Genomic DNA, 59,792 nt, shown 5'->3' with positions numbered 1-59,792 from the left:
GCTTTGTCGATGTAGGCTTGGCGTGATTACTCAGAAGTCTTTTAGTTTGTACATTTTACAAGATGAGAAATAACAACAAATGTAATATTCAGGTGGCAAATTCATTGCTCTGCTTTCTTGGTAGGAACTTGTGGATAAGTAACAAATACAGAGATTTAAACATTACAGTTCAATATTCGTTTTTCAGAGGTACATAGACTTCCTTTCCGGGATCTACTGTCTGCACATTAAGTGTTTTGTCACCCTGCAGAAAACTGCAAAGGTATTCGGACAGAGCCCATCTCACAATAAAATGCTGACAATGTTCATACTACCACAGGAGGGCAGTAAGCAAGCAAGGTACAGGAAAATCCGTTTGCACTGGATTTTAATTAGTATCAACCTCATAGTTCAATTCTGCTTATTAATCATAGGAAATAGTACAAATTGTGAGAGTAATTTAATGCATAATATCTAATGACTTATTTTACAGCTACTGTACTAAGAAATTTTTTTTTATCCAATTTGTAATAAAAAATACATATGTTTAAATATAAATTTACTACTTTGGGTATCTTTCACCTGTGTCCTGAAATGTGAAGTGCTTTGCAATCAATCACAGTCATAAATAAATATTCTGGAATGCTGTCTCATCATAGGAAATTAATGTTGGTGAAACAAGGTGCTTTCTGAAGCAATGAAGACAAAAGATTGATTGTCTGGCTAGAAAACCACCTGATAATTTCCAGTGTGGTATTCTTCCCTTCCTGGAGCTCTGCATATGCTACTGTGATTCCTCTTGATCCATCTCCTGCAGCATCCAGGACCAGCTCCAGTCATCCTCTTCATTATGCTCCAGCCCTAAACATCACAGCATTGCAAGGCAGAGGGCATCTGCACATGGACACTCTTACTTCATGAAAAAAGGGCCTTTGTGAAGGGGTTTCACTCCCATTGTCTCTTTGGAAGTGATGTGAACCTACAAGAGGCAACCTTCATGATAAAATGCCTGGGGATTTCTCATCAGCATCTGTCTTATTTTCAAAAATAATTAGATTTGAGATTTTACATGCTGGGAGAAAAGTTTATTTCAAAGAAGTTACATGGTTTTGGATGATTATGGTTCTAAACCAGCTGTGAACCATGTCTAGTTGAACATCATGTGTTCACAAACAAGACTGTTTTTTGAGCTGTTTCAACAATGTTTAATCAACCAACACTGACCTTTCTTCTCGAGTGCCACAAATTCGTTTTCAACAAATGTTTAACTACTGATTTCTAAAGGGACAGGTTCACAATACAACGAACCTATTTTTAATCTTACACTGATTTTATAGTTACCACATAGCACAGTTGTTGCAGGGCTGCATATGCATTTTAGCAGGTTAAAATTGTTCGTCTGTATTCCCAATGTCTTTTTACATTGTGTTATCTCCTTCCTCACTTTGCTTCTGACATTTTTCTGTCCTGCCCAAAGACATGTGATGCTACTGAAAAAGAGGGAAAAAAATGAAGCTCGTAGTCCAACACTGGTTAAGCTGCTGTTATACTCTGAGCTATATGTATTTGTTAAGACCTTTTCTCTTAACAAATGCATGTTTGAGAATGGATCAGAATAATCTCATGAGACCTATACTGCAGACTGTGGTTTAGTACAGACTTATCTAGAGAGCTTAGCTCTTCTTAGTTGTGACAGAAGGGAACTCACTCCAGATTGCAAAGTCTGCCTGAAAAGCTGGGTATGTATCAGGCAACGTATGTCATTAAGCTTTATGTCTACCCTCAACCATTAATTATTTAATCTCAGTTTTCTATACTATAATAGAATCCTAGAAATTACCAAAGTTTGCACATATTGCTAAGGATGTGAAAATGAGTTAAGCTATAGTATGTTGAGTTGTCTTGACTGCAGAAGAATATGAACATGCTATATATGCTAAAAATAATTACATTGCTTCCCCACAGTGGAAAATGTGCATCTGGATATACCAATGTGGAACTATCATCCCTCCAAATGATTGCTATTTCAATTCACAGTTTGCTTGTTTCTACCTGGCTTCTGTGGTAAGAACAAAGTAAGTCTTTTCCCACTTACCTCACCAACTCCCACAGGGCAAAGAATTCAGCTTAGAACTTGAGGAAGGTAGGCACAGCCCTGTGAGTAAGGTACAAGAGGTAAGCTGTTCTCAGGCATGGATGCCAAAACCTTAGGCTGTGGCTACTTGTGGTAATTTTCCACTGAACTACAGCTGTTTTGGAGATCACTGATGTATTTATTGGGGTTTTCACAATTAAGGTAAATTGTCCCAGATAGGCAACTCTGGAATTTGCTACCATAATTCATATATTCCCAGGCTGTTCTAGTCTACGTGCTTCTACCAATTTTAAATGCACTGATCTGAAATTTTCTTGGATCTTTCCTATTAATTGTTCTCAACTATTAAAACTGAAGTAGCTGCTATAGGTGTTTGTAAAGCGTTGTTTACCCTTAAGGTACAGACAATCAATGTGTTTTGCTAAAGAAAAGCACATATATATGCAAAGAGGTGCACATTTTAAATCATTTTTTTCCTGCATTTGACATCACCTGGAATAGATTCAGTATGTGGTTTGAATTTTTGATTTGAGCCTGTTTATCCATCTCATGGATGTATTCTGCTGAAAAGTAATCAAAATTTATTGGATTTATCTCCTTAGATAAAGCAAACATAAAATGCTGGGTAGTATAACAAATGTACAGAGTAAATCACTCATACCCATATTTGTGTTTGTCAAATTATAATGTGAAAAAGTGTATCTAGGGTCAGGTGTTGGGTGAATTTGCTTCACTTACTAGTGCCTGGATTTTTCTGATCAAACATTAACTGCAAAACATATTGCTTGTTTTTGCTGCGCAATCATCAGAAGGCTGAAGTTAAAGGCAGTGGGATTCATGAGGGTCTATGTACTTTGGTGTGTTTTGCAGTGGTATTTATATGAGGTGCATTAATTTCTAGCTTTTGGAGTGCAAGTTGACCTGTATCTTTTTATTCAACAAGTTTAGAGAATTTGTTACAAACATCCTTGGGTTCAGCTGTCAGTAGCTGTTTCTTTGCAGCTTTTTTGTGGTGTTGGATATATTGGTGCTTGTGGGGTTAGCATGATCTCTTTAAACAGAAGAAGTTAATACTTAACGTAATCGATTACTAAATGTGTGTTTTTTCTGTACTGCTGGGTCAGGACAAGAGCATTCCTGTGAGGCAGAAGATATTAACCTTGCTCTGTAGGTTGTGTGCAGTTCACCATAACCCAAATGTCACACTCAGAGTTTTGCAATCAAGAAGTGAAATGAAGAAGGCTCCCAAAGTTTTGGCCACGCTTTCAGGAACATGAGCATTTAAGCGCAAGCAATGCAAACACTCCTAGCTGCAGGACCTACGTTTCGATTTGCTTTCTGTGCCATTCACATACTTGTGCCTCCAGGATCTGTTCCAACACAGTGCATGGGAATTAGACATGCTTTTGTGAAACAAACCAACAACATACCATACCAAACCAAACCGATGCTTGTGAGGTTCCCCTGCCACGGTTATTCTGGGAGAGAGGTGGAGTAGGGCTCCTCTCATGCTCACCCCCAGCCTCATGCCCAGCCGCGTCTTCATCCCTATCCCCGGCTACCTCCAGCCCGAAGGGGTCCCCTCCGCCCCGGGCTCTCTCCGCCCGGCCCCGCCTCAGCCCCGCCCCGGCCCCGGCCCCGCCCCTCGGGGGCTAGGTGGCGGTGGCGGCGGCTGCTGCGGCCCCATTGCCCCTGCGCCGCCACTATGACGGACCGATCCGCCTTCGACACCAATGTCATCACCATGACCCGCTTCGTGATGGAGGAAGGCAGGAGGGCGAAAGGCACCGGGGAGTTCACGCAGCTCCTCAACTCCCTGTGCACGGCCATCAAAGCCATCTCGACCGCCGTCCGCAAAGCGGGCATCGCCAACCTGTGAGTCCTGGGATGCGAGGGGTTGGAGCGCCGGCAGCGTCATCCTGCACCTTCCCGCAACCCGCAGATCCAAGGGATCCTGATGCCTCCGGGGTGGTGGGGATGGGGGATGTCACCCGAAAGGCGTGTCAGTGGGGTGGCGACCACCTGCCCCTTACACAGAGCTGTAAGCAACTCCTTTAGTATCTTGGAATCTTGATTTTCCCAAGTGAAATGGATCCTATGACTTTTTAATCAGATGAGGCATGCATTCTTTGACACACGTCTGCTGCTGATAGACCTGCATGCAAACTTACAGCAGATTGGGTGCTTTTCGGTGTCAAAATACGTCTGACTTACTGCTCACCGTAGTTACTAGCTTAATATGAAAGCACTGTTTTATGCTGTGAGGCGTTTAATCAAATTCAGTGTGCTTTCTTTCATATTGCATCATAGTAACTTGAGTTTCTCTATGAAGCCTTGGATGTCTAAGGCCTTTAGAAAGAGCACTGGTCAGGAGCGGTAGCCATCCAGTCAAAGGGGAGTTGCCACAGCCCCCTCCCAGTTACAGGCTCTCTGCAGGGCATTCTGCCATGCCTTCCCACGAGTCCCCAGCAGATGAAGTGTGAGAGCTGTAGCTGCTGACCATGCGTAGGTTTTGCTCTGAGATTAGAACTTGCGCCTCCACTCGCAAGTGTGGTGTTCAAAGTACATTGTTTCCTAACAGCATTTTTATGCTTGCAGAAAAATATTCAAGCTACTGTAGGAAAGAGAGAAAAAACAGAATTATGCCAGGTCTTTTTCTTGTGCATTAAGCTGAAGGAATGAAGTACATTCCTGAAGTAGAGTGTTCAGGGTTATTAAAAAAAGACCTACAATACCGGTATTCAGGCTAATAATAAATTGCAGCAAAAGTATGTAAGAGTCATCTGAATGTGAGCAGAGCTGGCTATTGTTTTTCTGTTCTAACTTCCCATCTCTCTCTGTTTTGTGTGCTTTCAAAATCTCCTATTGCAAACTTACCAGTACTTCCTGATGCCAAACGGTTTGATGCAAATTAGCTTGCAGGGTTAGATTTGTGTTCCGTATTTTCATTTCTCAGTTTTATTCCCAAGGAAATTTTTACTACTTGAAGTCAAAACTGAAAACATTGAACCCTAAAAATGTTGATTCATCTGTGAGCATCTGTGTTTCATCATATTGCTAAGTAGGAGCAAATTACATAGTTATACCATAACTATGTTGTCAGATTCATTGTTGCTTTTTAAACATAAGTTTTCTATAGAAGTCTTAGCTTTTAGGATATGTGGCCATAATATTAGAACTTAGGATTCAGGGGCTGTATTTAGGTCTTAAAGGTAATTCCTCATTAAATAACAGTTACGATATGTTCAGCCTTCACAACCTGCTGTGGCTATGTTTGCCCCCAGTTTATGGAGTATGAAAGGTGATTCCTTGTTTTGCGTTCCTCATGCTCAGTGCCTTCTGGATTTGCCACCACAGATAATGTTACCAGGTCTTGGCAAGAACCCATGAGACACTAAATAAAAAACAAGCTTAGAAAACTGAGAGATCATCCAAAAATGTTGTTTGTTTTACAAGATGTTTTACAAGCATAAGATTGCCATAAACAGGGTGCTTTGGAAAATGTAGTGCCCTGTTCTCATGAAATGCTCTCTCTTGTCATTGCTCCAGCTATGGGATTGCTGGGTCTACCAATGTGACAGGAGATCAAGTGAAGAAGTTGGACATCCTTTCTAATGACCTGGTGATTAACATGCTCAAGTCATCCTTCAGTACATGCGTAATCGTGTCAGAAGAAAACAAGGATGCTGTGATAGTGGAAACTGATAAACAGGTTAGTAGCTTTAAAGGTTCTCGCTGCTTGACTTCAAATCAGCCTTTACAGGTGTATTGCTTCAGGTTTGAGAAACTGAAACTGACCTAAAAATATGAGAAAACCTGTCCTTTTTTATCCTGACAAATGAAAGGGGTGGACAGTGTCATTCAGCATTTGTTCTTTCAGTTAATTTTGCCCTGGAGACTGATTCTGACTTTTATTTTATTCTCTTGTTCCTCCCCACCTTCTTTTTTCTCACCTTTTCCTAATTGTGGAGGAAAGTTGTTTCTTGCTTAACCCATCTGATCTGTGGGATAAGCAAGGGATATGTTCTGACTCAATCAAGCCCCTTTCTAAAGTGGCTTTGTCACTAGGACACTGGGTACCTGATCTATGCAGACCAAATCTCAAGTTTTTTAATTCATGCAAATTCTTTCTGAAGCCCGTGAATGACCCAGCAACAATAAAGCAGAAATATTTTTAATTTATTTATATTCATGTGTACTTGTTGGGTCATAGCTCCTTTTTCCCTAGCTAATATTTTGGTGTAAAAAAGTGAAAATCTGAGTGAAAAAGTAGCAAAACAACCCTGACTAAAACATGTTTTATAAAGTATAATAATGTTTGCTTTGCTGAAGCAGTTCTCTCTTTTTCTTCCTGCTGAGGAATCTTGAAAAATTATTTTATAGGCATTGGATGAACAAAGATTGCTTTAGATCTGAACAAACATGATTTCAGATCCTCACTGAGGGAGGCTCACTGTTAATGCTTTTCTAAATTACATGTGAGTAACTTCAGAGTAGAGAATTCCTGGACTTCAGTAAGTTCCTGGCATCCTGGCATGCAGATTGAAATCAAATGAAAGGCAAATATATATATAACTGTTATAACTGTTGTTACACATGATTATCAAAATGACTGGCTAAAATAAAGGGAAAAAAAACTATTGAAAAGCTACAGTTGATTGAGCTTTTTTCTCTGTACTGGTAATTTCCTATAGCTATAGGAATCCTTAATACAACAGTAGGCAGAGATGATTCTTTTTTTGGTGGGGAACTCCAAAAGCTGTGTTTCTTGCCAAAGATTGGCTAAGGTAATTTCTGACCATCTGTGCATGCAGAGCACAGATAAAGTATAATGTTTAAGATAAAATGAAATGTGTGGTTTATGAATGTAAGCTGTTAAAGCTGTTTTTAGTGTCTCTTATTTTTAGCTCTGCATTGAAAAAGCCTGATCTTCTTGTCTTTTTTCCTTACGATTTAAAAAGCCATTTTGCTACAGACTAGAAACTGTAGCCTGAATAGATATTAGATAGATATTACAGAATACGTATCAAAATGCACCATTAATTAAGTAGATGAAGCTAAGCTAATAAGTAAAAATATTATATAAATATAATGTATATATAATAATATATAACAGCTATAATATAATTATGTAGGAAAATCTTTCCCATGACTTCTCCTATTACTTACTTTAAAGATTTCCCATCTTCTGCAGTGGCACAAATCTCACAGTTGTAATCAACGACGGAATCTGGGCCAAAGATTTTCTAACATTTGAATTCAGTTCCTTCATAATCTGTAAAGCCTTTTAGTTTATATTGTTTTGAAAGTCTCTGATACAATTTACCTTCCACAGTATTTTTATTTAGGGGAAGTGGGTAAGTAATGTCGGTAATCTGTTTGTTCCCTCTTGTGTTTTCTAGGGTAAATACATAGTCTGCATAGATCCTCTAGATGGCTCATCAAATATCGACTGTCTTGTTTCTATTGGGACCATCTTTGCCATCTATAAAAAGGTAAAATGATTTCATGTAGGACAGGAAAAAATACTACTGAGCATCTTTTGATGAAATATAATTTCTTGTGAAGACTTAAAATCTAACCAGACTTGTTTGTGAAAGACTTTCTGGACCAGCTTTAAGTTAAATTTGCTATTTTGCAGACACTTGTATAGAACATTTGTGAGGGATTTGCATTAGTGTCTTGGAAGATGAGTTACCTATATGTAATGGAAGCCTGGCTGATATTTAATTATCCAGCTAAAGAAAGAATGCGTCACAACAAATCAAGTCTTAGATTTCATGAATATTTGTGTTGAGACAAAATACCAGATGTTTGTCACAGACCTGGGGAATGTGCTTTCAGGTTTTCTTGTTCTCTGTGCTAATAGTCCTGCTAGCCTGAGGACAGGCTTCAAACACAAACCAGAGCTGAAGTATGGCATGTACATTTGAAGTGTCTAATTCACTTTGAAAGGCAGAAACCTTGTCTGAAGGAGCTTGAAATACCGGACCCACATGCCAGAAGATGGGGGAAAAAGTAAGACAAACCACACCTGGCTGTCCACTTTAATCATCTTTTGTATGTTGTCATATATTCCAAAATAACTATTTTCGACCTCATTTTTGTATGAAGCAAAAGAAAACAAACAAAAAAAATCATGTACTTTTGATCAGCTGTGAACTCCATGAGTCATTTTCATTGCTTGCTCTTTAACTGTGCCTTGGTGTTTTCCTTTGAGCTGTGTTCATCATCACCTACAAGGAGGTACACAGCTCTATATTATCACCTTAATTCTTTCCGGCTTCCTGCATTCCAACTAGGCTTATACAAGAGCGTCTCTAGATCACTGTGTTTGTTTCCTCCTTATAATTTATAGTAGTGCATCCAGTAGTAATCTTAGCTGTCGGTCATGGTCATTTGTGCCACCTCATGCACTGTTATGGAATAAAAGACTGTCCCTGTCCCAGGGAATCCAGTTATATATGAATTATAGAAATGAAGTAAATTTGCCTGTGCTCCATCTTATTCTAGGTGTCCCCTGAAGCACCTTCTGGGAAAGATGCTTTACAACCTGGGCGTAATCTTGTGGCAGCTGGTTATGCTCTCTATGGGAGTGCCACAATGCTGGTACTGGCCACTTCAGCTGGAGGTGTAAACTGCTTCATGCTGGATCCGGTGAGAATGTCTTCTGTTCCTTTGTTTCTTTGTTAGGTATAAACAGCTATTGTCTGTAAGAACTGTTTGCCCCCCTCCCCCCAAATCAAACAAAGCAACAATTATCAAGCTAATGTGGAGAAGTATGCTTAATAACACATCAGCAGTAATGTCATGAGATTTCTGTGTTCTGCCTGTCCGCTGCAGTGGTGCTATATGTGGCTCAAGTGTGGGAAGACAGCCAAGTCAGTGAAGCAAATGTACAGCATGTGTCAACCCATGTGACATTTAAAACAAGCTGTTTTCTGCAAGGCAGAATGCCCTTTAAGACTTTATTTGTCTTTTCCTTAGTGTTAGGACCTTAGTTAAATCAGAAAAAGAAAAATATTTAATTTTCTTGTGTGTTTTCAGATCCCGCCGTGATGTGTAAAAGAGTAAGTGAAGTGTGTGGGTGTGTTTGTTGTTCTAGCACACACTGACCTCATAAGTTAAAATAAAAGTTGTGTTTCTCATAACAGAAAGTAGTTTGCTTGTAGTGAGCTGGTTTTTTTTGTAACCAGTTAGTCATGCTGCGCTGCCTACCAGTGTTAAATATGTAGAACATGCAGTGGTCAAGCTGCAGGAAACACTACTTGGTGCCCCTTGTTAAGTAACAGCTTAAGTAGCTGCGTGTATTTTTGTCTATATTTAGATAACAGATTTAACTTTGAGCATGCATGCGTGTTATTGTGTTTATTTTTATCACTAACTTGGCAATCTACTTTAATGAAAACTAAACAGACCAGACCTTGGTTGCAGAGGTTGGCTCTCTTGACTCCAGGGACCCAGTTAGCCCAACCTGAAATGAATTTATTAATATGTACAGCTACTTGAAGATGTTTATACATTGCTTCAGTTTCTAAACTCCCCAGAGCTGTACTAGCAAGATGATGGAGAACTCAATAAATAAACAAGCAACGGTATTTTTTGGCACAGAAAAGTGATAGAGAGCTGGAAGTAGTAGTGTGAAGAAGATTGCTTGACCACAAGAATTTGTGCTCTGTGTTTCATGTATAAAAACCCACTTCTGATCTAAAACACTCTTTTGTAGGTATTGAGTTACTAAAGATAATGGCAGCAGTAGTGGATTTTTCCTGAGTTGTGTATGCACTTGCTTTTTGCTTTTGTTTGTAAATAATGAGCAATTAATGTGAACAATTTGGTTTTCTTTCTTATTGCTAGGCAATTGGAGAATTCATTTTGGTGGATAGGGATGTGAAAATCAAAAAGAAGGGAAATATCTACAGTCTCAATGAAGGCTATGCTAAATACTTTGATCCTGCAGTCACAGAATATCTCAAAAAGAAGAAATACCCTGAGGTAAAGGATCCTGTTTCAGAGAAAGTTTCTGACGACAAGCAACGCTCATAATTTCCAACTTTATGACCAATCACTGTTCAGAGCTTGGTTTTGTTTCCTACCTATTTAAAATGTATCATGTAAGACTGATAATTAGATAATTAGAGCAGCAGTTGATGTGACCAGATATTTCACCATCCTTCTGTGCTGCTCTTCACCCTTCACCTCTTTTGTATGTATTTTTTTCATATGTATTTTTTATTATTTATTTTATATATTTTATTTCATTTTATATGTATTTTTTTTCCTTATTTCTTCTTTCTTTTTTTTTCTTTTTTTTTTCTTTTTTTAATCTTTCCTTTTGGCTGGGGGCCCAAGTAGTGGTGCTGGGGACAACACTGGGCATCTGGTAGATGCCAAGTAGAGAGGAAGTATTATCTGATCATAAAGAAATTTGGCTGACATGTGTGTTAGATTGCTGCTTCCATGCTGCAGCATATGAGTATGTGGAGAGCTGCGTGGGAACAGCAGTGAGTCACTGCTGAGTGGTAACACAAGCTGGGTCCTGTGGGGGCCTTTCACTTAAAAATCTAGTGTAGTTTCAGGGTCCTCTTCATGGTTTGGCAACTTCCTGGTGTCAGGAGGCCTGAAGCTCTAAGGAGTGCCCATAAAAATCATGTCTGTTCTCATGCCTCATGGCTATCATCACTGGAATTATTATGTGGACATTGAAGTGTAAACATTTACTGTTAACTGTTTGTGTACCTTCTTGACTTCCTGATCTTACTTAGAACAAACACTGGTGTTTTCATCTGGCATCTCGCCACACTTAAGGTATAGTTATTTAGATAATAAAATAATTAATATACTGTCTGGAGTAAAGAAATTGCATCAGTAGCCAACTACTGACTTTTTCTTTCCAAAAACAAAAGAAGCAGAACATGGAAAAATGCATAGAAGAAACAAGAAAGGTCACTTCTTTTGCTCCTTGGTATTTTTTTCTCCTACAAAGAAAAAATCCCAGCATCAATTCCTAGCACTTGATCTTTTATTTACTAGAAAAGCAGCATTTTTAAGGGGTTAGAGTACTGATGGAGAGCTGGGATGCATTTTCTGTTGTTGGCACTACCACTCATCTATCCTGAAATATTCTATCAGTCCTTTTTCTTGGATTTTCTCAGTTAGAAAATGAGGAGAAAGCTTAATTTTTCTCCAAAACTACTTTGAATATTATCAGTGAAGAGCAATATGGAGGAGTTGGGTGTTAATATGAGTAAAGAGGGTGGGTGGATGGGCAGGGAGATGAGATTAACCTGATGTGCTTGAAAGTTACACTTATTTAAATCTCTTTCTGTAGGATGGCAGTTCACCATATGGTGGGAGGTACGTAGGATCTATGGTGGCTGATGTGCATCGCACACTGGTGTATGGAGGAATCTTTCTGTATCCTGCTAACTCCAAAAGTCCCAAAGGAAAGGTAAACCTGAATAAGCCCAATTACAGAAAATGTTACATTAGATATCTCAGTATCACAGAATGGTATTTTGACTGCAGAACATTTGTTTTACAGCTTCATAGTTTGCACCTCTGATATGTGAGTATGGCTACCCCTTGCACATTGTCACAAGTGACAGCAACCTGTTGTCAGAGACCTACTTCAGGGCTACTGCTAGCCTGTTTTGACTGCACTGACTTCACTATTTTCAGATTACATAATGTATCAGGAGATATGCTGCTCGAACAGGCTTCTCTGTACCATCTACAACCAAATTGAGCTGGCCACAACCAAGTGAAACATTACAAACAACCCAGATTACTCTGAGATTCTTATTACAAACTAGTGTATAATTAGCCTAAGGGTAGTGAGCCCCTTATGAGTAGCTCTGTCCAAAAGAAAACCATCTTGTGTCTTGTACTTGGTAGCATTGCCTTATCTGGAGGAACTATGCCTGGCTGCCTCTGCCAGGACAACAGTCCATCAGGGAGGGTCACACACTTGCAGGCTGACAAGGGGACTGTTTATTCAGCAAAGACCTTTCACATGTTTTGCAATTGTCTGTAAATTATTGCTTCAGGTTGTAGATAAGATGCAGTTATTCATTAGAGAAATGTAATGGCACACTCAGGGCCACTGTTTTTCTTTTCACACAGGCCTAAGTGGTCTGCTGCCTTGTTAAAGGTTGCGTCGTACATATGAGCTTTATCTCTGTGTAAAGAGCACAATGCAAACATGAGCTATGGAGAAAGCACTCAAATTGGGCAAATTCACTGCATTCACTGTGTTTTGTTTAAAGTAAAAATCCACACAGTTTCATTCCTGAGCTAAAGTTTATACGCAACCTGGAGTACTTGGAGTGTTGACTGGTCTTAAATCAAATGCCAAATGTATTTACATTTTACCGTTCTCAGCATTACCTGGGCTGACTGTTGTCATTTTTATTTTTCTCTTTTAGCTGAGGCTGCTCTACGAATGCAATCCAATGGCTTTTGTTATTGAGAAGGCTGGAGGAATAGCGACAACTGGGCATCAAGCAGTACTAGATATAGTGCCTGAGGATATCCACCAAAGAGTGCCTGTTGTCTTGGGATCTCCTGATGATGTGAAGGAGTACCTTGAGATAGTCAGGAAGCATTCAGCTAAGTAGAAGAAGCTTGCTGGAGACACTGTGGAGATGGGGAGAAATGTCGGACAGCTGAACCAAGAAACACATTGCAGTACTGCAAGGTTGAACTGTCTGACCACTGTATCAAGAGAGCAGATGAGCCATATTTTCTTAAGATTTTTTTAAAGTGAAATCTTGTGCAATTGCATTGTGCAATAAAAGGCATTTAAAGATTGTATTAAAGGAAGCATTAAAAGTAAAAGCAAAGGAAAAATGTTTACTTGTTCTTTTATCAGTTGTCATTACACAAAAGCCACTGTGCTACAGGGCAATACTGTGTTGCATTAACTAACTAGTGGAAGATGCAACTTTCTCAGACAAGCTGCAGCATATCCTGAGAATATCTGACTATGTCCTCTTCTGAAAATGCTGTGGTAAAGACTCAGCAGCCTCTTACAGTGAGTGACCTTTCTTAGACCAGTCTGTAGGTGTTTGGCAATAAGTATCAATGCTAATGTGGGTACCTTCACTTGTTGTTCCTAGCCCCCAGAAGTCACTTATGGGACTTTGGTCTGGGCTTAATCTGACTGAGATTTAATATTTGAGAAACAGGTACATTAGTGTATGCTAATTCTGGCACATACTATTAATATTGCCAGTTGGCATTCTGTCAGATCCGGTTACACAAGGGCGGAAAATGGCATTTTGAAGGTGGATTCTGAATTGGGTAAGGAGCATGTGTAGACAGCTTTGGTACCATTCTGCTTGACAAACTGGCTATTTTTGCCAGAAATTAACCTGCTTGCTTGATAAAAAATGAACATCTGTGTTGCTAGCAACCCCCACCAGATGTTCTTTGTGTTATTTTTGGAGTGTGCATTACCATGGAAAGGGATTCTGCTGCTCAAGCAGAATTAAGTTGCAAAGATCCCCACAAAGCACACTGACATTTAATATGCTGATTCAGAACATGCTGCTGGGAACATGACATTAGTGCTTGAGAGTGAAATAGGTTGACCACCTGTCTGGGTATGGCTTATGTTCATGACTCACAAGCTTTTTTGAATTGGTCCAAATCTACAAATCTTTGACATTTCTAACTGCCCCCTTACCTTTGCCAAACTCAGACTAAGGGATGTTGCTGCTGGGTAGACTGCTACTGAACTTTCACTCAAGCCATGGTCTGGGAGCCCCTGCCTAAGGGTGCAATGAGCTGTAAACCTGCTTGTCTGAGGATTTTGTATGCATCAGTGCAGATAGCCTGTCTGAGTTTGGTTCTTGTAAAACAAGAATAAAAGAGGGGGGGAACCTAGGGACCGTGGTGCGAAAGCATAGTCTGTGAGACATGGAAAAACACATAGAAAAAACCTGGGAGCCCTTGTTCTGTCACAGGTTATGTTCAGGGCATTTGGAGGCATACTGGCACACCTTAGATGGGTGTTTTGGTTTTGTCTGTAGGGTGACCTTTTATAGTTAGCATTTTCTGGCAGGGACTGAATGGCCTAGTTTCCACTGAAAATGGTGTTTCCAATAAGGCTTGCCCTGTGAAGACAGGGCTTTCAGGCACTTGAGTCCTTAAGGGATCTGGACAGTGCTGGAAATCTCCAACTGAGCTCTTCTGTCTGTGCACTCGTCTTTCATACTGTGAGGGCCTAAGTCTGGCCTTGCACGGGATCTTGCTCCTCTGTGGGCCAAGGTCTGCTCTGGGAAACGAGCTGACCATGGCTTACGTATTTTGCTTGATATGCATCTGCAAAATCGGTCACCCCTAAAAGAGAAACCATGTGGCATGCTGTCTGATTTCTGACTAATTCCCCCTGGGAGAAGGATTAAACCCCCACCTCCCAGTGAGGTGCCCTTGTTGCCAGTCTGGGGGCCAGCCTGGAAGGAGAGGGTTTACTACCCTACCCCAACCTGTGAGTGCTGTGCCATGATGTGGGAGGACTTCAGCAACAGAAAGTAGGACAGCTGTGTGCTGGGGGAATCCTGGGGCAGGGGGTTTTCTTCGTGAGATGCACTTTCTTGTGCTAGGACCAATGCTGCTTCCTCTGCCTCCTCATGTGAGCAGCAAACCACTGGGATATGGCCATGCTCTGACTTTTGTGAAAGAAAAAAAACGCACTCCTTGCATTGGTTTTGCCTTTTTGTTGTGATTTCAAAAGAAACAGCAAGTCTGAGTTTTGATGGGGTATGAAGGTACTAGGAGTGTCTGGAGATTCCCACCTCAGGCAGCAAAGCACTTCCAAAGGAACTGCATATTCCTGTCCCTAGCATGTTCTTACTTGCTGGCTCTGGCACATGCTTTATAGCACTTTAAAGGGCTCCATGCTCACTAAATCAGCCGTAGCCAGCAGCATGCTGAGAAGGACTAGATCTCTTGGGATCTGGATGCTACTCCTCAGGGAAAGTGCATGAATACTGTTGTCATACACAACTTTTTTAGATCCTTATGTTTTTAATTCAACCTGCACCCAGAGCCATGGCACAGTTTTTATTTAATATACTGAGCAGAGGATAGTTAGAAGCCCTTACAGCTCTTTTCTGGTTCCATAGATCAGTTTGGACTACAGTGCCTCACTAGTCTGTTGGCACACCTGATAGTATGCACATCATCCGTTTTTGTCTAGTTGTAGTAATTTGTCAGCTGTATTCTGCACTCAAGCTCTTCTGGGGTTCCTAGGTTGCATGTATCTATTTTTAAGACACCATACTGGCAGTAGGAAAAGGTTATAGAAGTAAAGCCAATACTGCCTGTGTTTGCTAGGTCAGTTCCCAGTGTTTTGGTTGTGTCTGTAGGATGACATTTTACAGTTCTAATTTTTCATGTTGTGTCCTGGGTTTTCCTTTCTAACATGTAAGCCCACATTTGAATGGCATCCCCACGTAGGCACCAACAGGGAGAACTATTCAGTGATCCCCTTCCACAGCCCCCTTTCCAGTGCTTGTCCTTTACTCCAGTGTGGATTGGGAGTGCTGGTTTGTCACAGCATCTGCTGTCAGCCCCCACTGCAGTAGTACCCACTGCCCCGCTCAGAGGCTGAACCGTGGCATTTGGTGAAAGGTCGCTGGCTCCAGTTTCATTTGGCACCATCCAAGAGACTAACATTTAAAATCAGCTAGAAAAGGTGTCACCTTCAAGGTACAGGACTACTTTAATATGCCAGTGGAAGTGTGAATCACCTCTGAGAGCTCTCGCGTGATCTTAGAGAGCAAATCTCCCATCAATCTGTCAAATGGAGGTGTTTATATATTTACCTTTCTATACTGTTCCCACCCATCCTACTGAGTGGTCCTCAGGCTTAAAAAGAATCATAACACATTTTTTAAACGATCTGATTTCTCCCCCTATCAGCCTTAAATGCTTATTATGTGTATAGCTTAATCATCAGCTTAATCAACAAGGTTTTTATCATTCTGTGGGATCGCAGTATTTATCTAAACAGGGTGAGGTTTGCATGCAACACAATCTTGTGCCTTTATCCAAGTTTTATCCTTTTATTTCTCTTCTTGCTTTGCTGCTGGCTACAATGTTTCTAGAAAGCTTGGATGTAGAGTCTGTGTTCTTTACATGTTAGTCTAAGTAAGTCAAATTCATATTGAAAGAGTGTTATACCAGCTCTTCATCTCCTATTATTAGTGCTTGTGTGTCCCCTTTTGCCATTTGTCTGTCAGGTCTTTTTATAGTGTAAAAGCCTACCTACCACTTAAAAGATCTACAGATCTAAGTGGAATAACTAAATATATATTCAGCATATTGTTTTTACTTTTTATTTCATTATTTTGCCTTAAATCTTTTGAGCAATGCCACACTGACACCAGCTGCATGTATAAAGTAACTCTCTTTTTCTCATAAAATTTTTCACAGGATCCACACATTTTTCATTTGTTCTTAAAACAGTTTGCATCAGTGTATCTATACCCTACCTATTACTGAAACAAAAGCTGAAATAAGTTTTGGATTAGCACTTAAAGGCTAGAGAAGGTCCAGAGAAATGCCACAGAGATGATCCAAGGACTAGGAAGCCTCAGAGAATACCTTATCAGTAATTAAAGGGTGGCTACAAAGAAGATGGATACTTCCTTTATACATGTAATCACTGGGACATCTAGTGTAGGTCATGCTTGGACCAGATAATCCCTGAAGGTACCAGCCAACCTGGTATTCTAAGGCTGATTCTATGACTGATTCTCTTTGAAGCAGCTCAAAGCACTGTGATTTATACATACTAAAAAGTACTCAGGACCTGTGAAAAGCATTCGGGGATTTTTCATTTAAAAAAAAAAAAAAGGAAAATAGTAGGAAAAAAGTAAAAGAGGCAAATAATGGACTTGCTCTGATAGCACCCTTTGAACCACTAAGTCCAAAACAAACTTTCTGTTAGAAGATTGTCTGAACTTTGTCTTCTTGACCAATGTAAAAGATCATTTGGAATCAACAGAAGAGGTGCATGTGATGTTTTGACAAATGTTAGAAGCAATAGGCCAAACACAACCCCATTTCTTATTTGCTAATTTGATTTAATATTCCAGTGATGTTCTAGCTACACAGCACAGGGATCTTGCATTTGAAGCATTTTAGTACTGGTCAGGCTGACAACTGCCATGATGGCGAAATAATGTGCAGGATGTAATGGCTGCACCAAAAGCAGATGTTTGCATTATAATGTGAAACCTGTACCTTTCTTTTATTAATAGCACCATATGCTATGTCAGAGCTCACTAGGTATGTTATTTTCTCATTTTGTACAAAGTCTGTTTGAAGAAAGAAAATCTCTTAACCTGACAAAAAGTACTTGAATATTGTGATGTGAATGGCATTGCAATACTTTTAACTACAGGATATTTGTAGAAAAGAGAAAAACTACTCTTCAAGATTACTTTCTTCCACCATTGCCTTAGGGGCAACGTCTGCCTGCTGCTTCACCTGAGGAGCTCTGCTCTTCTGTTCTTCCTCTTCCTCAAAATGAGACTTGAATAACATCCCCACAAACTAAGCACATGGGATGCAAGCAGCACTGAACTTGTTGCCATGGGCAGGGACACCTCCCACCAGACCAGGTTGCTCCAAGTCCCATCCAACCTGGCCATCCAACCTACCAGGGATGGGGCAGACACAGCTACTCTGGGCAGCCTGTGCCAGTGCCTCAGCACCCTCACAGTAAAGAATTTTTTAACTAATATCTACTCTAAATTTCCCCTCTTTCAGTTTAAAACCATCACTACATGCCCTTGTAAAAAGTCCCTCTTCAGCTTTCTTGTAGGCCCTCTTTATGTACTGGAAGGCTGCTTTAAGCTCTCCCTGAAGCCTTCTCTTCTCCAAGCTGAAAAAGCCAAACTCTCAGCCTGTCTTCATACAAGAGGTGCTCCAGCTCTCTGAGCATCTTCATGGCCTCCTCTGGACTCACTCAAGAAGGTACATGTCCTACTTGTGTTGGGGTCACCAGAGTAGAAGAGGTGTGGTACCATGGGCTGTTTCCCAAAGTATGACATGTATTGATGACAAACACCCTTTTGTCTTCCAAAGCTTGCTCCCCTGCTGTGGTTTTTGGCCAGTGGTGCATGAAAAGTGTTTGAGTGCCTGCCCAACACTCATCTATTGCATGGAGGGAGAGCTGGAAAGTGGCAGCTGCTGATGGGGCAGCAAGGCTGGAGCCCTTCCAAGCCCAGGCTGCTGTGCACAAGCAAAAACCCCCAGGGAAATGCAGCCAAGGGAAGAGCAGAGCTCAATCCTACTATAAGTCTGCACTGGGCATGAGAGACAGGGAAAGCCAGGGAATGAGGTGCTCTGGAGTGCAAGAGCAGCGGGCAAGAACCAAGCCCAAGTGTCCGGGAATCCCTGACATGGAGCTGTGCTCAGTGCTGCAGAGAACAAGCAGCAGACCCCAGGGGCAGCCCTGGAGTCCAGAAAGCTTCTTCCCCCTGGATGCAGGGCACGAGGGCCACCTGCATGGAGCATGAGCAGGCACCTAGCAAAAATGGCCCAAAGGAGCCCTGGCAAGGTGCCATGCTCAGCGCTGCAGAGGAAGGCAAACCCCCCCAAGGACACTTACTAGCCCACTGTGGGGGAAAGGAAGCCTTCCTCCTCCCAGCTGCAGGGCACGAGTGGCAACATTCGTGGTGCATGAGCAGCAGGCAGTTACCTAGTCTGAATGGATCACAAGAGCCCTGGCAAGTGGTCATGCTCAGTGCTGCAGAGGAAGGCAGAAGCCCCCTGGGGACATGTGCCAATCTGCCCCAGGCAAAAATTCCTTCCTGACTCCAGCACTGGCACTATCCTTGAGCATGTGAGCAAGACCTGCTCCTGGCCCACAGGCTGGTCACACCTCCTCAGAGATGCCCAAGCCCTATTCTCCCTCAACCTGGAGCCACCTCAGGGGCTCTTGAGAGTGGCCAAATGCCGCCGGCCTGATTGACCTTGGGGCAAGTATTCTTCCATGCCTGGTAGGGCACCAGTGTGTGCTCCCTTTCAATGTATCCACCTTCCATTTCTTATGGCTACTGCCCCTGGCTCCATGGGGAATGAGGATGGTGAGCTCAGCAGTGCTCCTCAAGAAGGTGTTCCTATCACTGGGCCATGGCTATCCAGCTGAAAAGGATTTCGGTCCCCCAGATGAGCTTTGAAGGCGGCCCCACCAGGAACAGGCTTTGCAGCGTGGAGCATCCAGCAGCCTCTTCCAACCTCTGGTCTTCTTCCCTCTGCCCCCTTTAAGTAATTCCACCAGCTCACAGACTTCTCAAATGTCTCTGGGCTGCCCCCAGGCCATCAGTGGCAGAGGAACATGGGAGAATGATCCCTTTTATGCTTCATTGTGACTGCTGTGCTGCTGGGTGGTGGTCGTGTGACATGGAGGTAAGAAGGTCCTCCATGTGCAATCCTGTATGTTGCCCCTCTGCCCAGCATCCTCTGGAGGAAGGCTTTTGGGGTTTGATGAGCTCTATTTACGTCCATTAAAATGGATGATGGGATTATAAACTGTCACCTCCTGACTTTCCCTCTGAGCTCCACCACACCTTAGGAAAAATGCTGTCAAAAAGCAAGAGGAGGTAAAATTTGAACCCTGTAGGGAAGACTAAACTGCTCTAAAGCAGTTTTACAGGACTTTGAAGAGACGCAGTTAATGTTTTTCTGCCCCTTACTGTCAGTATCAAGGAAGACCTTTGCTTGAGGCTAGTTTCAATGTAGAAAACCTTAGCAATCAAATCTCTTTAAAACTCTCCACATGACGCATTGTACATAGGGGAAGAGCAGCTTTTAGGAAAATCCAAAGAAATGCTAAAGATTAAAAGAGGAATGCAAAGGGAAATAAAAACTGTGCCTACAGCTGCAGTTCCTATTAACAAAGGCAAAGCTAGGTATGTTTTGCTACTGAACTTTGTTTCAGTCTTCCTGGCCAGATTTTAGTGCAGTAATTTGGGTTAAATAAATTATAACAATGAAGCTCAATGAAACTTTTCTTGTATAACTCTCGATTTTATTGTTTTGCTTGTGGGCTTCCCGGATCTTCTGCTTAAAAACAAGAGAGTACTGCTAATAAGCAAAATGAAGGCTATAACATATAATTGTTCTTCCTTCCTTATCTGAGTGGGAAGGCAGTGATGTAATTAAAGTCCACAATTCCATTGTTCCAGATAGCATGTAGCTAGTTCACTGATGATTCTGTCTACCTTCACATTAGCAGCATGTGATGCAGGTATATTGCTTGTAAGGAGTTACAGGCAATACAACTGCAAATTTGGACATACCTATATTTACATGGCATATTACAATACCAAAGCTGACATAAAATTTCATTTTGTGAGTTGTGACACAGACATGCTTAAATCAGGTAAGCTTTATTTGTAAATTATTGAAGGTGTAATTATTTTGTAACCTATAAAGCCACATCTCACCAGTACCTCTCATTCACATAATCCCTGTAATACTACAAGTAGCACAGACTGGGAATAAAGTCATTAAAAGGAGATTGCATCAGACAAACTAGCATCATAAACCATAAACCATTTAAATGAATGCATGTCTAAATGCACCCTGCACTTCCTCTTGATTCCCATGGGTTGTGCCATGCACCTACAAAACTCTCCTCTATGGAGAGGCTGAAAGAGTGAACAAGCAAGGATTAAGGCAACATGGGAAGGGAAATTCATTGTCCAGAGACACAGCATGGCGGATGCTCTGCTATGGGGCAATATGAGACATGTGGTTACCTACACCCTATGCCTTCATTTCTCATGCCTTGCAATTGCCTTTGCTGTGCTGAGCTTGTTGCTGAGTGGCAGGTACAGGAAAGCAGTTTCCAGCTAAGTGGACAGAGATATTTTTGTATTACAGTCTAATGCAGACTTTGAGTATGTTAATAGATCTGCACATCGCAAATTCCAGTGTTTGGGAAAAGCAGCTGAGCTCTGGTTGCTCAGCTGTAGTCCTATCTCTGGCTCCTTTTCTGCATCCAGAGGAACTGTGGAGCCAGCCTGGGGGGCAGTTATTCTGAGCACTCAATCACATGGTCTCAGAAACATCTTAATAAAGTCTGACCAGCAACGCAGACAACAGATTTGCCTCAGAATAAAACAGCTATCTGGGATCTCAGCACTGCAATAAAGGGTCCTGTCCAGCTGAGGAGAGAGAAACCCTGGCATCGAGCAAAAATGTCCGACAAAACCCCCTTCGAAACAGATATGCTAACTCTCACGCGATTCGTTATGGAGAAGGGACGCCGTGTTAAAGGAGCAACGGGGGAGCTGACACAGCTGCTCAACTCCATGCTGACTGCCATAAAGGCCATTTCCTCTGCAGTCAGAAAGGCAGGCCTTGCCCACATGTGAGTCCTACCTCGCTATAAGGGGAGGAAGAGGAGGCTAGGGAGAGAGCTTCTTGCACATGAAGGCTGGGGAATGGGCAGGGATTCACAGATACACTGCAAGTGTTTTTTTTAAGCCAAATGACTGTATGTATGAAGCCAGAGCCTGGATTGTCAAGAGTGGGAAGCAGGAAATCTTTTTCTCTGGATTATTTTAATATCAGGAGAAAGGTAGGCATTTAAACTAACTGCTGCTACTCTAAAAGTGTAAGCCAGAATATTAATGCATTGCTCACCTCGTCATCTTCTGTAAATGTTGATATTGATCTATTTTTAAATCTACTGTGAATTTGCAGAATATCACACTGTGGTATTTTCAATGCAGAATATCACACCACTATATTTTCTGCTAATATCCAAACCTGGTGCTGAGCTATGCAAATGAGAACTTGGCTTATCTTTGGGAGCTGATGTTCTGCCTCACTGCAGTATAAGTAATGGTCTGAAGCAACAGACCTGCAAGAAACGCCATACGCTGCCACGCATAAGTGCATTTCCCTAACCCTTTCTTCCTCAAGCAGTATCAGGGTTACAGATGGGGAGTCTTAAAAGACCCTATATGGAAAACAAAAAGCGCTATTTGGCATGTAGTGGTTTGGCAAATAAATAAAGAAGGAACAAAGAACTGCCTCAGCAAAGCCTGGAATCAACCAAACTGTTTCTTACACAGCCAGAAGAAATAGACATCAGTGTCATTGTTTTAATGGTGGTCTATCTGAAGCAGTTCAGAGAGATGGAATGTCCTAATAAAATTATGTATTTAAAATATATAGGTTTTGTTATGTATTGATATACATATTTCTGCACATTTATGCGTATGTACACGTGCATACCATGCATAAGAAAGACAGGTAATATATTTGTTAAGATACACAATGTTTGTAATTTGTTGGGCTTTTTGTTGTGGGTTTCGTTTCTTCCTGTGGAAACACCAAAATGGGTAACACTCAGGGCGGGGGGGTTGTGCTTCATTAGCTGTTTGACCATTTGGTCAAAGTCCTTTATGATCTTTGCAAATGACAAATTCAATGTCTCAGTACTATCACCCTCACTTTAGAGGTATGGAACATAATATGTAGAAAGGACATGAGATGTACTCAAATTTAACCACAGCACCAAGCTCTTATGCCTTTAGCTGTTAAACTATAATTTGTCTCTGTAGTTACTAGGTGAAGCTAAGCTGTTTTGCCTCCCTGACTTAGAGGAACAGTTGCTTTTATCTCATTTTAATCTTTCAGTATGCAGCCTCTGAACTGTCTAATTAGTAGGGAGAACCTCTATTTGATAGACTAGAGGTAAAATAGCCACCTAGTCTACAGGACACATGGCTACTGTACTAGATGAATCTTCCTCTCAGAAAGAGAACACCTGTTATGTTAGAGAGCAAATGTCCTTTTCAATAAACAAAAGTTTCAGGTAATGAACCAGAAATAACTGACGTATCCAAGCACACAAACTCGCACCATTCAAATTACACCAAGTAATCGTGAAAATTCAGAAATTCTCATGGCAAGATTTCAGCCACAGTCACTGGTTTGCATCCATCTACATTTGTGAAGCTAGAGAGCTCTGATTTTGATAGTGCCTCCAAATAGGACACCGTGACGTGTCTCCTTCAATGTTAAAGACCTCAGCATGAATTTTTAGCACATTTGCCATTCAAAAGTAAAGGAAGACTTTTTCCAAGACATAGACTTGAGCTGGGAATGTGCCTGAAAAAACACTAACTGAAGAACGGGTGCTAAGCACTCCCTGAAAATCACGGTCCTTTCCAGTATCTCAAACTTTGCACTCAAAAACAAAGTGCCCCAAAAATCTATACCTATGAAAAGCTCAGGCAGTTTTGAGCTGTGAGTAAAATAACAGACTTACCCTGCTTCCAGCTAATGCCTGCTGCTGATCAACACCCTGGGGACTAATTAGTTGTCCCTTTCATTTATTTTTCTTTCTCCATAATTAATAAAAGTGTTGTATCTATTTCCTGCATGATTCCTTATACTTCTAAGATGCCCAGATCACGCACATCAGGTCTAAACAGTGCTTCCTCAATTAGAAATCTCAGAAATACATTAGTACCGTATACTACCTCATTAATATATTGCTAAAATTGGAATAGGGAATGGAAGCATCATCTTAACTCAGCCAAGGGCCACCAAATGAAACAGGCCTTGATCCTGGAACACAGTTCAGCATGAGGAATTATCTGGAGGTGTCTTCAATGCTTCTGGTTTTAGGGTGGTTGGGGACTGGGTAGGGAAGGGTTAAAGGTCATCATGGACCTCTGAGCAGCCAATGCAGATGCTAACTGCCTCTTCTCCTTCCTCAAAGCTGCTGCCAGCTGTTTGTGGGGCTTCTAGTGAAGCCTGGCACCTACTGGGTGGGCTGGGGGGGCTGTTCTGTCCTGGAGAACATCCACTCAGGAGCAAAAGGACCCAGATAAACCCCCAAAATGATGCTTTTCTTATGTATGCTTTCGGTTTTTTAGCAGCAGCAACTATCTCGTAATTGACCTTAGCAGTTTAATCCAAAGATTAGAGGTGTGGGAAAATGAGAGGAAGGAGCCATCCTGAGTTGGCTTTGGGATTTTTTTTCCTCAAAACCTGTAACACTGGCCTCCCTCCGGTTTCTTGATGCTTCCCCTTTGCTGTAGGTTCGGTATAGCTGGCACTGTGAACGTGACCGGGGACGAAGTGAAGAAGCTGGACGTACTATCCAACTCCCTGGTGATTAATATGCTGCAGTCCTCCTACAGCACCTGCGTCCTGGTCTCGGAGGAGAACAAAGAGGCCATCGTCACCCCCAAGGACAAGCGGGTCTGTACACCGGCTCGGGCGACAGCAGGGGGCAGTCGTGCTGCATGTGTGGAAGCCAGCCCTCCCGAGGGAATGCGGAGCGTTTGCAGTGTTACTGTGTTGTTTGAGTTAACAGCCGTGGTGCTGGGCACGGCTTCAACAGCTAAATGAGCTCTGCAGGGTAACAGTATCATTACAGGTCTGCGAAGGGGGGATACGAATCAATTTGATCTTGCTAACACACCCCAGATCCCAAGTGTATGTGCGCTAGTGTGTTCCCTGAGTTATTCAGTGTAACAGTTTTGGATTATGTTAATAAGTCAGCAACATATAATGACAGGAGAGGCTGGCAGAACTGGGGTTTACATTATGTGTCCAGAGGAAACCCCTGACTGCTTCACTAGGCTTCCCCCAGGAGGGGATCCTATTGCAGCAAGATACTGCTCACACTTATGTAACCTAGCTGATGTAACCTAGCCTTTCCCCAAGATGTTTTCTTACTCTCAAAACTCCCATCACAGGGAAATCCTTTAGTCTGGAACAGAATGCAACAAAAAAAAAAAAAACACACACACAAAAAAAAAACAAACCGTTATTTACCTGAGGAAGATGCTTGCCTCCAGAATGATTCAATCCTTTTGCTTTCAAGTGATTTCTTGCATTACTTGGCAGCAGAGGACTGCTCCTTTCTATCATCAGAATTTGTGCTATCTGAGCAGAAACATGCTCTCTCCTCTTTCTCTGGCAGGCCCTGCAGGGAGTGGGCATTATGCTGCAGGGCCAGCTGGGTCAACAGCACAGCTCTCTCTGGCAAGCCATGTCAGGCGTGTTTGCACGACTAAGGCAGTGATAAAAATATGGGGTTTGTCAAGTAAAAGGAGAGAATAGCACAAGAATATGTCTCATTTAATGCTTCCCTTGCCAATTCTGCTTTAGGGTAAATATGTGGTGTGCTTTGACCCCCTTGACGGTTCATCCAATATAGACTGCTTGGCACCAATAGGAACGATATTTGCTATCTACAAGAAGGTAAGACAACAAAACACACATGACATGATATGCTTGGTGAAAGCAAAATTTGTTAGGTATCTCAACTTGCTTAGTTTCTTTCCTAGGTTCTGTAACTGATCAACAGAGCCTGAGAAAGTAAAAGAGATGACACTTGAGGTTCCCATGTGCTAAAATGCTGCCTGATTCCCAGGAAGGAGACATTCGGCCCCACGAAACTGCTGTGTGATGGCACTTCCCTGCTTCATACACACAGACACTTAAACAAAAGCCTTTCACCATTAGGCAGCTGAGTAGCTCTTCCATGATTCTTTATTTGCTGCGGGTGAGCTGCAGGGTGTTGCAGTGCCTGTAAATCACAGTATTTGTCTTTGTGGATACTGACTGGGGAGGGCTGGTGGTCACTGCCTGGACTGTATTACGGCTAGCAGTTTGGTGACATCCCACTGCTTGTTTTGTGCTTGTTGCAGATGGGAGTTTATAAGCATGCTAACAGTGAAAGCCACCTGAGGCTGAAGGAAGCAGTCACCTACAGACATCAGGGCCCTGCCAGGATACCTGTTCTCATGGGGCTGTACAGAACAGCAACTGTGCAGCCAATTAACAAATATTAATAGTTAGAGTCATGCCAAGTCTTGTGATTTGATTGATAATCTCTCAGTAGCTGATGTTTTTCCTAAGCCCTGAGCTCGCAGTCATATGACTGTGGGAGACCCTCAGTCATTACTATTGCGAAGTAACATTTACAGTACTTGTGACTGCAAAGAAGTCTTTACAGGCTCAGATGCTACACTTCAAACATATGAAGATTAGTTTTTAAAGTCTGTCTTACCTTCTAACTCATAGTTTTCAACTGGCTAGTCCTCCTTTTTTACATTCTCTTAGGCAATACACTATTCATCACTGCTGAGAATATGTATCTACTAGCAAACCAAATAGTCAGGGCACGATCTCTACAGTCTCATGGCACAAAGCCAAGTACTGGAAAATGGCTGTCCACATTGTTGATGGTTAGTGCAAACCCCCATCATAGATGCAGCCCTGGCCAGATAATGCTAAGATGATGCCTGGGTATGGTTTGTGGAAAGAGCAGTTCAGGACTACCTCCAGTATCTTCTACCATCTTGGTTGTTGCAGGGAAAAGAGTTTAGCTGTATGGATGCAGTTCATGCCATGCGTTCTTATGGTAAGCAAAGGGGCCCCCATCCTTTTCACTTACCTCTCTAAAGATAACCTAAAAGACCATAGAACCTCCTAAGATTTACAGTGGGCAATAGCTGTGTTGTCCACTGTTCTTAAAGGTGGTAAGCAGCATCACATAAATACTAAACATTAGCTTTAAAGGCAAATGCTCAGTGTGATTAATACAGCTTAGCAGGTAGAAATACAGATCAGATGAAGACTGCAGACTGCCTAGTCTTCTGAACTATTCTGCTTCAGAACAAGAACATTCCCCAAAGAACTCATATTTTTCCCACATGTTCAAGTTTTCAATTTATTTTCTGATCCTTCCGCTGTTGTTGCTCTAGCATAATAATGGACATGAGCTGACAATGTGTGCTTGCAGCCCAGAAGGCCAATCTTGGACAAAGGAGCATAACCAGTAGTGTGAGGGAAGTGATTCCGCCCCTCTACTCTGCTCTGATGAGACCCCACCTGCAGTACTGCATCCAGCTCTGGAGTCCTCAGTGCAGGAAAGACATGGACCTGTTGGAGAGGGACCAGAGGAGGGACACAAAAATGGTCACAGGGATGGAGCACCCCTCTTATGAGAAAAGGCTGAGGCAGTTCAGCTTGTTGATCCTGGAGAATAGAGGGCTCCAGGAGCACCCTATTGTGGCCTTTCAGTTTTTTAAATGGACCTGTAAGGAAGCTGGGTAAAGACTTTTTATTAGGGTCTGCTGCGACAGGATGAGGGGTGGTGGTTTTAAATTAAAAGAGAGTAGATTCAGGCTGTGTGTGAGGAAAACATTCTTTAGTGAGGATGGTAAAACACTGGCACAGGTTTCCCAAAGAGGTGGTGGATGTGCCACCCCTGGAGACATTCACAGCAGGGCTGTGTGTGGTTCTGGACAACCTGATCTAGTTGAAGATGTCCCTGCTCATTGCAGAGGAGTCAGACTAGATGACCTTGTAATGCTCTTTCCAACCCAAACTGTTCTATTATTCCAATTAACATATTTGTTGTAAAATACTGTTTCTAAGTTTCTGTTTTTCATGTGGGCAGATACCCTTCAGCACCTCATAAAAAGAAAATTACATTGCTTTGTACAAATGCTCCATATACAAAATAAAACCCTGCTGCTAGGATGAAGTGTGGTTTGCCAATTATAAGAACAACTTACCAGTTTTCCATGGGAAGTTAGAAAACAGTGTGGAATTTACACTCTTTCACTTGCATAATTCTTTCATTTAAAATTCCAAAGTACATATTAATTAATGCACCCTTCTCTCAGAGAAGAAAATTTTGTGGCAACACTGCTAACTTTGAATACTATTAACTTCAAACTCTTTGAAATAATGAAATAAGTGCTTTATTGATTGTTACTGAAGAGTAGTATGAAAGGAATAAAAGTGAGATGTTTATCCTGATGGATGAGAATCACTTGGGAAAGAAGACACAATTTCAAACTATTCAAGGTTCATTTGGAAAAGCTAAAAGAATTGTAATTCCAAAGGATGATCCTTAGCTCCTGTCTGTTATTTATTACCTTCCAATTCTCAGATGATTATCTGATTATCTCACCATGTCAGCACTTAGTTTCCACGGACCTACCCTCCAGAACTGAAATATCTACCTTATTTCAGAGAAAAAAAAAAAAAAAGAAAAAAAAAAAGGATAAACAGCACTTTTCTACAAAGATCAGACTCCGTGGCAGCACATTGCAAACCTGAAAATGGTTCTCTGGCTGCTCGCAGTCCAGAGCCACCACCATAGTGGCAGGCACCATTACCTCCTGCCAGAAAAACACTGTGTCAGTTTCATAGAGAAAACCACAAAAAAAATAAATGTTATCTGAGGTTTATTTAATTTTCCATCTGGCTTTTACTTTCTGATGCTTGGGTGGTATTGATAAAATAAGCAGAAACATCAAAAAAGCAGGGCTGAGGTAGGCCTCTTACGGAATCAGTGGAAGCCAGAGCAAACTATAGGACATTGACAGTCACTGCCGCTAGGGGGCTCTCAGCTGCTGCAGTGCAGACAGTGGTGACAATATGTATTTTTTGCTTGGATTCTTCAAAATTTTTCATGTCACTGAGCTGAATCACAACTCTCAGTACATGCTGCATATACGTGCTATGAAACTCTGCTGCTTTGTTTTGTTCTTTTTTCGACTTGTATCTTTGCACAGTACCTCAGATGCATCCACTGTCATGAGGACAACATCCTCCCCTCTATGTGGTCCCTCATGGGGAAGGTGTAAGAATTCAGTTAAATGCAATGGATACTCATGAAGCACATGGTCCAAATGGAGACCTGTAAACCAAGTCCTTCCAGAGCTGTACCCGGTGCTGATCAGAACTCCTCCATGTGATGTTAGGCAAACCATACATGCAAATATTTTCCAACTCAGATATCACCCGAGGGTACCCCTATAGCAAGACTGCAGACCTTGTTTCATCTGCTTCACACCAACAACGAGACAAAGTGATTGTGTCAGTGCTTGTCAGAGCTCCTCTGCAGTCACTCAGCTTACTTCAGTGCTTTGCATAAAGACCTCTAAAGAGACTTGACTACCACAATTTCATAGTCAAAATGCAATGGAAAGGAAATCCATCTGTGCACTAGAAAGGATTGAAAATATTCAGCAGCTAGCAGAGTTTGCCGGCCAGCTTAATTCCCTGGTTTGTTTCACAGTGCATGGTACTTGGCAGGACTTCTGCAGCCCTAAAAGTGACATATCAGCTGATCTCTAGCTTTTCTATATTCTGACAAGCTCTGCAAAAAAATTGTTTGAGTTTTTTCCTTCCTTTTGGAAGCTGCCTCTAGGAAATGCAGTTGTGAATTAGTATGGAAAAACAAGTTAATTCTGCCAACCATCCATCTCCTGATGGAAGAGTTCTTCTATGTTTTTCGTAAGAGTCAGCAAATGTGTGGTTTCTCAGCCATGTAAACACAGAAAATGCATTTAAGAGATAGGACTGAAAAGCTCATCTCACAAGATATTTTAAGTCAACAACACATGTAACCAGCAGCTACGTATACTATATAAACACCATGCCCTACAAAGCAAACCTGTTTACTGTATTTATACAAAATTATTTTTTATTTAATGAGGAAAGCATACAAAAACGTAGAATAATCATAGTATGTTTGCAACTAGTTCTGTAAATATGTTTTTAATTCTGTTTATTGCAAACCATTAGTCTATTATAGAGAACCATTGCTTTTGATGTTGAGATGTGCCGTGGAGGTGTATTTTTTGAAAGAGAAGATGCTATGTCAGGTATAATCCTTGGTTCTGTAAAAGATTGTTTAGCAAAGGATTAGCCACTAGTCGTCAGTATTCAAAGCTCTGGAATATATAGACAGGGGGGTTAGCCAGTCTGCCTTTATTACATGGATTATAACTTCGCTGAATCAGCAGCTTGGTGTAGAGCACTTCCAAGGGACTGCATACAAGATGTATTTGTACACACTCTATGTCAGGTCCTGTGACAAACTGGTTGGAAACTGGAATTTTGTCCACAGAAGAACCTGGCAAAATAATACTAATAAAAAATGCTGAGCAAAACATACAGCTAAAAACTGTAAGCCACAGTAACAAAATCTTTTAGTTAAAAATTAAAACATTTTGATGAGGAATTTGCCTTCATAAGCCAAGAAATATGTAGTTTTGGTGTCTCTCATCTTAGCTTTCTTCCAAGTGTTGGCATAAAATGATGAATGGGATCCCCAGGTGTACCTTGGTAGGACCCTAATGAGCACCCTGAGAGTTACTTGCTCTCTGGTGTGCTCCTCTCCTTGGAGGAGAGGTGTTTTTCTTTGGAAATTATCTGTGGAAGGCATTCTTGATTATTTAAAGTATTTACTCAATACTCATGAAATATTTTATTTCCTACACAAAATAGTCACTGATTTTTATTTTTTTTTACCACATATTTTGGGCTAGACCTGCTATTTCTATTTGGCTGCTACTTAATCGAATTAAGCCCATGCAATCACTGAGAAATTGTCTGAGTTTTGAACAATAAAATGCTAAACTGGGACTGGAAGAAAGGATCACAGCCAGCATGGCTTTACTAGGGGAAAATCCTGCCTGACCAATTTGGTGGCCTTCTATGACAGGGCTACAGAACTGATGGACAGGGGTGGAGCAGTTGACGTCATCTACGTGGACTTGTGCAAAGCGTTTGACACTGTCCCACATGACATCATTGTCTCTAAATTGGAGAGACATCAATTTGATAGGTGGAGCACTCAGTGGATAAAGAACTGGCTGGATGGCCGCATGCAGAGTTGTGGTCAACGGCTCAATGTCTGGCTGGAGATCAGTAACGAGTGGTGTCCCTCAGGGATCGGTGTTGGGACCGGTCTTGTTTAATATCTTTGTCAGTGACATGGACAGTGGGATTGAGTGTGCCCTCAGCAAGTTTGCCGATGACACCAAGCTGTGTGGTTCTGTTGATACGCTAGAGGGAAGGAATGCCATCCAGAGGGACCTTGACACATTTGTGAGGTGGGCTGATGCCAGCCTCATGAAGTTTAACCATGACAAGTGCAAGGTCCTACAGCTGGGTCAGAGCAATCCCAGGCACAGCTACAGTTTGGGCAAAAATGAAATTCATGGTAGTCCTGCGGAGAAGGACTTGGGGGTGTTGGTCAATGAGAAAATGAACATGAGCCAGCAGTGTGCACTCACAGCCCAGAAAGCCAATCGTATCCTGGGCTGCATCAAAAGGAGTGTGACCAGCAGGTCGAAGGAGGTGATCCTGCCCCTCTACTCTGCTCTCGTGAGACCTCACTTGGAGTATTGTGTGCAGTTCTGGTGTCCTCAACATAAAAAGGACATGGAACTGTTAGAACAAGTCCAGAGGAGGACCACGAGGATGATCAGGGGACAGGAGCACCTCCCGTGTGAAGACAGGCTAAGAGAGTTGGGGCTGTTCAGCCTGGAGAAGAGAAGGCTGCATGGAGACCTCATAGCAGCCTTCCAGTATCTGAAGGGGGCCTACAGAGATGCTGGGGAGGGAGTGTTCATTAGGGACTGTAGTGATAGGACAAGGGGTAATGGGTTGAAACTTAAACAGCAGAGGTTTAGACAGGATATAAGGAAGAAATTCTTTACTGTGAGGGTGGTGAGGTACTGGAATGGGTTGCCCAGGGAGGTAGTGAATGCTCCATCCCTGGCAGTGTTCAAGACCAGGTTGGATGAAGCCTTGGGTGATATGGTTTAGTGTGAGGTGTCCCTGCCCATAGCAGGGGGTTGGCACTAGATGATCTTAAGGTCCTTTCCAATCCTAACTATTCTATGGTTCTATGATTCTATGATCTCAGTTTAATTCCTCACAAACCACCATCAAAACATCCACAGAAGACCCTTCACAACTGACAAATTTTTAAAAACAAACATTACTATCAAGCATTCCCTACCCACTTTGCAGTCCCAGGTACCCGTCCGTGTTTGTTATTCTTCCTTACCAGACCAGTCAATCTCTTGTAAGCCCTGGCTAAGGCACACCCCTGTTGCTGGCTGGAAATACTTGAACCTGGTCTGACTGAGCTGCTGCTATTCAGTGATATCCAAAGTGCTAAATCAAAATATGAGTGTCAGAAGGTGATCAGATGTGATCAAAGCGCTAAATCAAAATATGAGTGTCAGACGTGAAATCTCATGTGAATGTTCTATATAGGGTTATATATACACACCTGCATACATTAAACATCCTACTTTATGTATAATTATATATATAATTTTAAAAACAATTTTTTATAAAATTTTATTTTATATTTAATTTGAAAATTTTTACCACTTCAGTTACCCATCTCTTCACCAGCAGAGACCAATGCACAATCTTGATTCCATCATACTGCACCATCTACGCTTTTATTCTGATTACTAAAGCAGTCTGTCTGTAATACTAATGACTGCATTCACCTCACAGTTATTTCCTCTGAGGGTTGTCAGAATGATAGCTTAAATTTATACTTCCAGAAAATTAGTACCTCTGCTATGTCTCAGATTTCTAGTGATCTGGAATTACTGGACTGTGCTGTGAAGCTAAGGTATCAGCTTTTATTGCAGGTATTGTATTGATTGCATGACATGTAATAAATACCAAACTCTCAATGTCTTGTCCCAGCACGCACATGTACTTGTACCAAACTTGCCCTGAAGTAGTGGGAACAATCTCTACGTCAGTTGTTTCAAAGGCCTGCATAGAAACAAAAAGGAAATCTGCCCCACAACATTATTGAAAAGTTGTTTTGATTGTTTCTTGTAAGAATTTAACCTTCAGTCCAATGGTAATTCTTCCTCAGGAAACAGATGATGAGCCCTCTGAAAAAGATGCTTTGCAGCCTGGACGCCGTATTGTTGCTGCAGGCTATGCCTTGTATGGGAGTGCTACACTGGTTGCCCTCTCCACAGGGCAAGGAGTGGACTGTTTCATGCTCGATCCGGTACAGTCATGGTGTTAATCACATTGTCAGAATCTTTTAGAGCCTTCTGTGCTTGGATATAATCATTTTTGTTACTCCTTGTCTCTAATCTAGGCAATCTATATGATTCTTGTTTTCACCCATGTCCTGAAGCATCCCACCTCCAGCTTACAAGTATTTAATAATACTTTAATATGTTGGTTGCAATACCTCTATTCAATTTTTCTACTCAGTGAAGGAGAGTGTAAGTTATGAGCATTCCAGACTGCTGTTTTGCACAGACACTTAAGAAAACTTACTCTGAGCAGTGTCTTTGCCTCCACTTAAAGGACTCTGGCTTTTAGATTGTTCTTGATTTTTCTCTCTGCAGAAGAGAGTGCATGCTCTGTGTTTAGCTGGGGGCAAGGACCATTTTTCGATACAGTTCATGCAGAGTGAAGTCTGATTGCCTGAGTGCAATTTGGATTCATGGCTAAGCCTTCTAAGCTGCATACCTAACAATTTGCAAAAGCACACCCATACCCATACAACTGGACACATGCCACCCCTTGGTGCCCACTTCTGGAGCCCGAAAAGCATTACTGGAGGAATGCAGAAAAGAGACCTCTGGTTTGAAAGAAAAAACATTAGATGACAGCAATACCATAGGAGGCTTTTTGATGAGAGAATGTATTATTATGAAACTTCTTTTAACCTTATAAGCAGGCTCATACCAGGTGTGAGGAACTGGGAGCTGAGATGCTCTGGTTAAAGACAAAGGAATAGAAGGTGTAAGTTGCACTCAGACTGCAGACAGCAACACCTGGGGGTAGCATTCGCTTAAAGATATTTACACAAGACAGGCAAGAAAAGTTCAAAAATCAGAAATTTCTTAATTTGTAACCTTAATATTTGTGGTCAGAAATTCATGATACATCTGCTTTCAGGGCTGCCTGGTGCTCTTTTGATATTCTAACTATTAGAGTTGACTTTTTATTTATAGTAATAATGTGACAAGTTTTCATGAACTTAACACAGATTCTGTGCTTTCTGCTCTGTCTGAAATGCTATCAAGCTATACACAGACTGTTGCTGAAAGGACTGAGCTGCCCTAGAGTTTCTGCCATCATTAGTGTAGCAACTGTTACAGAAAGCCAACAAAATTTTCTGCTGCTTGCTAATAGCTGGTCTACCATTTTCTTCTATAGGGTCTTGGTGAATTTATTTTGGTTGACAAAGATATTAAAATCAAGAAGAAAGGAAAGGTATATAGTCTGAATGAAGGTTATGCAAAGTATTTTGATCCTGCAATGACGGAATATTTACAAAAGAAGAAATTCCCTGAGGTAAGAAAATACTAGCACTGTATCTGATGTACTGCAGCAAGCACAGCATTCCACAAAGTCCTGGATGATGGGAAAGGGATTTGAAGGCCTCACTGAGTTCAGCCCCATATAATCCTTTTGTGCTGTTGGATACATTTTGGGTGTGTATCCAATGTGTTTTTTTCTGGCGCCCTGATGTCTTTCATAACTTAGATTTTGGTAAGTAAATTCATAGCTTGTTCCTCATTGTGTGGAAGAAAATGTATTGTACATGAAGAACCAGGTTTTTCAACAAAGCTCTGAAACTGTGCCAGCAAAAAGTGGTGGTATCCTTCTTTTCTACCTTATCTGAACATGCAGCTCACTCACATGTGCAGCTGGGCATTTGAGGCTAGATTCTACATACTGCTCAGAAGGTGCTTTCAGGGATCTGGGTGGCATGACCTTCTCCTCTCTGTACACGTCTGCATCTGAGGTATGCAGTATCACTCTTGCACTATCATCTACTTGCATTATATGGAGCATGAACCAACTCATAGGTTGGGAAAAAACCCAATGGTGTAAGGCATACTTTCAGTATATTCTGTTAAGAGGATTATACTGTAACCTTCAAAGGGATAAAGATGAGAACATCCTGCATCTGATGAACTTCCTTCTGGAGACATACAACTCTGTATGGCCTCTAGTCAGCCATAGCAGGATACCACACAAGCTCTCAATGTAGAAAGCTTGAAGCTCCCTAGAAAGTGTGGCTATGTGAAAACTGATGTATCCAGTAGAAAACTTCAGGCTGCTGTACATGGGAAAGTTAACAAATAAGAGCTTAAAATGTAATCCTGTGAGAAGCTCCTTCTCACATATATTGTAATGCTGACCTCTCATCTAAATGTGTTTTCTGTATTATCAAATTGTAGCTACAAAGGGTGCCACATCATAGTGTTTTAAACACATTCGTTTTTAATATTTGAGGTAATTTTGAAACTTCAAAGTCTGCTTTCAGTCCAGCTGTGAGAGAAGCAGAAGCCTACAACACAAATTTCATACTTCCTGAAAACTAATCCAGCTGAGAAAGAGGACATCTGTGCCTCTCATTCTGCTCATGTTATGCTGAGCTACGTATTCAGTATAATGCACTAAGACTGGATTTACTAATTTGTGCTTTTTGCAAACCACCCAAGTGCTGCTTAAAGTAAAACTCTTTGTCAGCTCCAGGCAACCTCAAAAAGACTGAAGACATTTCTAACTCAGTGGAATGGCCAGGCAGTAGAATGACCACAGGTTGAGTAAGGACAGCTCTATCATGTGATTCACTAATCCTTAGGACATACAGGAAAAACCTCATTTGCAAACACTATTTTATCTTAAATCTGTGCTTCATTTGAGGAAAATCTTTTGAAAGTGTCTTTGCACTGATGCAATAGAAGTTTGCAGAAGGTGTTTTTATTACTTTAAAGCAAAAAAACAGTGGTGCATAGGTTATTTGGGGCAGCGGAAGCCTCCTCAAGGGTGCTGAGCAAGCACATTGCTTTACTAATCTGAGACATAGGGCTGTCTGCATGAGAAGGGCCAAGGCACCAGTGTCAATGCCACAGAGCACAAGAAGGTTCCCTGCCTATGTGAAAGCTTGTTAGGAACCTGACTTTTGGAAACAGCATAACTCAGTTCCTTGATTTAAAAATAATATTACATTTGCATTATGGAAGGACAAGAGGGAGAATGTGTCACCACACTTCCATAGCATGAAAACTGTTTCCCGGCATCACCTGTAAATCTTACCAGCTACATTGGTGATGATCTTACCTTCCCTGCAGCACCCAGACAGCGCATTGCACAGCTTTGGTATCTTTGTCTTCCTCTCTTCAGCATGCAGAAGGGCAGTGGGGGTATCTCCTGGATAGCCCTCATTTGTGACTTGAGGAGGTGTGGGGCATGGGGGACCCCTTCTTACTCAGGCAGATCAATTTGATCCTGTGGCCTTCTGGTCACAAGAACCCAAGAGACTAGGCATCTATTTTAGCTACTTGTCACTACCTTACCCCTTTTTCCCTTTGATACTACCTGTATTTCCTCCCTGTGGTTCTTGATCAATATGCTGTGCAGACGACACTAACATTGACAAAAAGAATCGAAAAATTAGAAATAAAACAGGAAAGGTAGGATGCTGTCCTGTATTCTGTATCACTGTCATTAGGAATCAAATATTACAAATCAACTGTTTATGTGGAGAGGAGATATTTTCCCTCACTATATAACCAGCATTCCAGATCAGACAGTTAAGGATTTGCCTTAGCAATGCCATCAAAAACTTAGCAACAGCACATTTTAGCATGAAGCATTCTTTTGCCAGCCAGCCAAGATGTGCCTGAATACAAAAAAACTAATAAAAAATCTGTGCATTTGCTACCATATCTGTAGGTGGACAAAGGGATGCAGGGTTTTGCTGCTGTAGTTTGCTCCCCCCACTCTCCTAAGTCATCACAGTTATGCAAGAAAAACATGGTCTTGTTTTGCTGTGGATGAACATAGCGGTTGGAATACCTGTGGAATAAAGAAAGAAGTGAAAAAGTAACTCCCATCACATTGTGAAAAAAAAAATCATCACAGGACCTATCTGTTATGAGCCATTTTTTGTTCCTTTGGGTTAAGTTTTGTTTTTTTTTTTTGTTTTTCACAAAACAAAAAGGGTGAAACTGAGAGCAATCACAAGTTAACTCAAACACCATGAATGCTGACTAAGGGAACATCAGGGTTTTTCAACTCCTTCATTAGCATCAGCCAAATCAGTGAGAAGTTCTCACTGAGCAAACACACAGCTTGACATTATTCAGAACTCAGTATGGAACTCCCTATCACTCATGTTCTGCTTTTTTGTTTGAGAAGAAAGAGCAGGCAACATGCCGACACAGATGCAACACCTATTAAACTTCTCATCTGTAAGAGAAATGTATAAGTGACCAAACATGAGAAATGAGGAGTAACATTTCTAATAACTAAAAGGACCATTTATTCCTCCCATGCAGGTAGCTGGACTCTAAGTGAAGCAAAAATTTTATTTCAGTGTGTAGTTCCAGAGATAACAGTATCAGAATGAAGGACTTTCTCATATGTAATTTTCTCAGCACATATTCAGCTCTGTGTTTCTAGTAGATGAATTTCTATCAGGGTAAAAAGCAATTAAAATTGCAAGTGTGATCTCGTCATCTTCACATAACACTGCCCCTATTCACGTAAATTGTGTAAATGACCCGGATGTGAATAGGAAATCCAGCATATCCCAACTATACCTGGTGATCTGTACCCAGGTGGCTCAGTTCTGCCAGGATCTTTCATTAGACAACTGATCCAGACAGAAAAAATGTAACCTGTAGCATTGCAGTGCACCGTTGAATGTATTAAATGTGCACAAAGTCCCAGTATCTAATAATTTTCTGAGGAGGCACAAATTCCTCCTTTGCTTCATTGAAGACAGAGTGAAATATATTGACAGATTTGTTGGCATAGTAGCTTTCAAAAAGCTTTCCTTCAGTTTACATTTGTATTGTGTATCTCCTCCTTATAAAAGTATGGTGATGCATTGTTTTCCTCAGGTTATATATTTGGTGTATATGACTTCTGTTTGTGCAAGACACCTTGTTTGTCTTCTATATTTCCTACCTTTCCTTACCATTTTTATAACCAACAAACCTGACACTGATATGAATACTTCCCTGTTTGCTCTTACTGAAATGAACTCTTCTTCAGTTACATTAATTTCTCAGCTTAAAGCAAGGAAAACCATATTCATGAATAAATTGATTCCTCCCAAATTAAGTTGCAGAATGAATGTTATGACCAATTTCCCCACTTGACAAATAGGCTAGAAGCCCACTGGGAACCATGTAGGCCTGTTGTGAAAAGTGACATCCTACCTCATTCCTGGGCTTAGGAAACAGTGAAGGATCAGCAAACAAATGGGTACCTTGGTCTGATAATGTCAGGAAGTTTTTACTTACTTTGCAGCGAGTTTGCAACCCTGGCTTTTTCACAGACCGGGGATTTATACTAAATTACAGGTTGTGCACTCAAATTACAAGCAGCTTCTTTTCTATGCTGTGAATGCAGCTCTTTAAAGTGCTTATTTTAGAACTCCACAGCCAATCTTACAAAAACCTAAGCTTCAGGCTGGTTTAGGCATTTATAGTGTCCATAAGCAGCCATTGATGTAAGCAGATTTAATTCCTGTTTTGTAAGAAAATTACATTTTTCTGTGCTACTAGCTGTCTAGCCTGGTGGATTTAATGCTTTACTCTATGTTTTTCAGGATGGCAGTTCCCCATATGGTGCCAGGTATGTGGGCTCCATGGTAGCTGATGTTCACCGTACGTTGATGTATGGTGGGATCTTCATGTATCCTGCTAATCAGAAGAGTCCTAAAGGAAAGGTAAATAGTTTGACTTACTGCCTGGTGAACTTAGCCAACCTAATGCCTCTGGTTTTCCCACAGAAGTAAAAGAATAGTTTATATACATAAACAGATAACAATTTTCCACCCCCTGGAGAAAATTATTAATTGATGTGTTGGTCAGCTATCAAATTTAGGCAAGAAATTTGGACAGTTGCCTATTTAGGCAATTCCCAATTTAGGTCAGATATCTTCCCATGTGCTTTTCTATTACAAACTACTCAAATTATCTTCACTGCCAAGGGCTTTATTCATCTTTCTGAAGTGAAATATTTCAGTATCACAGAAACCTGCTGAGATACCTGTGACAGCTGGCATAGCTGGGGGGGGGGGGGGGGGGAGGAGGAGGAGAAGAGCAAATAAACAAGACCCCAACAAACTAAAATCAACTAAAATAAACCAGCAAAAACCCCTCAATCCATTAAACAGTGTGTATCTCTTTGTGTGTCAGAGCAACAGACAAAAAAGGAATTTGCTGTGTGTGAGAAAACTGAATTTGCTGATAGGCCTTTTCAAATTAAACTTTTTGTTTTGAAATCTGTGTTAAGCCATTGGTGTAGAGAAAATACAAGAAACAGAACAAAAGTGCAAATGTACAAAGTACAGAATTTTATAAAAATCAAAATTTCTGCATGAGTTAGCCTACATTGACTGTTTGATCTGGTTTGCACTGCCATAGTGAAATAATGGAGAGAATATTGAAAGAAGCAAAACTACTGCCATTACAAATCAAAGTTTTCTTCTTTCCTTCTCAGAGGGCAGATGTAGACAGTATTTTCCACATAAACCTCTTCCTGATAGAGAAATCATGCCTTTGTGGCAGGTACCCGATCATTATCTCCTTAAAGCCAGTCTATGCATTTAGAGAGCTGAAAGGAACCAAATGTCATAGCAAAGATAAATGACATGCATGTAGGCTCTAGCATATAGAACACCTCCATTAGGTTAAAGTAAGAGCTAAAACAAAATGCTCAATAACCAGTGCTGGTTCTATCAGCCAACAGATAGATCTTCTTTTCAAATTAGATATATTAAATCGTATTTTTTTTAATCAGTTTAAGGCTTATAGTTATCTATTAGGTGAAAAATGTTTAACCAGTCTGAAGACAGAGCCCATCTGAAGACCCATAAGTGCAATTGCACTTTTATCTGAAAGAAAACTGCTTTATGTAAGCCACGTAGTCACAGTATAAGCAATAAGAAACTCAACATGTGGTTCCACTGCTATATTCTGGCTCATGATCTTGCAATAGCTGGCCATGCACTGAGAACAATGGAGGCTATTGGTCCTATGTTGCCTGTCAAGTGGAGACCTTGTACCAGAAGTAGCATTTTAGAATATATGAATGAAGGTAATATGTGTTATTTAAGTTTTTGACAGATGACATCATCTCAAACAGTGTGATAAAGGAATGATGGGTAGTAATGTCTGTGTCCATCCCATTTCTTTGTCTCTATATACAGTTGCATTCTGTCATGATTTCTTTTCCCCAGGAAATATTCTTTTACACATATGAACAGCCCTTTAAACAGAGTATGTACTAATATTGTCTCACATAAGCACTTTATAGACCATCAAAGATTCAATTGAACCTATATAAATAATGTCTGTTAAAAACCAGCCAGCTATAATCCATGTCCTTTTAAACACATAAACTTTTGGCATATGTCCAAAATAAGTTTGCACTCCACACAGGCACTCCAGAAGCAACGTTTTTAAAGATGTGAACAGATATAAGGGTCCAAACCAAGAGTGTGTCCATACCAAAAGGGAAAATTTGCTTTTACTAATTACTGCATTTACTTCTGAAAATGGAGTTGCTATCTGGATGAATTTAGGCCACTAATATCTATTCACATTTCTGAAGAGTGGAAATGTAATCCTGAAATTTGAAACCATGAGCATCAAGTTTCAAACTCCAAAATATCCTGACCAAACACAGTGTGATTACCCCAAGCTTTGAGGTAATGCATAAAGCCTCCATATGAAAATAGATTGTGACTTTGGTTTCCGGATACTGTTAACTTAGCTGACTGAACTCTTTTGCTGATGTCTGTGAGCCTGACAGCTACTTTTAACATTTTTGACACAATACAGTTTCACTGGTGCTGCACATCAGTCCATCAGCTTGGAAACGATGGTGGTGATGCTTGGACACAGGGTCTGTACACTGTTCCTCAAACCAGAGGATGTTAAGGGAGATGAGAGGAGGAAAGTGAAGAAGGTGGGACTGAGGAACGTTGCTACTTAGGTCAATTGACAAAAGGAAGGTTAGGCTCTAGTAAGTTTTTTGGCATAATTTCCCCCAAAGGCAATTACATGCTTCTTCTTTCTTTCTAGCTCCGACTCCTCTATGAGTGCAATCCTATGGCTTTCATCATTGAGCAGGCAGGTGGGATGGCAACTACAGGGACTGAGGCAGTGTTGGATGTGAAACCTGAGAGTCTTCACCAGAGAGTCCCTCTCATCCTTGGTTCTCCAGATGATGTGCAAGAATACCTCACTTGTGTACAGAAACATCGGAAGAGCAGTTAAAGGCTTTTTGGCATCAGACCTTGATCATCCATCTTCAGTCTACAGGAAAAGCCATACCTTTCAAGATGGTGGATTCTAGCAAGTAGCACCCATCTCCGAGTGAAAATCCCACTTTATGAGAACAAGAAAAATAGTGAAAATGGCTGATGGGAAAAACAAACAAACAAAAAAAATTTTTTCTTGCAGACAAATGTAAAAAAAATCCTCTATCTCTGATTTATGCAGTGCAAATTTAGAGACAGAGGCCTGATTGTTAAACAGGAGCAAATTACTTCATGTAGTATTAACAAAGGAAGGGGATTGTGTCAGTACCCTCGTTTGATCTGAAGCTTTACATCTGAAATTACATGGTTGGCATGGCTTTCACATCAACATTTGCAATGCCATTATCTGGATTTTGTATCAGAGGTTTAATTGCAATGTGCTTTTTCTCTTGACAGCCCAGAGAAGACCAAAAGTCTCATGTTGTCAGAAAACAGTGTTTTTAAGCTTCAAATCATATATGTCTTGGGTAATTAATAAACATGAAAAGGCTGTAGTGTTGCCAGGGTAATTCAATTCTCATAAGAACAGAAAAATGACTTGTGTTATTTACAGACAGGTAATCGTCAGTGGCGCAAATTCCAATAAACCATTGCTATGGATGTGACACTCAAATCATGCTCATTCCTTGTTTATCCATTGTCCTTTGCAACAGAAGATAAGCTATCACCACAAAGCCGTTACACCTCCATTTTCTTTTACTTTGAAAGGTTCTAATTTCACATTGAAGCTTGCCCTTTTCTACACGTTATACTGGCATTCCTACTCACCTCCAATATACCCATCCTGTCGGCACCCTAGTGTTGTCTCAGGTTTGACACTGCCTTAGGAGATTGGGAATCAGCTCTGACGCTAGCAGGCATTCATTAACCAATGAGAGCAAAAATTAATCCAGAGAAATGTGTGATTATGTTAAGTGAAAAGGGTGTGAAAACTGGGTTTTAGGTCACTATTAGTATTAGGTATTCCGATACCTTTTTAAGCCTCCTGTCTCATGATATGGATGTTTGTTTTGGCAACCATATTGCTGTAAGCAGTTCCTGCTCCTATTGCTCATTTTCACCACTACTCCACGCCCTCAGTCATGGGGTACATGAAGTAGTGTTGTCTTGTATGCTGGTACAAGACTTCATTAAGTACATTCTGTGAATTACAGTAGGACATAGATAGGAGAATTTCATGCCAGAATAGAGTTTCGTGCCAGGAAACTCCAATGGCTGTTTTTAAACTAATGTTCTACTATTCAAAAAGAAGAAGCAGGCTGAACAAAGGCAAACAGCTAATTATACAGCACACGTTATTTATCCTTAGGCATTGTTATCCCAGGAGTGAGAATATGGTTTCAGTACTGCTTCAGGTATCAAAGGACTCTTTTCACAGGTGTTAATCTAGCACTCTGTAAAGCTGTAACAGTGACAACTGCCCAGGATCAGCAAGTACAGTGTGTTCTTGTTTATTCTGCTCCTTGTCATGTGCTTCCTGAATCTCTGCTATCAACAGCAAAACGTAAGGAGCACTTAAATCCTGGAGAATTAAGAGGAGGCAGAAAAACCTGTGAGGGTTTAGTAACAGCATACTTTATACTGGAGAACACAATTGTGCACTATGAAAGCTAGTAAATAAATTTTCCTTCAGACGAAGTATACACACAGTGTATCCATATATATGTTCACAAATATATTTTATACATACACACTCAAGTCCTATCTCTCTCCGCCACGTTCTCCATATAAGAACAAAAACAGCTGTTGATGTCACTGATTTACTGAGAAACTTTGTTGCATTTTTAAATCAGAAACCTAAAACCAAAAGTAATTTGAGGCTAATCTAGTAAACTAACAATGCCAGTACTGCATCAGAAGAAACAGCACGTGTAACCTGGTCATATTTCCAAAGGGCCAAGAGAAATTATTAAAGAGAGAGCAAGAACAGGGTCTTGGTACTTCCCAGTGTAACCACAGGGCCCTTATTAACAAGCCCTTTTCAGGGAAATGCTGAAAGAAAGTTGGATAGCAGTGGGTATACACACTCTAATGACTTAAGATCAGTGTTCCTGTGTTGGCAGTTAAATTACATATCTGCACACTGCAATACGTCAGTCATTCAGTGCCCTGATGCCAGTGTAGAAGCATGCAATCATAGCATAGTTAGGGTTGGAAAGGACTTTAAGATCATCTAGTTCCAACTCCCTGCCATGAGCAAGGGCACATCACACTAAACTGTGTCACCCAAGGCTCTGTTCAGCCTGGCCTTGAACACTGCCAGGGATGGAGCATTCACCTCCTTCAACCTGCGGGTCACGCTCCTTTAAATGCAGCCCAGGATATGGATAAATCAGCAGCACCTGAGTTGTCTTCATTTAAGTATGTTTTCACAGAAAAACCTGCATATAATCCCAGCTGCTAGACTTCCCATGACTTTCTTTTTTCCCTGAACTTACACTAGAAACACCTGTTAGTGAAGGAGCTAGCACTATGTCACCCACCTGACTAGCAACTGCTGTTTGGGTGGCAGTTGATGCTTAAATGATAATGCTTACATTTTGTGGGCTGCAGGGTGGCTGGTATCTACAAAGAGATCAGTATCTTCCCTGTATAAACAACCCATGCAAACCCCAAGTGCAGATTAAGAAAGCAGTGACTCTGGTGTAAAATGTGTATTTTCTTCACCAGAGTTCCACTTTAACGTACCACACCTATACGGTTTTCTAAGTACTTCTGTGATACCTGCTACATCTAGTACAACCCTGCAACCAGACTGCTCTATAAAGCCCTTCTTAAACCATCAGGACAAGAGTTTTCAGTTTCCCTTCCCAGTGCAATACCATTTCAGACCATTTCTCTGGAGCTCTCCAACACAAATCACTGGGTGTCTGTGGTGGTGGTTGGGGGGGGTGTCACGATCTACAGAGCCCTTGCACTACTGAGCCACAACTTCCCTTTACAGTCAGCTGCCGGGGTGTCTGAGGGCATCCAGACAGCTGAGAAAACAAGACTTAGCTTGTTGTTGTTGTTTGTTCTTTTTTTTAAGAATCCAGAGACTGCATCTAATGGTTGGAGCAGTGAGAGAGGGGATGTACCACTAGCTGCCATCAATGCTGCCTAGAGGAGTGATGAAGCTGGCATTGACCAACACTCACTGCCTCTGCTTACTGAAGGTGATGCCAGATATTATTCCTTGGATACTCATCAGCATGATACAACATTATAAATACATGGAAACACCAAGTACATGAAAGAACAGACACACATTTAAATATTAGTTCACACGTGTGCCTTTGTGTTAGCATTTAATGGTTTCTTATAAAATTATATATAAATTATATATTTTATATAGTTTTTAGTATGTTTTTTTATATAAACCAATGCCAGCTTGATTTCCTATTACATTTGGAGGAGGACATGGAAAGGAAAGTATGCTAGTTGTATTGTATGTAACAAATACGATAATTCTTAAAGCACTATTTTGGGACTTGTTGCAAACATTGCAGACCACGTTTGCATTATTTCAGAAGTAAAATAAAAGCTAACTACCTAAACCTGGGGGTACCCAAAAGCACAAGAAAACACAGAAACCCCAGCAGTGTATTATAAATGAGCAGATGTTCACCAATTGCTTTGACTGGAAATTAAGTCAGTCTGAACAACCAGCCACAGAGTTGGCCTTGTGACTGCAATCATAAGACGAGGGATCAGAGAACAGGTTGAGGCTGGCAGGCTTCCCACCCAGCTTGCAGTACCCAGCGGGCCTGTGCTGCTGCCTGCCTGCCAGACCAGCACTGCAGGCAGCTGATCCTGGACCCTCTGCAGTGGGAGCTCACCCTTCCATGACAAACCAAGGCAGCTGAAACAGAGATGCTGTTTGAAATGCTGGCTCAAATGTGCCTTTGGGCATTTGTATCAAAAGTCAGTATTTTTATTCTGTTTTCCATGAAACACACACAGAGTTTTATTGTTTGGGTTTGCTTGTATGTTTGTTTTTAGTAAAGACAATTGATATTTCTGGAAAAATCCAGCAAGACTTTTCTTTCTTTGTAAAATGGAAGCGGTATACTTCAGGCTAATTACAGAGAAAGTGCAAGAAAGAGCTCTCAGTACACAGCTTATACTACCCAGTCGAGCCCACTGTGAGAAAAAGGTCATTGGTACCTATGAAACAGAAGTGAGGGATTAACAAGGAGAAAGATCATTAACTCCTTCAAGACATCAGAGACAGAAGTATCTGTTTTCCAGAGATATCCAATGTCCAAATGCGGATAAAGCAGCAGACAAAATGAACACTGAGCTAGAGGATCTGCAGGCAGTTACCCAAAGGTACAGAACAGTCCCTACCGTTCAGGCTTCATGTCATCATGGGCAATATTCACAAACTCCAGGCACTGGTGCTGAAAACACTTTCAGGTTGTGTTCCTAGCTTTCTGCAAATACAGATGTGGTTTCAGTAAACAAAAATAAAAACCTCAAAACAAGCATGTGATCTGATTCCACTGAACCGATTTTAATACTGCATGGAGATAGGTGACAGACACGCTTTCCCCCTGAGATCTGCCTGGGGTGGGGACTGCTCTCACCCAGTGCAATGATTTACATCACGGATTTACAGGATCCTGTTCATTAAGAGCCCTGCAAGTTTCTGGCAGTGGATTTGCTGCTCCGGCCACTCTGACCAGTGAAGGGAATTTGGTAAGCCAGCTTGGAGAGGGTGTTGGCCAGGAAAGCTATGTACTCACACACTGATAAACACAGTTTGGCCTAAGTATTCTTGTCAGCTGCTGAGCAGATCACCCAGGGCATATTTTATCACTTTTGAAGGGACTGCTCCACAGACGAGGTAATACACCCGCTTGATTACCCGCTCAGCTGTGCTGGTGCTGAATGTGCAAGGCCAGCCTAATCCCAGCCCGGGGGACAACTGTTTGCGATGTCTCATCGATTCAGCATTGCACTCAGTTGCACTGTCAGCACGTGCCCAGGAACTAAAGAAGTCGACTTCTCCCCACGCCCAGCTGCAGCACTGGCCTAGGGATCACATGCTGAGAAAAGCACTGCTCTGAGACAGCAGTGTGCCCTGCACCTACCTACCGGGTGACGCACTATCTGTGTTCTGCCCTTTTGATTGCCTGGTTTCCTGTTTTGTTCCACACGAACAATTTTCTCCCTCGGTGTGATTTGCTATTCCAAAACAGGAAAAGACACTCAAATGAAAGCAGGAAAGATAAAGGGAAGGGAAAGAGCCATGCAGGCAAAGGTACATCTGGAATTTAAACTCATGAAAAGAACAAGAATGGGGATGTTTACTTTTTAGCTGTGTTGAGCCTACACGGGGAGAAAACAAAGCCAAAGAAAGGTAGCCTTCACCCAGATATATGTGGACAGCTGTTAATCAGCTGCACAGCCTCTGCCAGGCAGCCTCACTGCTTTTGGCCTTTTTAACTCTCCCACTCCTCAGCAAATGTGCCAGTTTAGATTAAAAACTTGCTGGGAAGAGAGGTTCTCTTCCTTTTTTGTTTTGCAGACTACCTAATAAAATGGGACTATGAATTTTGTTTAAATGTCTGGAAAGAGTGCAGCTGAAGTAACACTTCAAAACAGTTCCTGATGGGCTTCTTGTGACAACAGTTTTGCTTCTGAAATGCTCTGCTATATTGTGAGAGGAATGTGATCAAAACTCGTAATAGCACCGAATCAGAAAATACGGGTCCCCTCCAATTCCTCCTGCGACTAGTGAGAAACTAATAGTCAAATGGCAGCAGTATTTACCCGTAATCTTTGCACAAGGCATAATAATTTCTCTATAAACACAGAAGTTTATTTCAACTACAGGCAATTATTATCATAGATCTCCAAAAGCCAATGCAGTTTCACATCACAGCTGATACTTTCAGTATGTATTTCCTAGTCAAAAAACCCACCCTGCTGTTAGCCAGTGCTTCATGCTCGTATGAGGAAAGCCAACTGCAATACTAGTAAACATGGCTGAGCAGAAGGAATGTTAAGAGGGATATAGAGAAGAACCTGCATTCACAATTCTTGCATTGCTGTGGCATAATTGTAAAAGACTGTGGTATGTGCTTGGCCATACACGTATCTAGCATAACTGGGCACCTGCAAAAACAGCAATGGACCGTTTCAAGAGCTCTGTGGGCAGCCCTGTCTACGTTTTTTTTTTGTGACTTGTCACCAGTCTCATAAATTGATATATTAGAGATACATCTAGAGATTCTGACTCCTTTTTAAGTGTGAAAAACCACCTGTGGTTTTTCAGATTTTGCCATTAGGGTTACATGGGATGAGAGAGCTTCAGTGGGTCCTCGGTGGCACTCCAGGAGAGTGCATTTAAACCACCTGGAGGAAGACACATTAACACAGATGAAGAACTTACTTTGAAATCAGAAGTTAAACCCTGATGAATGTCCAAAGCAGATCAGATGTCACAAAGCATATGGGTGACCTTTACCAGGCTGGAAAATCATATCTTTCCTTGCTCACATCTCAACCCAACCACAGTCTTGCCCTGGAAGCCCTCACAAAGCCAGTTCTACCCAGAACTGTCTTCTGAAGGTGGCCTGGGAGAGGAGCTCACTCTCTGACTTTGCTCCATCTTTGACCCTTTCTTTTGAAACCAGAAGAGCTGCCGAAAGAAGGTAAAGTAGCAGGTATCAGAGCTGCAGCAGCACACCTACCAACACACATTATTTCTAAAACATGTATTTCCCAGCACCACTTTGTTGAGACAGGCTTTCAGGGTTTGCTCAGAAGTAGGTTTTGCATCTCCTGAAGGAGGTGGGAAGTCTAATTCAACAAAGCAAGGAAGAAGCATTTTAAAAAGAACACAGTATGTATATATAAATACCTGTCTTCATGATTTCCTTGCCCCTTTACTCACAAAGGTTAGTGGTGGCTCTTTAACACACTAGCACAATGGAAACAAAAACTGACACATAAATAAAATTTTAAGACCACTGGAAAATGTACAATCATGCAACATAGCATGCAAAAAAAGCAAGCAAGCAAGCAGGCAAGTTCTCTGTGAACACAAGTGAAGGTGGTTTCTACTGAGGACCCCAGTATATCTAATCAATCCATGGATCAGGTCTCCAGCATATGGAGTTTCCTCCTCAAAGTTAGTTTCAGGTTGGGCTCCTTGCCGGTTTTCAGATGAGCCTTGTTGAGCATCACCTAGGTTCAGCTTTGGAATTGAACCTTTGTGAATGAAATTTTGTGTCTGATTATATCCTTTCTTCCAAATGCTTTAGGTGCCCCTGCAATTAAATTAAATTTCACCAATGATTTGATAATCCCCTGCAGAAGAGAAGGCTCCAGGGAGACCTATAAGAAATCTGGAGATAGACTTTTTACAAGGGCAGGTAGGAATGGCTTTAAACTGGAAGAGGGTAGATTTAAATTAGATATTAGGAGAAGTTCTTTACTATGAGACTGGTGCAACACTGGCACAGGTTGCCCAGAGAAGCTGTAGATGCCCCATCCCTGGAAGTGTTGAAGGTCAGGTTGGATAGGGCTTTGAGCAACCTCGTCTAGTGGAAGGTGTCCCTGCCTGTGGCATGGGGGTTAGAACTAGACATTTCAGGCCCCTTCTAACCCAAACCATTCTGTGGTTCTATGATAAAGCTTCATCTTGAACAATTCTTTCTACAAAACAGTGCATTAGATAAGTCAGCACTTCCTGCTATGACTTCCCAACAAAATGAGGGAAAAGTACTGGGACAGACTGCAACTAAAATTAGGCTCTCAATCTATCGTACACCTTTAAAGTGCAAAAAAGAGCTAGGAAGCAGAAGCATCAACTTATGTTATCACAGATATCCAAGTATACTCAATTCCTTGGTTAATAGCCAAAAACTGAAGTTAATCTCAAATATGTAAAAACTGACTAAGCGTAAGAGATACATGGCGGGAGTTTTTATTTGTTTGATGAGATTAATTAAAAACCAAATACTGTTTAACTGATGCTCAGAAGGTAGAGTTTTTGTAGTTTTATTTGGTTTTAGTGGATATTCCTATTTTCCTATACCTCTGGTTGCCTCAAAATGATGGGTTTGCTGAGTGTCCTTATCCAGATCACCAGTTAATCATTCACTATAGCAGAACTTCACTGATACAACTCATCACATTTGGCTTTCCTATAAGGTTTCAACAGTGTGAGATGACAAATATTTTGTCGCTGTAGCCCTTTAAAGTATTTTGAAAATTACTTTTATGTATGGATTGTGTAGGGGGATAATTAGCTTAATTGTTCCACTGATAATGTTAAGAAATTGCTGTTAACATCAGCAAAGATGAAAAACCATGCACATTAAAAAGAAAAAACCACCCCCCCTAAAACAAAATGAAAAACAACCCCCCCAGAAAAACAAAAACAACAAAAAAATCCATTCTACTTATCAGTCACAGGTAGAATGAAAAAAAAGGCCATTTTTGAAGGGAAAATAAAGCTTCCAATGACAGTTAAATTAATTTCTTACTGCAGTTCAAAGAACAGACACTTCATGTGTGAGCTGAATAATTTCTTTTCATGGTTCTTGCTCCAAGAGTACTTGCCTTTAGAAACTCATGACCAGCTATTGATGAATAGTCCTTCATCAAGCAGATCAGGGAAACTTACGATACCTTTAAGTCAAGCACAGTCTAAGAAGCACATGAAACAAAAAGCAAGGTCTTTTTTCTTCCCAAATTTAAAAAAAACAGGAAAGCAAGCAAGGAATGCACTGCTGTATCACTATACAGAATTGCCATCTACCATGCATGTAACACAGTTTTAGATATGTGTAAGACCCCATTAGCAACAATAGCTGTAATAAGCAGGGCCCAAACACAGCAGTCCAGATAGGATGTTTTACTGGTAATACCAGTGCATTAGTACCCTTCTAAATAAAACATCTTGTAAGAAATGCAACTTCAGCTATCAGCAGAAATATAAAACCAAAGAGAATGTGGAAAGAAAAATAGTGGCACACAGCCAGAGAGCTATAATTACTCACAGCTTTTCTGGGAAGAACTCAGAAACTTCTCTGTGCATGCATAATGTATATTTGCTGTATCTTCAGAAAGGACCAACTTTTGATGAGTGATGACACTTTGCTCAACAGAATATACCATTATGGAATCATTTGCTATTTTGTAATAGTATTTCTGAAGTAAATGAAACAGCTCTACAGAAGATACGGCCACTGCAGTGGAATTGTGAAAACAGATTTAATGTAATTCTTTAAGTGTCACAGATTTTAAGTTTCTACCACTTTGCCTACTTCCAACTTACACAAAATTTTACTGTTTTAGTGTCATGTAAGGCAACAGTGGGTGAAGCTGTTTATTCAGTTATCTGCATTGATTATTCCACTCAGAGAGGATGTTCAGCCAGAACCATCAGCAAGTTTTAATGCATACAAATAGTAGCGTTATTACATTTTACTTAAAAAAAAAAATCAGAGGCTGATGAGTCTTTTGTGAGCTACATTCCTATTCATGTGCATATACTTTGGGAAGTTATGTCCTTTTCCCATCTGTTCATAAATACCTTGTTTTCACAGCAAGTTTTATTAACCCTGGCTTTTGTAACCAAACACTTCTGCCTGCTGCCCATTATTTTACAGCAGTTCAAGTTTTAGCAGGCTTTGTACTAGTCTCACCCTACAGTGGATATTTTCAGTGTCTTGTTTTAATCAGTATAGAAAACCAGCAGCATTTCAAGTATTACTAACCTCACAGTAACATTGGCTTCCAGGTCTCTGCCAAGCCCCAGGTCTGGGGCAGCAAGAATGAAAACCAGCTACATAAGCTGATACAGTCCAGGACTGGCAGCATTTTCATCTTTCCTCCCATTTTGAATGTGTATACCACTGCTACTTCTTTCTGAACGTAAGCCTTTACAGGACTACCAGTTGAGCTCCAAATTAATTTCCTCCATAGGTTCTGCCAGGCAGTATGGATGCTCTCCATAACAGGCTTAGCAAGACAACTTAATAGCTAAATTCTAACCGGTATTTCAGCTCTGTGGCTTCTTAAATTGTTACTAGGCTGAGGGAGGTTCTTCCTAAAAAAAATGTAATAAAATCTCCTAGGCAGATTCCAGGTGAAGGAATTAATCCATGAACAGCACACAGCACAACTGAGCATGAGTAAGTTTTGATTATTCCAAATAACTCATCTTGGTTTTATTTCAAGCAGTAATTATGAAATACAAGCTCAAGGCTAATTTTATCAACAAAGCTATTCAGCTTCTGTAACTTGCAGTCCAAGTGTTCCCTTGGACTTTCAGGAAAGATACTGTACTTAAAAAGAAACAACACATCCATAAAGTCTGAACTGGTACTGGTTAATCTGCAGGACTAGGCTCCTTCCCCTCCAGCCCAAGTATGAGAGGAGGTGAAAACAATACAAGTCTTCCCCCCAGCTGTTTTTGGTGTTACCAATTCACCCTCCTCTTCAGAAACTACTGTTACCAAAACCACATCTAAGTAAGAGTATGTAACAGTAATCACATTTCAGCAGCAGATATTTGCAGAGGAAAAATGGCCTTTCAGAGAGAAGATATAGGGCACCGTGTAAATCATCATAGTTCAGCCAGCCACTGAATATCCAAGGACTGAGAGTAGCCCAACTTCACTTTCCATAGGAACTAAATTCTTGCCACTTCCCCTCACCCCTGAACTTCTTTTCCTAGATAATGGTGGTGTACACGCAGAATATGTAGGACAATAAACACTATCTCAAGAACCAAGCTTTCTCTCTGAATAGCCCAGGTGCTTTGGGAGTTCCTGCTATATTCAACAGTACTCAAAGGAGACAACTACTCTAACATAAGTGTAGTACGTTGAGGTGGCATAAGAAAACATTGTTGAAAAATGTCTGTCACAAATACTACAGTTTATAACAGCTATTAACCATTCCCAGACAGATAGGGTTGTGTTTTAGTAACTGATGAAGAGGCACGAATACCAACTTCAGCTAGTTGTACAATTTAGAACGCCCGTTTGGTAGAGTCTCAAGTGGAAAAAACACATATCAAACAGCCAAGTCATCTGTACACTCTGGAAATTAAGGATTTATTTATAAAGTAAACCTTTGGACATAGTGTAATTTTTTTTTAGAAAAAAAAAAAAGGAAAAATACAAAGAAGAATCTATTAGATTAACCAGTCAAGCCAGCAATATTACAAGCTGTTTACATACCAACATTTACATTCATTTAAAACAAGTGGCCTGTCACCAACTTGTAAGACATACTTAAAAAGTTAAAAAAAAAAAAAGTAAATCAAGTTGACTTTTGAAGGATACAAGTCTACCACATGTAAACCAAACATGGGTTTGGTCAGTTTAAAATCCCCTCTTGCACTGAAATGTTCAGTCTTCAAATTATACAAGTGGATAGCTAGCAGCTGTTGCTATTCCACAGTGGTTCTTCTTGTCCTTGGCCATGTAGATATATCCTTTGTCACCCCACTTCTCACCCCAGCTGAAAACAGAAATAAAAGGTTTATTTTCATACTCACAAGAGACTTTACCCTTCCCCCACCCCCTCCCCCGTATTTAAATTGAAAACTGCTACCTTCCATTTGTGGAGGAAAAATCAAGATAGCTGCAGCCAAACTAAAGTGCTTTCCATCAATTAAATGCATGTTGCAGAAGATGCACCCCAAGCTCACAGAAGGGTGAGCCATCCTCTCATGAGGTGGAGACCTCAACATGCAATCCTCTATTACAGGTGCCTGAACCTCAGACACTGCCCCCAGTCAACTTTAAGGGAAGACCAAGACTACAAGCAGCATTTGAGGGTGGTGCCCCATTATTGCTGAGAACATGAGACAAGCTCATGTGACATGCCCTTCAGCTTTAATTTATTCTCTCCAACCTAGGAGGTAACTCCCTCTTAAAGTTCAAGTGTTACCCTATTTCACACAGTGAGCAGTGCTGTGCTTCCAAAAAATCCATTATACCCTCACAAACTTGCTTTCCTCTGCTCCACCACTTTAACATTTACTAGCTTTATAGGCTGCTGCACTACTGAGCTCCCTTGAATTAACTGAAAAAGCAGAAGAATGAATTTGCTGCTTTGATTCTACTTTAATAGGCTGCCAGCAGTATAAGCTGTGTTTAAGTTCTGCATACAATATAACCTGGAAACTGTTCCCATATTTTTCATGCAGTTCTTAATTGCTGTTGTCTTTCCATCCATGCATTAAAAGTGACAAACTACCTTCCCTTCCCCACTATCCCCAGAGAGTACAAAGCATAGACAGCAATCTGACCTGTTCTTGACAATCCAGTACTTCTTCCCATCTACATCTTCCCCCTCAAAGCCATAACCTACAACCAGAACACCATGGTCCAGGTCTTCACTGCTGCAGTCTGGTTCATAGTAGATACCTGCAGAGACGTAAGCATACATGTGAACAAAGCTCATCTGCAAGAAGCAATTCTCCCTGACCAGAAGTTCTGCATATTTCAAATTAAATGATGCACAGCCTCTTGAAGGAGTTATAAGTGAAGCATATCACAGCAGACACTGAAGGACAAGTACACAGATATGTAAGAGAAATGTGAAATGTGGAGAACCTGGAGTAGAATTCAAATAACTCCTGATAATGTCAGCATCATAACTGTGGGGGTTTTCCCCTATTAAACTGAAGGGTAATGAATACCAAGTATTTAAAAAATACTAAAGGGAAAAAAAAAAAAAGCAAAGTTCTGTGCATGCAAGTTGCTAACAAATCCCCACCTGATTGATAAAACTGGAATGAAGAATGGCCTGCATCAATAGCAACAGACACTGGACCTACAGCTGCTACTGCTTTCATGAGAGCTCTTTCATGTCCTTGAGGGATGTCAACAAAGCCAGTGTCATTAGCAGCATTGTACTCTGCCTTGTAGCGACAGTCTTCATCATCCTAAATAAAAAGAAAGCCCGAGTTACATAGTCAGCCTCTTAACACACAGGTGAGCACATGAACTTCCAGACATCCTGTGACTTTCTTGCCTTGAAAACAAGGCACTAAAGAGGATCCAAAGGCTTCAGCAATGTTTTGAAAGAGCAGAAGAACACAGAAGGGGCTTTTGAGTTTCTCAAAGTCACAGAAAAAGCACAGGGAAGTGGAACCCAAAAGGAAAACTTCACCAGTATGCAAAGGACCATCATACCCTGGAATCCTGCCTTTTTTGGTGAGCAGGACAAATGTCTTTTCGGGAGGAAAGAAGCCCAGATTGCATTAATGGGCAATGCAAGAGAGCCAAGTATTCGTTAATTACTAAGCAATGCAGAAACTGCTCATTGAGCGAGCACTTAAAATATACAATTTTAGCCTGTCATACCTTGAAGAACAGTACAGAATGATTTGGAAGTTAGTCATTTTTATCATATGACCTAACATACAAGTACTTTTGTTACTTTTTTCCAATAAAGAATGAAGCCAAACTGTCAGTGTCACAGTCATTTACCTGCGGAGAGAGGCCTAGTTGGGAAGTTAGGTCATGTGAAATTTAAACAGACTGGAGGAAGCACACCCCTTCCTCACTTGTGGGGCAACTTAAGTACTAAAGTTGCATCCCTGAACTAAAGGGACACAGAATACACCTCAGTTGTTTACATTTTATACTCAGCAAGTTAGGCACTTCCTATTATCCGCTGAGATCTCTGTACGAGCCAAGACTACAGAAAAAGCTGAGATTACAGGGATGCAGATGAAGGGGAACCAAATCCAGTTTTTTTTCCCTGTTCCTCACAGCAAATGGGATTGCTATTCCACATTCAGTCAACACTAAACTGAATGGAAAGGTACTCTGCAGTGAGCAAAACTCCAAGTAGTCAAAAGGTTAAACCATGGGCCCTCAAGTGATACAATTTCCCACTGTGCTTTTATCCTCTCATGTCCGTTTAACTTTTGATAGAGATTTTAGAAGTCTCCCCATTATATGCATTTTTGCACATTTAGTCTAGTGGCACTGCCAACAACTATTGTTGAAAAAAAAAAAAAACCCAAAAAAAACCACTAGCTCCAAGAATTAGTTTGTCTATGGGCAGCAACTGCATAATAGCTCAGTTACAGGAAGCTGAATTGCACCCCTACAACTACGCAGCATTGTTGACAAGCACTGGGTCCTGGTCTGGTGGGTCAACCAAGATAAGGAATGACATCTGACAGGAGGGCAGCAATGAGGGAGAGCAGTAATAGTATTTCCCTTAGTTTTTCCAACTGGTCTAGTAAGACTTTGACCTCAAAGAGCAGTGCAGTACATGATTCCTCCTGGGGCTAGCAGTCTAGTTTTCTTAGGAAATATGCAACAGAAAGAACAGATGTACCTGTTGCTACATAGACATTTTCCTTTCTAGATATGAGTTTCCCCAACACTGTTTGTCCATATATGTGACACCTGCAATACAAGTTCAGCTATTACACTTACCTTTGCAGTGTATGGGTAGGATTCCTCTGAATCAATTCCCCCATTATCCTGCACATACTGGAAAGCCTGATCCATAAGACCACCATTGCATCCTTGATTCCCCTCAGGGCGAGAACAGTCCACCAGATTCTGCTCACTCAGTGAAACAAGCTTGCCAGTTTTCCTGAAGTGCTGCCCTTCAAGAGCTCCTGTTGTGCTGAAAGCCCAGCAAGAGCCACACTGACCCTGAGGCACAAACGGAAGTCACAAGTTACAAGTCTGGACAGATTAGGCAATCACAGTTCCCTTATCACTGATCTAAGCACAAGAAAGCCCAACACAAAAGCCACAAGGCTAACTTCAGATTTACATTACTAGCATGTGCAAATTAAGATATTACAGGCCTTTTTGGTTCTTAAAGATTTAACACAGAATCCATAAAATATCCTAAAGGGGTGCAACAATTTTATCAAAATGGCACTCAATTTAGTAAGCTTGCAGTAGGCTTCATTAAAGAAGCCCATAGTTTTCCCTCTATGGAAGTGGACATAGCATTCAGGAAGCCAGACCTGTACCTAGCTAGAAACTCCCACTGGAGAATACCTGGTCTTTAACTGGAGTTACATATCCCTTCTCTCTCCAGTCTACTGATCGTGGCACTTCCAGGAAGCTGGGCTCAAGGAACTGGGATCCTCTGTATTTCCTTTCTGACTTCTTGTGTATATACCCATTCATCAGCTGTCTGAATTCCTCAGTTGTCTGAAGAAAATATAAGACATGGAGTCATCATCTACCACACACCGCTGTTTTGAACTGTGTTTCATGCCTCTGTACGTACCATGTCACCAAACTGATTCATTCCCAATTTGTAGCTGTATTTTCCTAATGTGTGATCCAGATTATGGAGTTCAATCATTTTCAGATTCTTCTCCCACACCACTCTTCTCCAGCTTTCCTCTCTCTAAGGGGCCAGAAAACAACATACTTCAAGGAGGCAGTTCAAATAAAGTTCACTTGCACAAGAGTTATGTGCTTTGTAGATTAGCTGAATCAGAAGTGTGAATGCTGTTTGAGATGGTCTTTTTTGCCACCCTCGTAATAAAAACAAAGAGTACAATACAGCTGAGTCGGTGCACAGAGGACAGGGACCTAGGAAAAACAGGATTATCCTTCCCAAGTGCAGACCATAGTCAGTGTAGAAACAAAGACATGACTCAGCTGGCAGGGGCCTGCTGAATGCGCTCAGAGCTTGCCGAGGAGAGCACGTATGCCCGGCGCTCACCTCATGGTAGTCCTTGTTGTGCCACGACTTCCACAGCTGCCAGTGGCTGTCGAGCTCGGAGTCAGCTCTCGGAGCGCCGAAGGCCAACCCCAGGCAGAGGCAGAGCGTGGTCAGACACAGATTCATGATGGCAGATCTGCAGGGAACGGAGGAACAGCGGTCAAACGGAGCAACGCGCCGGAGAGCCGCCCCTGACTTTAGAGCCCTAAGCAGCGAGGGGGATGCCCGACCCGAAACGAGCCTGTTGGCGAATCCCCCATCCCTGCATTAAGCTGTTCACTCACAGGACAGAGGAGCAAACCACGTCCTCCAAGCTCCCCGGGCCCAGCCCGCTAAGAAGCTGGTCGCCCCGGGCCCCGTTGAGCCCCCCTTCGGAGGCCCCACGATCTGAGCCGGCCTCTGCCCGCTCCCCCCTGCGGGCTGGGCCCTCGGCCGCGGCTGTAAACAAGCTCGGGCGGCGGGGCTGGAATGGCGGCCCGATCCCGGCAGAAGCCGCTCCGCCGCAGCACAGGGGCCAACGCCCGCTCGGACCCGAAGCCCCAACTCAGGCCGGCTCACCTCGCCAATGACGAACACCCGCTGGCTCACCTCTCCAGCTCAACAACGACAACTCACCGCGGCCCTACTTATAGTCACCGCGGCCGTGTCCGCCCCGCCGCTCCCATTGGCAGTCGCGCCGGGCCTCGTTTCGCTGGGCCGCGCCTCCTGCCGGGACCTGGGCGGTGGCAGGCGAAGGTTAGGGGGGGTTTAGCGTGGCTTCCCCGCTCTAGCCGAGGGGATCTGCCCCGCCGAAGGGCACCGGTGTCCGGAGCTGCTGGAGGTGATGTGGGGCTGCCGTGAGGGCATCCCGCACCGCCAAGGGAGCCGTTACATTGTGCAGTGTTTGTCTAAATACTTATGAGGGGTTCAGGCAGGCTGGAGAGAGTGCCAGTACAATATAACCTGGGGAGACTTCAGGGTGGCAACTTTGACTAAAGAAAAGCAAAATCTGGAGAAAAAGGACAAAAATGAAGGTTGCAGACCAGTTGAGGATGGCTCTTGCTCTCTGGTCAGCCTGCCTGGTCTGCCAAAAGCGGTGGTCTGTGGTCCTGGGGATCCCAGGGTCCTGCCAGAGGCCAAGCAGGCTGATGTGCTTGCAATGAGTCTGGTAAGAGTTGGGCATTTTACCACCAGTGTGGCTGGTGTTTATATGCATAGTGTCCAGCTCCTGGAAAGCAATACAGCACTGAGAGTTGCAGCACAGATGAAATACAGAAAGATTTACAGGGTCTTGGCCTACGTTAAGCCAGGAGTAGATAGACTTGGATTTTTATCGGGGAACTTGCCTATTACAGTGGAGTAACTGCAAGAGCTATGCAGGGTTCCCCCTTACACTCTCGTAAAGCTGCATTTAGCTCATAGACTTGAAAGGATGTATTTAGAGTAAAAAACAGGGTTTGTAGACTATTGCGCAACAGCAAAAAGGAAGAAATCATATGATGTGTTCTTCTCCCTTTTTTGATGCCTTAAGGCAGTGTGTCGTGAAAATAAGCAATACAAGTTTTATTACCCTGGTTATGCTGGGAGCAGTCTCTGGCTCAGGGAAGCCCTACAAAGCCAAATATACGAAGAGAAGTTGGGTTGTTTTTTTTTTTTTGTCTTTGCAAAGTATTTGTGTGAGTCTCCTGACACTGAACTAGTGCACTGGTTCCACAAAAATACAGCCAACAATGGATCTCCTTGATTAGTGAGTAGTCATACGCAAGCATTGTAAAGCCTCCAAGAAAAGAAGATAATTTAGAGCTGAACCACTTACTTGGGTCAAAGCTCGCATATGAACAGTGAGGACTGGTTTATCAGGATCTTTTACATGTGCAGCCATACCACTTTGAGCAGGGATGTAAAATGTAGAAGAGACCTCTTCAAAATAGGGCTGCAGCAAATGTACACTGAGTACATTACAATTGCTAGGGATTATTTGCACTCCATTTTAATATTTACTTGCTTTGCAAAGCTGTGTTATCAATTTTCTAATGATCTTTGTGGCTGAAATTTCTGAAAGTTCTTGTTTTGCCTAATGTTGTTATATGGCTAGTAGCAGACTGACCATACAGAGACTCTGCAAACATCTTCTGAAGCAAGGAAGAGTGTGACGTACACTGCAACAACCAACACTGCACACTGGCACACATTAGAAGAATTAGAGTGTAGGTCTGAAAAATTAAGCTACATATACTTGTTCTTTCTATTCAATCACTTGTATTTCCAGTTGTCAACAGTTTCAAGACCAGCCTTTTCTAAGGAAAATGGCCCATTTCCTTACTTGTGAGGGAAAATGAAAATGCATGCATTGATTAAGACTATCATTTGTGCCTTCCCAGCATGAAACTTTTCACTACTTAACCAGTCCTCATGTAAATACCTTAGGAGAGTTAGATGAATTTCATATAATTTGGCTAATTCATAGTTAGGCTTTTGTGTTGGGGTTTTTTTGGATTTTTTGTTGTTGTTGTTGTTAGTTGGTTCATTTGGGTTTTGTGGCTTTTGTTTAGGTTTTTTTTTTTTTGTTCCTTTTTGGTTTTGTTTTTAATTTGTGTAGGATTTGAGAAGTTTTTATTTAATAGCTTTTTACTGATATTTTCTATGCAGTGGGACTTCTTAGTCCTATTTGGGTTAGCTTTGTTTCTGCAGTTGTATCTGATATCAACTGAACATTGAAAGGCTACAGTTCTCAATGAGCTATGGACAAGGACTTCTCTCCTAAAAGGGCAAGATGGTTAGCTAGCATGACGGAGGTAAGGTCAAAATTACAGAGTCTTTCACCATAAATCCCATGTCTGCTGCTCTGTAATGCACCCTGAGATGCACCAAACCAATGCTTTTCTAGATGGTGTGAGGTTTTGT

General features: G+C 41.5%; 3 protein-coding genes across 3 annotated transcripts; 2 read left to right on the top strand and 1 right to left on the bottom strand.

The window, feature by feature from the left end:
- Nucleotides 1-3,726: 3,726 nt before the first annotated feature.
- Nucleotides 3,727-12,913, top strand: LOC101869617 (fructose-1,6-bisphosphatase 1). The gene is made up of 7 exons (XM_031054353.2): nt 3,727-3,949; nt 5,624-5,786; nt 7,477-7,569; nt 8,588-8,731; nt 9,932-10,069; nt 11,406-11,525; nt 12,502-12,913. The coding sequence occupies exons 1-7, from the start codon at nt 3,780-3,782 to the stop codon at nt 12,691-12,693; spliced, it is 1,020 nt and encodes a 339-aa protein (XP_030910213.2). The 5' UTR covers nt 3,727-3,779; the 3' UTR covers nt 12,694-12,913.
- Nucleotides 12,914-21,274: 8,361 nt separating this feature from the next.
- LOC101871417 (fructose-1,6-bisphosphatase isozyme 2) lies at nt 21,275-41,193 on the top strand. The gene is made up of 7 exons (XM_005154923.3): nt 21,275-21,470; nt 24,160-24,322; nt 25,238-25,330; nt 32,793-32,933; nt 34,100-34,237; nt 38,517-38,636; nt 40,999-41,193. Exons 1-7 carry the CDS (start codon nt 21,298-21,300, stop codon nt 41,191-41,193), a joined length of 1,023 nt encoding a protein of 340 aa, XP_005154980.1. The 5' UTR covers nt 21,275-21,297.
- An 11,088-nt stretch (nt 41,194-52,281) lies between these two features.
- Nucleotides 52,282-57,555, bottom strand: CTSL (cathepsin L). The gene is made up of 8 exons (XM_005154924.3): nt 57,468-57,555; nt 56,910-57,045; nt 56,466-56,588; nt 56,231-56,386; nt 55,649-55,873; nt 53,970-54,138; nt 53,500-53,617; nt 52,282-52,706 (listed from the first exon to the last, which is right to left on the bottom strand). The coding sequence occupies exons 2-8, from the start codon at nt 57,033-57,035 to the stop codon at nt 52,607-52,609; spliced, it is 1,017 nt and encodes a 338-aa protein (XP_005154981.1). The 5' UTR covers nt 57,036-57,045; nt 57,468-57,555; the 3' UTR covers nt 52,282-52,606.
- Between the last annotated feature and the right edge of the window lie 2,237 nt (nt 57,556-59,792).

Source organism: Melopsittacus undulatus, chromosome Z (assembly GCF_012275295.1).
Source record: "Melopsittacus undulatus isolate bMelUnd1 chromosome Z, bMelUnd1.mat.Z, whole genome shotgun sequence".
NCBI lineage: Eukaryota > Metazoa > Chordata > Aves > Psittaciformes > Psittaculidae > Melopsittacus > Melopsittacus undulatus.
The sequence above is the reverse complement of the archived record's forward strand: the minus strand, read 5'-3'. Positions and strand labels throughout refer to the sequence as shown.

Bases quoted from the DNA above. Each gene is read 5' to 3' on its own strand.
- LOC101869617 (XM_031054353.2), top strand. From the start codon at position 3,780: ATGACGGACCGATCCGCCTTCGACACCAATGTCATCACCATGACCCGC. The intron at 10,070-11,405 runs GTAAAGGATCCT...CTCTTTCTGTAG, and splicing joins AAAAGAAGAAATACCCTGAG to GATGGCAGTTCACCATATGG. The intron at 11,526-12,501 runs GTAAACCTGAAT...TTTCTCTTTTAG, and splicing joins CCAAAAGTCCCAAAGGAAAG to CTGAGGCTGCTCTACGAATG.
- LOC101871417 (XM_005154923.3), top strand. From the start codon at position 21,298: ATGTCCGACAAAACCCCCTTCGAAACAGATATGCTAACTCTCACGCGA. The intron at 21,471-24,159 runs GTGAGTCCTACC...CCTTTGCTGTAG, and splicing joins AAGGCAGGCCTTGCCCACAT to GTTCGGTATAGCTGGCACTG. The intron at 34,238-38,516 runs GTAAGAAAATAC...TATGTTTTTCAG, and splicing joins AAAAGAAGAAATTCCCTGAG to GATGGCAGTTCCCCATATGG.
- CTSL (XM_005154924.3), bottom strand. From the start codon at position 57,035: ATGAATCTGTGTCTGACCACGCTCTGCCTCTGCCTGGGGTTGGCCTTC. The intron at 55,874-56,230 runs GTATTCTCCAGT...TTTGTGCCTCAG, and splicing joins TAACTCCAGTTAAAGACCAG to GGTCAGTGTGGCTCTTGCTG. The intron at 53,618-53,969 runs GTGGGGATTTGT...ACGTCTCTGCAG, and splicing joins ATTCCAGTTTTATCAATCAG to GTATCTACTATGAACCAGAC.